General features: G+C 37.9%; 7 protein-coding genes across 15 annotated transcripts in view; 5 read left to right on the plus strand and 2 right to left on the minus strand.

The window, feature by feature from the left end:
* atcayb (ATCAY kinesin light chain interacting caytaxin b) overlaps positions 1 to 4,116 on the plus strand; it is a 12,063-nt gene extending 7,947 nt beyond the window's left edge. For 2 of the 7 annotated variants that reach the window (XR_014530827.1, XR_014530828.1), the window contains exons 10-14: positions 994 to 1,029; positions 1,485 to 1,529; positions 1,645 to 1,684; positions 1,763 to 1,847; positions 2,679 to 4,116. Coding sequence is in view for 4 of the 7 variants with exons in the window: in XM_083525358.1 (XP_083381484.1) it covers positions 994 to 1,029; positions 1,485 to 1,529; positions 1,645 to 1,678 (115 nt within the window). In the remaining 3 variants the exon portion in view is untranslated. Of the gene's footprint in view, positions 1 to 993; positions 1,030 to 1,484; positions 1,530 to 1,644; positions 1,848 to 2,664 lie in introns of those variants that run through there. The other 5 variants (XM_083525358.1, XM_083525361.1, XR_014530829.1 and 2 more) reach the window with 4 other exon arrangements.
* Positions 4,117 to 7,702: 3,586 nt separating this feature from the next.
* On the plus strand, positions 7,703 to 10,041 carry nmrk2 (nicotinamide riboside kinase 2). 2 transcript variants are annotated; one of them, XM_083526274.1, is made up of 8 exons: positions 7,703 to 7,871; positions 7,983 to 8,073; positions 8,854 to 8,902; positions 9,188 to 9,362; positions 9,448 to 9,519; positions 9,607 to 9,713; positions 9,804 to 9,889; positions 9,982 to 10,041. In XM_083526274.1, exons 1-7 carry the CDS (start codon positions 7,846 to 7,848, stop codon positions 9,887 to 9,889), a joined length of 606 nt encoding a protein of 201 aa, XP_083382400.1. In that variant the 5' UTR covers positions 7,703 to 7,845; the 3' UTR covers positions 9,982 to 10,041. The 2 variants fall into 2 exon arrangements, with proteins under 2 accessions (XP_083382400.1, XP_083382401.1); XM_083526275.1 differs by lacking the exon at positions 8,854 to 8,902 and having other exon boundaries at positions 7,821 to 7,871.
* A 9,401-nt stretch (positions 10,042 to 19,442) lies between these two features.
* On the plus strand, positions 19,443 to 23,092 carry loxl5b (lysyl oxidase-like 5b). The gene is made up of 7 exons (XM_083524938.1): positions 19,443 to 21,015; positions 21,096 to 21,204; positions 21,452 to 21,589; positions 21,729 to 21,885; positions 21,982 to 22,077; positions 22,165 to 22,280; positions 22,477 to 23,092. Exons 1-7 carry the CDS (start codon positions 20,184 to 20,186, stop codon positions 22,481 to 22,483), a joined length of 1,455 nt encoding a protein of 484 aa, XP_083381064.1. The 5' UTR covers positions 19,443 to 20,183; the 3' UTR covers positions 22,484 to 23,092.
* An 8,265-nt stretch (positions 23,093 to 31,357) lies between these two features.
* Positions 31,358 to 39,283, minus strand: LOC310717420 (uncharacterized protein). Of its 2 annotated transcripts, none has more exons than XR_014530832.1 (3): positions 37,447 to 39,283; positions 35,288 to 36,060; positions 31,358 to 32,166 (listed from the first exon to the last, which is right to left on the minus strand). XR_014530832.1 is itself a non-coding variant. In XM_083525373.1 (3 exons), the coding sequence occupies exons 1-2, from the start codon at positions 38,458 to 38,460 to the stop codon at positions 35,431 to 35,433; spliced, it is 1,644 nt and encodes a 547-aa protein (XP_083381499.1). In that variant the 5' UTR covers positions 38,461 to 39,283; the 3' UTR covers positions 31,947 to 32,166; positions 35,429 to 35,430. The 2 variants fall into 2 exon arrangements, 1 of the variants encoding a protein (XP_083381499.1); XM_083525373.1 differs by having other exon boundaries at positions 31,947 to 32,166; positions 35,429 to 36,060.
* A 9,313-nt stretch (positions 39,284 to 48,596) lies between these two features.
* jund (JunD proto-oncogene, AP-1 transcription factor subunit) lies at positions 48,597 to 53,791 on the minus strand. Its single transcript, XM_083526276.1, has one exon. It carries the CDS (start codon positions 50,158 to 50,160, stop codon positions 49,291 to 49,293), a length of 870 nt encoding a protein of 289 aa, XP_083382402.1. The 5' UTR covers positions 50,161 to 53,791; the 3' UTR covers positions 48,597 to 49,290.
* A 2,096-nt stretch (positions 53,792 to 55,887) lies between these two features.
* Positions 55,888 to 60,371, plus strand: pgpep1 (pyroglutamyl-peptidase I). Its single transcript, XM_083526277.1, has 5 exons — positions 55,888 to 56,104; positions 56,518 to 56,570; positions 56,895 to 57,011; positions 57,980 to 58,212; positions 58,616 to 60,371. Exons 1-5 carry the CDS (start codon positions 56,074 to 56,076, stop codon positions 58,806 to 58,808), a joined length of 627 nt encoding a protein of 208 aa, XP_083382403.1. The 5' UTR covers positions 55,888 to 56,073; the 3' UTR covers positions 58,809 to 60,371.
* A 2,393-nt stretch (positions 60,372 to 62,764) lies between these two features.
* Positions 62,765 to 70,836, plus strand: part of upf1 (UPF1 RNA helicase and ATPase) — a 14,407-nt gene continuing 6,335 nt past the window's right edge. Inside the window, exons 1-15 of the mRNA XM_083526279.1 lie at positions 62,765 to 63,166; positions 63,651 to 63,787; positions 64,458 to 64,547; positions 65,078 to 65,245; positions 66,265 to 66,445; positions 66,674 to 66,835; positions 67,028 to 67,115; positions 67,357 to 67,455; positions 67,703 to 67,811; positions 68,038 to 68,197; positions 68,413 to 68,531; positions 69,154 to 69,318; positions 69,630 to 69,744; positions 70,186 to 70,329; positions 70,455 to 70,668. Coding sequence (XP_083382405.1) covers positions 62,996 to 63,166; positions 63,651 to 63,787; positions 64,458 to 64,547; positions 65,078 to 65,245; positions 66,265 to 66,445; positions 66,674 to 66,835; positions 67,028 to 67,115; positions 67,357 to 67,455; positions 67,703 to 67,811; positions 68,038 to 68,197; positions 68,413 to 68,531; positions 69,154 to 69,318; positions 69,630 to 69,744; positions 70,186 to 70,329; positions 70,455 to 70,668 — 2,122 coding nt within the window. The 5' untranslated portion in view covers positions 62,765 to 62,995. The remainder of the gene's footprint in view (positions 63,167 to 63,650; positions 63,788 to 64,457; positions 64,548 to 65,077; positions 65,246 to 66,264; positions 66,446 to 66,673; positions 66,836 to 67,027; positions 67,116 to 67,356; positions 67,456 to 67,702; positions 67,812 to 68,037; positions 68,198 to 68,412; positions 68,532 to 69,153; positions 69,319 to 69,629; positions 69,745 to 70,185; positions 70,330 to 70,454; positions 70,669 to 70,836) is intronic.

The following is a 70,836-nucleotide window of genomic DNA, read 5'->3' on the forward strand; positions in this document are numbered from 1 at the left end:
ATATGTGAAACTGTCCAGTTTGTGTATAAGCCATAATTAAACATACACCAGGCATAACTTTATAGCCACCGATCAGGCATAACATTATGACCATCTGCCTAATATTGTGTTGGTCCACCTTTTGCTGCCAAAACAGTCCTGATCTATTGAGCATTAACAGCATTAACTTCATTTTAGCTACAGCAGCTCATCTGTGTGATCGGACCGCACGGGCCAGCCTTTGCTCCCCATGTGCATCAATGAGCCTCATGTTGTGCAATAAATGTATGCCTGGATCCAAAACTTTTGCCAGAAAAAATTTTTATTACCACAAAACATTTCTGCCGAGTTCTGAGTTTCTCATGCCAGGCACTCCAAAATGACCCAATGGTTATAAACATAAACATGAGGATGCTTCATACACTTGGTGCATGGACCCTGAAAAGTTGATGGTAATATTTAACATCAAAGCACAGAATTGTTTGAGGTATTTGTGCAAACATTTTTAAAATCATAAAAAGATTCACCAGATCGCATGAGAAATGTCATGAAATTAGATGAATGGCTGTGATCTGTTTAGATTTGGTCTGATTCCATACGAGGAACACTGTTATGAATTCACCAGTGTGAGCCCATGATTCTCAAATAATTCCTCTGTAAATAACTATAAATTAAAATAAAATATGGATAATAGCAAACACCACTATCCAGCTGAAATGTCAAAAACCTGCAAGCTTTTATTCATTTCTTTAATAATAATGATTTGTTATTTGTCCTTTTCTGGTTCTCAAAGTGGATTTGAAATTCATTCAGTTTAAATGTTTTTTCCCAGTAGCACTTTTAAGTACACAAAGTAATATTGTCATTGGGAAAATAAATCACAGTTTGTTTATAATCTCAGGGTTCGGAGAAATAAGGTTCATTTTCAGTGTCAAAGGTCCCAGACAGTTAAAAAGTACAGTGGGAACGGCGTATGTTGGTGTAGTAACTAAGTGTGTTTCCTACTTTCCTTAGGTATGATGAGGAGCGTCCCAAGGCCCAGACAGAAAGGTAAAACTGAAGCTTGTGGGTTGGCATGCAGTCAGGTTCTGCTCAAGTTTCCTCTGGCCTTTAGAAGAATCCAGGCCCAACTGACCTCTCATACACACACATACACACATACACACATTTCTAGCTCAGATTTTCTTTGTATGCTAAAAAGGCAGCCAGGAGTCAAAATTCAGTCAGTCAAAATTCACGCTACGTGCAAACCACTTCGATTTAATGCGAATCATTTTTTGAAATAGTTTTATTTATAAATTATCATTCACACTGTGTAAATTATTTCAAAATGAAACATGTCCACAGCATGACCTAGGAGGTTGATAAATTAAAAATAAATTTGTCTGTCATTACATGCTACAATATATACAGTAGATTTGGGTATTAAACCATACAATATAATAATTAATACCTTTATAGGAGAAGAAATAATCATTTGGGGGTTTTTTTCTCCACCTTCTTAGGCTTGTGGAATCCCAGAGACAGAGTGACAAATCAGTCCCAGAAAGGTAAATACACATATATTGAGGTCAGATAGAATATTTTGCAATTACATAACCCATAAACACTTGCACTGTATGTCTCCAGCATAAATGTTCATGTTTGGCCCGTGTCCATTTGCAGGCCCACTTCAGTGGCTGCGGAGGCTTGTCCATGACTGTAGGTAAGAAAAGAGACCTGTAACAGTAGAGGTCCTCCAGCTGAGCCAGTTTAATGGCTGACAGTGAATATTCCATGTTAGGATCGCACAGCTCCACCCTAAACACACGAGCTACTCTGGTCACCAGTGGAAATTTTTTGAAAACTCTTCTGGCACATTACATAAGGTACATCTGCTGCCATCTTTAGTGTACCAGTCCTCCTGGTCTGATCAATGCTATTTTTACTGGCATGTGGGATACTTTAGATGCAGGGCACACACAATCGATCTCCACTTTAATTCCAAGCTCTGCTTAGTGATTTATCGTTTCTTTTTAAATGCCTTTCATGCCACACACACCTGATCAGCAAACTTGTCCATAAATCACGCTCTTGTCAGGACTCTGCTATTGCAGCTTAATATCCATGTGACTTGACTGACATGTGGAAGGGCATAATCAGCCAGGTCACCTTTTTGAAAAAATGGAGGGTGTATAAGAGAAAATCTTGGCTCAGTAAGAGCGAGAGAGGTTTGATTAATGAGTGACAACATACAAAAGGCTGCAGTTTTCAAGATAATTTCAGTGTGCTGTTCAAGGTGCAGTTAAAGGTACAGTTAAGTGTGCACTCAGTATCCAAAGACAAAACCCTCTTTTTTTAACAACTTGAAAAAATCACGCTAATAAGGCCACGGGTGTTGTGGCAAGTTCGAGTCAGGTGTTTCTTCCATCATTTATTCCTCTCAAAATATCCTGCTTGCTGTTAAACTGGCACTGAACTGAATGTTGGTGATAAGTAGATACCACCAAGCTTAATGACCAAATCCTAAAATACAGGTGCATAAGCTGCCGAAACAGACCACTTTAAATGTTTTGGGGTTTTTTTCAGATGCATGCAATCCGCATAAAATTTTTCCATTTCATTAATAGAACCTGCATGCATACAAAGATTATATATGCTTTGTGAAGATGCTTGCTATAACCCTGTCCTTAACCTCTTTTGCAGTTAACGGTTTTTAGCAAAGGACAAAGAGCTGTGTGAGTTTTCTTCATCCGAAATCTGCATCTGTTTTTCCACAATGCAGTGATCCATCATCATCTTTCTGTCTGAAAAGGAACTTTTAAGAAACTTTATTTATGCAATCAGTGGCTACTTTAATAGGGACAGCTGTACACCTGATTCATGCAATGAGCCAATTTTCAGCCAGTCATCTGCTAACAGCGTTGATCTGCTAAAACCAGACAACTGCCCCGTCCTTAGTTTCATTGTTCTAGGCTGACAGGACTGGAACCCAATGTGTCCTCTGCTGTTGTAGTCTGTTCACCTCAGTTTACACAGCCTTCCTGCCAACTTAAAACCTGTGTAATCTTTTCTCATCAGCAAGGTGTTTCCAAATGTTTTTTTTGTTCTATTTGCACCATTCTCTTGAGAGTCTTTTTTTTTTTTTTGCATGACATCTCAGAAGCTCAGCTGCTTCTGACTCAGACCAGACTGTCTGGCACCAACAACACTACAATCACTGCATTGACATTTTACATAATTCTGATGTTTGATTTGAGTGTTAACTGAGGCTCTTGCCTTATATATATGCATTATTTAATTGATTGGCTGATTAGGATTGCGTTCATCCAAACGGGTGTACTGATATTCCTAATAAAGTGGACAGTAAGCATTACCACTTTAACCACATAGGGGGAAACAAGAAACTTATCTAAAAAGGACAAAAAAATTGACTTTCTTTTTTTTAGATAATCACTCAGACTCATTTTTAACCAGAATGCATGGGGAACATGTTTTAATGTGTAGAAAGGCTCCAAATGCTCTAAAGTCCATATTTAACAATGTGCACAGTCAGTAAGTTATTATGTATTGTGCTGATCATCCTTCCAGACATCGTTCACACCAGCAGAAATTTGTTACTGTAGTAAAATGCATAAGTAATAAACACATCCAGCATTCATTGTACTTACATAACTGTAAAATACCGTATGCTTCAGTTTCCACCTCTTTATAGCAAATGCTTTATAAATGACTGATTACAGGTGTCTTAATTCTTTTCTGAAAAGAGGTCATGGGTGAAATAATAAAATAATACATGCAATAGTTCTTAAATGTGAATGTTAGTTTACACATTTTTCAATAATTCTCATTTCCAACTATCATGTACAGGTTTTCTGTATGTTTATGATGTAACTACAGAAAAAAAAAAAAAAAAAAAAAAAAAACAATGAGGTAACTGCAGAATTTCTGACATTTCCATGCTGTATTTACAGGTTTTTTACAGGAGAAATATTTTCAAATACTGCAGCCACGTTATTGTACATAACGATCACACTGTACAGTGCATTGTAAGTAATTTGTATCACAACATGTTTCTGTTTCATACATAAGGTTGTGAGTGAATGTCGTGAAGTAGATATGAGGTAATAAAGTTCAATCTGAGGTGTCCAACAAAAACTGAATCCTTGTGTTCTTGAACACTCTTATAAGTTGTCAAATCTCCGTTCATAAAACCATTTTGAATCTTCAGGGTAAACATAATTTCAAGGTGGCTATCAGTTGAACACCTTATCAACAAATATGTTGCAAAACATCAGTCATGTGCTGGAGGTGGATACTAGATCACCCTGTTGTTTAGAGTTTGTTCAGACAATAAATCCATATAGTGGCTGTTTAAATGTCACATATCAGGAAAGCTGCAAAGCATGATATAAGCTATCGTAGTTCAGTCTTATTTGAGCCTTTGTCCTAAACCTAAAGTGTGACAGTCCCTTTAGTTAATTAAAAAATTTTACCTAAATTATCTCTATTTAATGTGGTGTGTCACTCAGTGTCTAGTGATGTCCTACTCCACAAAGGATTCATCAGCAAGATTTCCATCCCCTAGAATCTCGTAGCTTGTAATTGTTGGCTCGACTCTACAGAAAGGGTCATCAACAAAGTGAAAACACAAACCTGAACTATGATCTTGTCCTTTTATCTGTCGTGCTTTCTCTAAACAAGGTTGTTCTGCTCTGGTGAAAAATATATAACCATGAGGGCCATCTTTCTAACCATAATAACAACACAATCTATCACCATAGCCTTCATGGAGTAAAAGCCTGGACGAGGAACTGCGCTTTATTGATTAGATAACGCATTTGTTTTGCCGTTTGGTAACAACTTCAACTATAAGCGGCAATACACGTGACGACACTTTAACCTGCCATTCACGGTTGTTGGCCCCTTCCTGCTAATAAATTCTCTGTGTGTCATGAATAGAAATAGTTTTACCACAATGGAAGTAACATGTGCGCTAATGACTCGTCTAGCAGTCTGAAGGGTGAAAGTGTCTGTGCTATTTGCCCCACTTGGAATTCTCGGAAAAAGTTTTTGATCTAATTAGGAGCATAAGACAGAATGATCCAGACAGAGTGGAATCACTGACGATTGTCAGGTTCAACATGACCAGGCCGGACTAATCCCATGTCCACAAGCACTCTCGTTGGTTGCATCAGCGGCATCTGTGACGCAGTGGCACCTTTTTTACCACCACACACATACACGGTGGCAAAGTGACAAATATAGAGCTGAGCCTGCTCCGGAAAGAGCCACGTGGATTTTTTAACGTCTTGGTAGGGAACATTCCCTCTATGCCAGCAACACCTCTGCCTAATTGCCTCTGATCAATGTCTTGGCTTGACTCTAAAGGCTATAATATTTCTGAGTAATATAGCTAACAAGAAAGCAGTTTCCAGATACTGAATACTGGGAAAGAAAATTAATCGTATCCTTATTATCAGGACTTTAAAGTACTTCTGTTGTTTTGCGTAACGGCATCCATAACATTTCCAGAAAAGCTGGACATTTCGGATCATAGTTCATCACACGTTCAAGCAAAGTGTTTCTTAAATATAATGAAACCTTATGGCTTTTTCTTTGATCTTAGAAAGGCATGCTTTCAATTTGCCGGTATTGTAATTGAATGATCACTTGCGGTATGTTGGAGAAGTGACAGAAGCAGGAGTCAGAGTAAAGTGATCCAGTGGGTATGGTGTAAGGCATGATAGATCATACGACCCATGCCAAGAACAAGCCTGGGTTTTTTTTTTTTAAAGAAGGGCTCCAAATAAACCTCCTCAGTACAACTAAGCTTTGTCCTTTTAGTGCTTATTTTATTTAATGTCATTTCATAAGATTGAATAACACCTCAGTTTCAATATTTCTTACATATAACTGAATGGCTTTTTAGTGTATTTCATGTTTCTAAATCTTTTTCTGTGTGGTATAGTGCTGTGGCTTGTTGCTGCCTGGTGTGTATTTTCAAAACACTTGAATGCTGGTCTTTGTTTCCTTCTTTTCAAGGACAAGAAAAAAATAACACATTATTACATGACATTATAAAATATCAATCTGCTTACCGACTGACATCGGAAATAGAGGTCTATACAAAGACTTGCATTCTACAAGCTGAAAAGAAGAAAATATTTATCTACAGTTCTGCCTTCATTGTAAAAATCTTTGTGTAACCCTTTGTCTAATGTCACTGATTGCAGTTTGGTAAAAGGTTATAATTATACCACAGCAATTATTCTGAAGTCTTATGCCCATTGTTGATTATCGTCATATACCATCACTGCATTTCACTGTACAGTGTCCATAGAATAGACTTCACCTGCAAAATGTGTGCGCCTCAAATTGAAGATTGTGTACCATTGGTTAGCGGAGTGGGAAAACTCACCAAGATGTGCTATTAATACCAGGGACGACAACAGCCAAAAAAAAATGTGGGTGATTGGACACTTGGCATTCAGAGTTCACAGCCTGTTGTATGTAGCAGAAGGACTATGCCAGCTAAAGGATCTTCCATTTGTTTGAAGCAAATAAAAAATAAAAACAGCCAGAAGGCAAGGTAAAGATAGTTAGCTAACAACCTAATAGACTTCTAGGTAAAAGACAATGTAACCTATTACTGTTAGCAGATGTGTCAAATTAGACTGTACTTGGAATGTTAATTATAATCATAAAAATTAATAATAATAAATGGATCATTCATTCATTCATCCATTTATTCATCTGCAGTATGCATGTTATCCTGGGCAGGATAATCTGGAATCTATCTTGTTAACACAGCTAATATTTTATAGATGCTAATGCTTTTCTGTCAGAAAGACACAAATAAATGTGTTAATACAAGCATTTTCTTTTCACCCCTAGATGCACCTACTGGACAGCACAGAGGTCTCCCAGCTTCACAGCCCCCACTTTGAATCTGTGCTCAGGTTACTGTACTGTCTGTGTGGATTTTCTGTACATGTTCTCATGTTTGGATGTTGATACTTCCAAGATTTCCAGTTTCCTCTGACCCCTAATTAAAATAAATAATAAAAACATGCAGACATTTTAAACCGTGTGCGTAATAGGATCAATGAATGGAATTGCATTTTTTTTTCCTTTTTTTTTAGGGGGTCCTTCTGACTGAAGAATCATAGTTTAGCATTTTGTTTAAAGCAGATGAAGAAACAATGTTATTACTTGGTTTTGATGGTGTCAAAGTAAATATTACATTGAATCCCTTATTTGTACATATTGATATAGATCGAGTATTTTATATATATATATATATATATATATATATATATATATATATATATATATATATATATATATATATATATATATATATATGTGTGTGTGTGTGTGTGTGTGTGTGTGTGTGTGTGTAAATAATTATAATATATATTAGAAAGTAGTATATATATATATATATATATATATATATATATATATATATATATATATATATATATATATATATATATATATATATATATATATACAGTATAGAAGAGAAGCATTGTGTGGTTATTAATGACTGCTTGCTCTTTCGGCGGCATCCACGTGCTGTGACGAGGGACGGCAGGTGCGCCGCAAATTCAACGTGATTAGACGAGAGCCGTCGTTCCGCTCACCATCATTGGGTATACGGAAACAAGGGGCGGGGCCACGAGCTGAGTGACGCAAAGCGAAATCGGCTATATATATGTAACCAAGAAAGCCTATCAATGAAATAGTACCGGAAGAGGGAAGTTTGGAGAAAGGAGGAAGAACTGAAAAATTATCATTCCCACGACTTACTTTTTTTATTTTCGAGAGAACATTTAGGTGTTTTCTTGTAAAGACCAAGTGAAATCCAATCTAAAAAAAATGAAGTGTATTATCGGAATCGGCGGGTAAGTTTTCTGATTAGGGTTAAATCAATTCTTAATTAAATCAGTTAAATAATAATTATTGATTGATTGAATTATACACTTTTCTAAAAAGTTGTTTGCTCTGCTTTGCAGTGTGACCAATGGTGGGAAAACCACCCTGACCAAAAGGCTTGTCAAGATCTTACCAAATTGTTGTGTAATACATCAAGATGACTTTTTCAAGGTATGAATAATCCATCTTTTACTCCACCTGCTATGTGTATATCAGTCTCGATTCTATTGATGTGAAAAAGTCCAGTAGATTTAGCAGATGAGTTTTAACCACATGCTGTGGTATAGGATAACCAGAAGGAACATGCAGGTAAAGTGAGGATTGTAGGATTTTGTGTGTGTGTGTGTGTGTGTGTGTGTACTGTTTTTCTGTGGGTGTGTTCTTGTTGTCCGTGCCATGTGGTTCTTACTACTCCTATGCTGGTGTTCTCCTGGACGGCCACCCTCAAACACACTCGAAATGAATGTCTTGAAGTTACCTCTCCATTAACCTTAGATGCACCACACATATGTATGAAGATGAAGAGGTAGCAGACATTCATTTGTGTTAGAGTTGTTTCTTATGTCACTAATTCTTTTTCCTTCAATGAATATTAACGATACTCATACATGGCACACACTACAGCAACACATTATTTCTCATTCATTATCGATTTATTGTGCTATTATTTACATCTTAATTATTATTATTATTATTATTATAGGAGCAATCTGCATTGAGCATTTTTTATGTCTATGTAAAATTCAGTTCAGTAAACCTAAATATACCATCCAGTCAAGGCCTAAGTGCCTGATTTAAGGTTTGGCTGATCAAATTTCCTGACGAACCGAACTGAACTGAACCGAACAAGACAGCCATGTTTAGCCTGAGGGCTTGGCGTCGTATGTCCAGGTGGGATCAGCACTGCGTGCGCGATCTGCAGCAATGTTTTATTGGTCACTGTTATTGCAGCCCCAAGATCAAATAGAGGTCGGGGAGGACGGCTTTAAACAGTGGGATGGTAAGAGTGGCTTTCGGCTGTAGGAAAAATAAACGACAGTAATGTATTCCTCATCTTTCCATGACCATATTTGTTTACCCTTTTTTTCTGTAACATGAATCTAAAACCTAAAATGTCTTTTGTAAATTTATATTTTGTACATTTTATTACATTATTAACATTAACCATTAACCTCTCTAGAAGGAGAGAACAAAAAAAGTACTCAGGAGGCAAAAAATTCATAGAACATATTTCATGTTCGTGGTTTTTGAGATTGCTCTTGGTTTGTCTGTCTCCCCTGTGCAGTGATCGAAGCCCTGGACATGGAGGCTATGGTAAACACTGTAAAAGGCTGGGTTGAGAACCCAGTGAAGTTTGCCCGCTCTCATGGTGTGACCCTGTCACCCTTAACTGATGGGTCTGATCCTGAGAGAGAGCTCCACATACTCATTGTGGAGGGCTTTCTGCTCTATAATTACAAGTGAGTATGCATTTCTTTGACATTTTATCAGGTTTTCAAGGCCTTGGATTATTATATGCTTACAGCTTTTACTTTTGCTTTTCAGACCTCTAAATGAAATCTATGACAAGAGCTACTATGTGACCATTCCATATGAAGAGTGCAAAAGGAGAAGAAGGTAGGTCTGGCTATGGCAAAGCTGTATAAAGTTCTGATAAGGAATTTGATTATGATTTCTTAAATGTTTTGTTCTTTCTCCACATAGCACAAGAACCTACACGGTTCCTGACCCTCCCGGTCTGTTTGACGGACACGTGTGGCCCATGTACTTGAAACACAGGAAAGAGATGGAGAGCAACTGCATATCTATTCGTACGTGATTAAAATTACAAGCAAATATAAAAAGAGATCTCATTAGGCTGTAGTTAAAATTCATCAGATTTATTGTTTTTGTGACTACAGGTTATCTCGATGGCACAAAATCAAAGGATGAGCTCTACAACAAAGTTTATGAGGATCTCCAGAACACGCTGCTTAATAAGTTATAGGTGAAGCTCTGATTCTTGATTCTTGTATTAAATTCAGTGCATTTTTCATATCGTTCTTAACCACCATTTCTTTTCCTGCTTTTATTTTTCAGCACGGCCAAACTATCTGGAGTCGATGTGTACAGAACTGTAAATAGTCATTTAAGAGGAAATCAGTTCTACCATGGAATATGAACTTTTGTAAATATAGCAATGGGAAAACGACTTATTTTAGCTGCGCCAACAATTTTGTATTGCTCTTCTGTATTGTAGCTTTTCTTTTATATTAAAAGCATCTATGGCTGCTTGAAAATAGAAAATGTATGGCTGTATAGCATGGGTGGCTGTTGACTTTAAACATACATAAAAAAAATTACAATGAAAAGACTGTGGTTGTGTTTTTATTATTCATGTTCACAAATCAAAAAGATATACACACACACACACACACACTGGAGATACGTATGATAAATCTACTTGTAAATGCCAGCTTACAAAGGTTAAGACTGATTACAGCGTTAAATATAGTGAGACCAATATGAAAGGTATGCAGTTACAAGAGTAATGAATGTAAATCTGAAAAGGTTTGAGGGATTATAAATGATAATGTGAACATATAAAGACTTAAGAATGTTGTTACACATAGACTAATTCAAATCTTGTTCATTTCAGTGCAAAATCTCTTTCCTACACTACATACACCATATCTTTCTCAATGAAATGTGCCCAGACATAAATAGCCATCGTCAGCTGATAAGAGGGTGAGGCTTATCTTGGGCATAGTAACGAGAGCCGAAGTACCCACTTCAGGGCGACTGGGCGGACGCTGGCAGAGAGGCAGTCTATATTTAGGAATGAGTTCTTGAAATATTTCTGCCCTCGCTCTCACACCACAGCCACTAACACCACCACCACCACCATCACTGCCCCACTTCCCCTGACCGAGGTGTCATCCTACACTCATGAGATCCGCCTGGGTGAAAGGTGAGAAGCAGACGTTCTCTCCAGCACCACAGAGAGCGAGAGGGGAAAAAAGGTTCAGTGGTAGTTCATCTCTAGATCAAGTTATCCCCAATTTTGGTCTGAAGGGATTCAGGTGGCAGGAGAAGGTCAGGTTAATCATCATGGGATATTTAATGTTGAATTATATGACAAGAATCAGGTTAAACCTTGTAGAATCATGAAGAAGGATTACTGATGATTTTGTAAGTCAGAACCATCCCTGTTTCTGTTAAAGTTTTTATAATTATATAATATAATTTTATTGTACATGAATATGCCAGTATCACCATTAAACATTCCGCTCTATCCATCTTTTTTTCTTAAACAATAACCAAGTTAAAGATTAAACAGGAAATATCAATAAAACTTAACCATTAACATTAGTCACAACAAGTCAGACATTTGGTTGACAGGATTTGTTGTAAAAGATAAACTGCCCGTGTGCATGTACATTTATTTATGATATAGATAGAACCAGATCCTTATCAAATTATGAAATCAGAGGTTGCCATAATTCATAGAATCTGTGCATAAAGGTGATATGTTTCAACGGGAGATTAGCTGATTTTCGGTGTAAAAGTACAGTGGAACCCGGTTATGTCGATGTCCTAGGGGGTCGCCAAAAAGCATCGAGGTAACCGATGATCGAGATAAACGAAAATCAATATGGCGGCAGTATATTAACGTGCTTGAAATTTCTTTATGCACATGATGTGCGTTAATAAATGAGAATGTGCATGCACGTGTTTTTGAAGGGTTTTTTTTACACAACAGCGTTGCCGCGATTTGTTTGATGAAGGCATGTTATAAAAATACATACAGTACATGTTTATCTGTCAGGAATCCACCTGCCACGCCCCCTTCGGCCCCCTTCAGCGTGGCAGGTGTTTTCTCGGCCGCTTTCTCTGAAGCTCCCGGCTTCAATCGTGCACATATGGTGCTCGTTTATCATCATCACCAGCTCCTATTTAAACTTCCACACTCTCACTGTTGTTGGTATATGTTGGTTCACGGCGGTCGTTGTTATCGCGCATGCGTATCCTGGTACGTGTCTTCCCACCGGCACTCTCTCAACGGCTGCTCTTTTCTTCCCAAAGCGCATCGCGGAACCCCCAAGTGCTCGAGATATCAGGGTTCAGCGACATAAAAAAAAAGTCGACATAACCGATAAAAAATGCTTAGAAAAAGCGAGAATTTGGCGGTTCCACTTCAAAAACGTCGACTTAATAGTATTGTCGAGGTAACCGAGGGCGAGATAAGCGGGTTCCACTGTATTTGCCTATGAGCTCTAAGAGACTCAAAGCTTAGGGCATTTCTTTATTTAATTGGCAGATAAATATTGACAAATATGGATGCTTTATGCAAATGTATGGTTATTATTAGTGAAACCAAACCCAACATAGAGCATGAAGACATGAATATTCTTGTAAATGATTTAAGTACTTATGGTGCTTTAAATTACATAATTCATCAGGACACCAAACAGAAATTTTTGCTGTTTCCACACGGACCGTTTTAATTGCCAGATAAAACCATTACCACAGTAGATGGTGGTAATGCTCTACTTAAGAACTGCCAATAAAAAAGAAGGAGAAGAAGAAGGAGAAAAAGAAGAAGAAGAAGAAGAAGAAGGAGAGGAGGAGAAGGAAGAAGAACAAGGAGAGGAAGAAGAACAAGAAGGAGAGGAGGAGGAGGAAGAAGAAGAAGGAGAGGAGGAGGAGGAAGAAGAAGAAGGAGAGGAGGAGGAGGAAGAAGAAGAAGAAGAAGGAGGAGAGGAGGAGGAGGAGGAAGAAGAAAGAGGAGAGGAGGAAGAAGAAGAAGAATTATGGTAGTTTTTGGTGCTTTTTTAGACTTGGCACATTAGTGAAACATGTTTGTAATAAAAAAATATTTTTCACTAGAGTTTATTATTATTTTTATATCTTAGTAAAGAAAGGACATCCCCATTAAAATTAATTTGTGTTAACTTGTTAGTTTTGACAGCCCTAATTATATATATATATATATATATATATATATATATATATATATATATATATATATATATATATATATATATATATATATATATATGTGTATGTATATATATATATATATATATATATATATATATATATATATATATATATATATATATGTATGTATATATATATATATATGTATATGTGTGTGTGTGTGTGTGTGTGTGTGTGTGTGTGTGTGTGTAAAAAGAACCCAAACAGTGGTTCTGTGTCTAAAACACTAGAACAGATCCTTAACTGGTAAACTTCCACTGCCAAAAGAAAAAATCACCACTGCTCTCCCAACTGCACGTCATTTTGGCTGGATAATGTCAAATAATGCCGCCTTTCAGGTTTGCCCATTTAACCCCGTCGACCTCATAATTATTATTCAGTCATTTAAAATTATTATTAACTACTCTGTATCTACGCTGAACTAATTACTACTTACAACTAAAGCATCCTGGGAGTTACTGTGAAATGAATACAAGCCGACTTCTGAATTACAAGCTTATTTCTCTGTATCTCAGATAATACAATATGTGTTGGATTAAATTTTTGGGCATGGTACTCGACTGGGCTGTGACTCCTCAGAACCTGGTGAGAGAGAGATTTTCTGACAAGAGCTGAAGGTTAATCCCAAAACTTCATAATTGGAATAGCTGGATAGGGGCAGCAGTTGTGTGTGTGGCTCTGTAAACATTTCACACATTAGTCACATGCCTGTCTGTCACACATAGTCCCAATGTAGTTCAAACTATTTTGCTAGCATAATAGCAATACTGGACTGTTAGCAGAGGTCATTGGAAGAAGGTTTTTATGTCCAAATAAATGTCAATCAGCTAACCTAGCTGTTTATTCTGTTTTACAGACCACTTCAGAACTTCTTGACATTGAATTAACATTGTTCCTTGTTAGTTGCATTAACGTTTGAGTTATTGCAACTTAACGTTTGAGTTAATGCAACCTAATGTTTGAGTTAATGCAACTAACAAGGAACAATGTTAAAATTGCAATTGCTGAAATGAATTTACAAGTTAAAAACAATTGTTTTTGTTTAAATGATAAATAAGTACACTTACAGTATCTCTATTCATGATTAATACTCAAAAACATTTATTAACTATGAACAAATTAAGGTATATTTAAGCAAGCATCCTAATTAAACAAAATAAACAGGTCTCTGGATGTAAATAATCAGGTCTCAGGATTTAAAGATTTAAAGATGAATTCTGAAAAATACACTCCTATTGAGGCATCTTAGTTTTTGTGGATCTTTTTTGTAATCATAGATGGAAGCAATATTGGTTATTTAATTATTATTCAATATTTGCCTTAAGAAAAATACATTTAAATACAAGTGTTAATTACTGGAATAATTTTACTGAGGCTGACATTTATACTGTTTGTTACTATAAATGAATATCCATGGAGGAACCATTAATGGTTCCATGTCAAATTAGAGCAAGTGTTTCCATTTCAGGAAATTTTAAAATGATTATGTGTTTATATATACATTTATATACATATCTTGACATTCAGTTTAAGAAGTATGTTTTGAATAAAATGTCTTTTTTTTTTTTTTTTTTCATATTAAGACTGTCTATGTTTCCGTAGCTCTTCCGTATCAGTCTTGACATTCAGGACGTATGATATGTATGATGTGTGGATTATAGTAGAACAGATCTGCATGTGGCCAGTATTTTGGAGTTTCTTTATCTTGCCACTTATTTTCTTACTCTAAATTATCTCTAAATGATCATCTAAGCACTTGAGATGGACTTTAATTTGATTTGGGACACTTTCTTGATGTTCTATTTATGACATAAGCTGACGCAGCTCTGTGTCCATATCTCAAAAAGGACAGGCAACAGTAAAAATCTTATTATCTGTGATATGTAAGGCATGTGCTAACATTTGATTCTCAGTCTCCTGACAGCTGTGCCAACACAGTGTATCAAGTTCATCGTCAACCATTTGATATGCTGCTGACGGGTTATTTTAGAAAGTAGGCAATTAGTCATTTGCTGTACAGAGTATTAGTTGTTAATCCGTTTAACGGATGTATATGTTTATTGTATGAGGGGACATATCGGCTCAACAGTTAATGCTTTGGGCTGATAATCAGACGCTTATGTGATCAATTCTTAGTTCTACAGCATAGCTAAATGTCCAATGTTGCACCAATAATTTTCAATTGCAAATCTCTTTGTATAAAAACACCTCCTAAATGAATGAATGTAAATACACTTTTATTTAGTAAAATATACCATATAAATAAACTAAGCTAAATGGTGGACTAACCTAGTTTTGCCAACTGTCAATTGTTTCCACTTTATTTAGCAACAAATCAAGTGACATTTTCAGCAGAAGTTGAGAAACTTTCCAACACTTGAGATAGGTCTCCAGCTCACATCACAGCTGCTGGTTATATGAGTTGAGAGAGCAGGTTCAGCTGACTCACCATTAATGTTTGAAACCTGACAGAGTTACTCTTGTGGAAGCCATTTTTCCCAAACGTCAAGCACCACTGTTCCCAATCACAAATCACTTTTAACTACCTTTTCTAAAAACCAACCCCTGATCGTCACTGATACCAATAATCAATCCCCAATGATCATTCTTTCCAATGACTAATCAGTCATTGTTATTTTCCCAACAACCAATCACTGATCACTATTCTTCTCAACAACTAATCCTTGATCATTATCCCTCCAACAACCAATTAATGATCATCAGAGTTTGTCCCACCCACATATTCATTTATTCCTAGTTTGTAAACTCTCTTTTTGTTGACTGTAATAAAATAATATAATTTAATCTATGTGTTTCCCTCTGTTTCCCAAAACTTTTATTCCCACTTTAAATAGAAATTACAACTTGGATTACTTAAATTATTACTTGGAAATTACGTTATTTAGTGCCTTGACAATAAAATTGTGTAAGAAGTAATAATCTATTATATAACTATTTTAAATATATATATATATATATATATATATATATATATATATATATATATATATATATATATATATATATATATGTTCTAAGTGTTTACAGAAATTCTTCTTTATCGAACACCTTCTGATATGCAAATTCCCATGACACGTTTGCATATGACGTCAAAAGGCGTCTTATAGAGACTTTCTGAGTCTGCGTTATTCTGACCCCTCCCCCTGAAAAGACTTGGCTACACTGAATCATCTGTTCAGAAAATGCTTATTTCCACATTAATCCTCAGAGGGTGCGTTTAGGAAGTTCTTGGCTCCCAACATGAATTCGCAGATTTTGCAAAAAAATTGTTTTTTTTGCACATTTTTCTCACCTGCCGTAACTCCATCTGATAAGAAGGAAAGTAAAGGTGACCTTCATCCCACAGGTCGCTATCATTTAGCTGGCAACTCCTTGATTCTTTACGCGGCTTCGGGCGTATAGAAAAATAAGGCAAGCATATTCCTTTTGGGGGGAAATCTTAAGACCATCTTCGTTTTAATCTCACATGAGGCAAAGTTGTGTCGCTCTGGATAACCTGGGTTCATGAAACGAAATAATTTCAAAGTGTAGAAACACATTAGCTTGATGTCGGGAGCACAAGGGGATTTTCTTTTTCAACATTTCTTTTTATTATTATTTAACAACAAAGTATTACTGACCAGGAGCTTCAAGACATTTTCATTAATTTTATTGTATATATTTTTATTGCCAGTAACGTTTTTCTACAACACACATCGTCCAAAATGTTTGCTTGTGATTGGATTTTACTCTTATTTTTTTTGTCCACTTTTAGATACACAATTAAACACTTAATGTAATATGTTATACTTACTGGAGCCTACATTGTATCTTAGTATCCTGGTCGAGGAAAGTGTCTTGAGCCAAACAGTTCTCCCGGATTCGCACTTCTTATACAGTGTAGGGGACTGGGGTGGGGTTATTATGGAAAACATATAGATCAGATTACAGGTTAATAATAGACTTTAGATGCTTGGTGTGCTTTTTGCCCTATTTGGCTGGCAACTGGAGGTCACCCGGAGCAGATGGAATTATATATATATATATATATATATATATATATATATATATATATATATATATATATATATATATATATATATATATATATATAATAAAAAAATCCCCCTATATATATATATATATATATATATATATATATATATATATATATATATATAGAGAGAGAGAGAGAGAGAGAGAGAGAGAGAGAGAGAGAGAGAGAGAGAGAGAGAGAGAGAGGGGGATTTTTTATTTATTTTATATATATATATATATATATATATATATATATATATATATATATATATATATATTTATATATATATAATTTATATATATTATATTTCATTAATTTTTTGATTACTGACTTGTTGGTTTGTTTATTTATATCAACTGATCCAATGTCTGTCATCAGAAATGTTGTTTCCCATATCAAGCCATTCCAAAAGCAGATGACGCAGAAGCGCAAGAAGCGTTACGCATTAACGCACTATTTACATCCCATAATTATTTATTTTATGATGATTTATAGTATATCTTTTCTATTCTATTCTAGTATAGCTAGCCCTGTATTAAGGAAGGTTAAAACTCATGGTCGGTGTGTAGGCATGACACAGATTTCATTTTTATCACGGTGATTTTTAAGTAGGAATAATAACGTGATCCACGTGGTTGATTGATTTATTTATTTCACAAATATGTTGCACAACATTTCCATCTTCATTCGTTATTTTCTCTGCTTGCTTTACCACAGATTGCTCACGTGGTGTCACGTGTCTGCATGTGTTCACACGCACAATGCCAGGGCAACGTCTAGACTTTTTTTTTTTTTTTTACGTGGGGCGCCTTTTATTCAAACGCTTCTCAAGTAGTTTGTACTTTACAATAAAAGTATTGTAGCATTAAACTGCTTTCATTTTATTCTTTCAAACATTCCGTTTTATATAAAGGGTTTCATTATTGTGTCCATGTTCAAGGCCTAAGGTTCGTTCAGACTATTTTGTTTGAGAGAGATTTTCATTAATTCATGAATGTGTAGCGCCACCTTGTGGTGGGCTGCTGAACACCAGTAAGATATATTTTCTTAAATCACAGGTTCCTATACAGAGGAGGAAAAACGCCCTTAGTATAAATAAATGAAAATAAACGTTGCAGTAAACAAACAAATAAATATTTTGATGGTAATGTCATAAATTACATAAATTAATACCATAAACTGATTTATACATACACACACACATATACACACACACACACACACTATATATATATATATATATATATATATATATATATATATATATATATATATATATATATATATATATATATATATATATAAAATATTTTTTTTTACAGTATTTGTTTGTTGGTTCTCCTAATTCTGGTCCTGAGGTACCTCCTAGTTTGCACACTTGGTGTTTTCTCTTCTTTAACACAACCACTTCAATTCTGAATGAGCTGTTAATTAGTTGATTAGTTGAATCAGCAGGGGAAACACTCCACTGTGCAGCACTGGGGGGGTTTCTAGGACCAGAGTTAGGAAATAGAAAAGTAGTTAGATGTATACTTTGAAAAGCATGTCCACATGGGTGACACAGCTATCACATTTAATATTCACTACTGTGCAAAGGTTTAGGCAGTTGTGAAAAAATACTGTAACGTGAGAATGCTTTTAAAAAAATAAGTGTTAGGAATTTATCATTTACCAAACTGGAAAGTAAACAAATAGAAGAGAAATACAAATCAAATCAATATTTGTTGACCATGACCATTCTTTGTCTTTCAGTGCAGGAATCTACAGGAATTGAGTTGGATCAGATTCAGTTGTATGGTTAAACAATTATACCAAGCAGGTGCTAATGATCATCAATTTCACATGTAAGTTAAAACACAGTTATTAACTAAAACAGCTGTGTATGAGGATTAAAACTGAGTGAGAAACAGACAAATTCTGTTAGTGAGGTTTGAGAGACAGCTTCATGTCACAGGTCCTACACCATGGCAAGCCTGAGCACAGCAACAAGACGCATGCTCAGCACCAGCAAGATCTCTCCCAGACAAAGGTTTAAAGCAGACTGGAGTTTAGGGTGTGCTTAAGCTATTTTAAAAAAGTATAAATGAAATGTTGAGGACTTTGCAATACTATCCGAGAGGTTTCTTAATGGTCCTACATTTATTCTGCAGCAGGAGAACAACCCCAAAACATACAGCTTCTATCATTAAGAACTATTAAGTCTGTCTGGGATTACATGAAGAGACAGAAGGATGCGATGCTGCCTACATTCATAGAAGAGCTGTGGTTAGTTTTCCAAGATGTTTGGAACAACCTACCTGCCAAGTTCCGTTGAAAACTGTGCTATAGTGTACTGCAAACAACAAAAATAATCGATGCTGTTTTGCAGGCAGATGGTGGTCACACAAAATATTTTTTATTTGGATTTCTCTTCTGTTTATTTACTTTCCATTTTGATAATTGATCATTCTTACTTTACAACATTTTTTTCCACAGACACAGAAGTCTAAAGAGAAAGAAGTCGATTTACATCAGATATTTTTTTTTCAGACCTACTATTATTATTAGAATATTGTGCTCTGTATAATAGATATACCTTAGATCATTAAGTGACCATTTTTGCATCATATTGGTACCCTGCTTATAAATATCCAGTTTTCTGCCCTCTACCCCCTGTCTAAGTCATTTTATATTTATAGCCAAATGTCGTCCCCAGAACGCTATTCCTAATTTCTCAATTTAGGACACACTTAACAAAATACATTACCCAGAATAATAAGTCTCGTGTTTTACATCCCTTCCTGAGTACAATCAGTTGTAGTTTTGCAGTTCTGTTATTCACTGTGGGCTTTGGGATGTTGCCCAAATGTTTCATAGTAGTCGTATTATGTTGAATAGGACAGTCCGTGGTCTGTGCAGATACCAGCATGGAGACAACGTTCCCCACGTTACAGACACGTGACCTTAACCTGGCGCCTGTGTGCAAAGTTTACTTCATGTCAATACAATTACAGGCCGGAATGATAGCACGAGGTGGACGTGGGCTTTGGGGGCGAACGAGTTAACTATTTTTTTCCTCCAAGATGAACCCAGTCTGTGCATGCGTGTGTAAACTAGACGGCTTTCGACAAATGACCCATCGGCACTCCCTCCTCTGGTTTGCTCCAAGAGGCCACAGCGCTGGGCAGCATTAGTGAAACGAGTAAGGTGTTGGAGTAGAGTTACTCCTCGCTTCAGAGAGCCGAAAAAACATCTCTCCAGTACTTAAATTGTAGTCAAGATGGCCAAACAGGTCGTTCTGCTTCTATGCCTCGGGCTGGTCAGTTTGGTCGTGGGGCAGCACGTGCGTAACGGAGTCGGCCCATGGACGCAGAGGATCCAGTGGGAAAACAACGGGCATGTGTACCGTTTATTGAGTACAGGCAGTGAGTACCACTCACCCTTACACTCCAGGAGGGAGTCCCGTGTGTACCTGAGCAGCAGAACCCAGTCGACCAGCCCGTTTTCTCCTGGAGACGCGCGAGACGCATCGGCGCACTTTCGCGTAACGGCAACGCGATCTGGTGCCAGCGGAACAGCGTCGACGTTCACCGGACCAGACGGCCGACACTACCGGACGGCCGTCACACCTCCACGGCAGCGAGGCGCGGGGGCACCGGGTGCAAGACGTTACAGCGCATCGAACGCCACGAATTTGGCGCACCAATCAGAATACTCTGGGAGCGGCGTCCAGAGAAGAACAACACCGCCCGCAGAGGAGGGTAACAGCGCGAACCGAGTTGTCGGCTTGTCCAGCACACACGTCCAAGTTTTGCAACCGGAGCGCACAGTGCCCGCAAACTTGGAGAGCGCAAACGCGCAACAGTTCTATCCCGATCCGACGATCGCCTTGGAGCAGAGAGTCGGTGATGTCTTCGCTACAGCGCCTGGTCCGCTCGGAGCAAACGAGGAAGAAGCGACACCCGACAACATGTTCGGCGACGACCCTCGGAACCCACTGAAAAACCACAGGAATACCGTTTTCTACAACGTGTATCCTTCTCGTTCTGCTACCGCGCGCACGCGCCGTCCTCAACCGGGAACTGGATTCGGCACGAGATACTTTCACAACGGTGAGCCTTGCGTCGTGAACCGCATCACAGTTATCTCCTTTAGGACTGCACCTATAACTGTTATGTCGTTATGTGTGCAGGTCTCCCGGACCTCGTGCCAGATGCTTACTCCATCCAAGCTGGAGCTTATGTCCAGCGCATGCAGATGTATGCGCTCCGGTGTGCGGCTGAAGAGAACTGTCTCGCGCGGTAATTGATCATTCAATGCATCCGACTAAAATGAACGCAAGCATGAAATGCAGATCCACTGGCTTACTGGAGGAGGTCTTGGAAAACAAACAAATATTATCCAAGACATGCATAAATCGAATATTGTAAATAAATGAGCAACAGTCTATGAATGAATTATCACTAAGCAATGCAGAACACACCCATGAAACATTACAGCCTTGTTCAATCATCCACCTGATATTTTTTTTTTTTTTTTTTTTCAAAGGTCAGCTTATAGACCAGCAGTTAGAGACCTGGACTTCAGGGTTCTGCTACGCTTCCCTCAGAAGGTTCGAAACCTCGGCACAGCAGACTTCCTGCCTGTAAAACCACGACACCAGTGGGAATGGCACAGCTGTCATCAGTAAGCATTATTACACAATAACATAAACATAAAGTTAACATTTATCCTGAAAATAAAGTGTTAATTCAACATTGTAAACCTGGGATTTGCTACGGCTTCAATATAACAAAATGTGTCTCTATCTGGAAACATTCCACAGGCATTACCACAGCATGGATGCCTTCAGCCTCTATGATCTACTAGATGTGAACACTGGCCGTAAGGTGGCAGAGGGACACAAAGCCAGCTTCTGTTTGGAGGACACTGGCTGTAGCCCAGGCTTCCGCCGTCGCTATGCTTGCACTGCACACACACAGGTAAATCCACACACATCACAAAAACATAACCAAACATAGAATAGCACAAATGAGGAAATGCACACACATAAAACTGATCACTTTATGTGTCTCCAGGGATTGAGTCCTGGTTGCCATGACACCTACGCTGCTAACATCGATTGCCAGTGGATCGACATCACAGATGTTGCTCCTGGTAACTACATCCTAAAGGTGAGAAGTGTGCTGCTTATTGAATCTATGATCAATGATACACACATATATTTTAATAGTTAAATACTGTGTTTGTAATGTTTCTAGGTTACAGTTAATCCAAACTACCTGGTTCCTGAGTCTGATTTCTCCAACAATGTGGTGCGCTGTGAGGTTTTCTACAGTGGTCAACACGTCCAGATGCGAAATTGCAGGATCAGCAGGTAAAAATAATCCTGGAATAATCGTCATTTATCCAGGAATAATCCTTTTCATTTATTAATTCATCATTAATTAATATTTTTTTACAGAACTCCCTTATTGACATTCGATTAGTAAATTACTAAAACATACATTTCTGCTGGATTCTTATTATATTCATTAAATAAGTCATTGAGTCATTTTTCTTTTTCCCCACAGGAACTAAAACCTTGGACATGTTAGAAAATCTTTCCTGCACATTTCTCACATTTTTTGTAAGTCAGCAGTTTATACTGCATTTTCTGCATTGAAATATTGTTTAAAATTATATGAAATATAATTTTATAATGGTGCTGTATATGTGATATTTGCTTGAATATTTCTTCTTCCAGTTTTAGTTTAATAGGATATTGTTTGCAGTATTGGAGTACAAGAAATTTTTATAATACATTTAATTTATAGCTTGTTGTTATGAACGTGTGCTTTGTGTTGTGTAAAGACAATTGCTTTTGAATTTATTGTATTTATTACATAGGAAAATGTATGGCATTCCTCCATATTTTTTTTTTTCTTTGAAGACCCAAATATGTTTTCTTTTTTTTTTCTACTTCTGTGTTGAATTTTGGTGACTCCAGAGTAGACCACTAGCAACGGTAACTACATCAAGTATTTCATTCATGTTGCGTAAGAATGCAAGGAGGCATCCAAAAAAAAAAAAAAAAAAAATGTCTGACTGCGTGTAACGTCCCAGAACTTTCCTTTTTTACAAGAGACATTCCATGGCTGCGGCTGTTTCCCTGCTACACAATAAACATCACAGAATCTAACACAGAAATGGAGTTATATTTCTTTTGGTGTTCAATATGTAAACCCTCATAAGTCTGCTTTGTCTATTTGAATTAACTATCAAGGTTGAAATAACAGGCATATTGGACATGCATTCTTTGCAATAATAAACACTGGTGCTGATTAAAATGAAATCTGACCATGGATTTAAATTGGCTGAGACAGTAGACCTTGAAAAAGTTCCACATAAACATGCCAGTGTGTCTGTTCATTTTGTGTGGTAAAATTGGATGTAATTTTCTTGATTTTAATCACTTAGATATGAAAATTTCTGTTGATTATGAACACAATGTTGTATTTATTATAAATGCTTTTTTTTATGCTGGTAATGCTACTTAAATTGACTTTAAATGCTACTTGACTTGATTTAATTTTACTTGGTAAGTGTTACTGATTCCCTGTTGCCATTCTTATTAATTAATAGATTAAAAGAATGGTTTTCCATATTCACCGTAGTTCAACTAATCCACATTCCTCTGGTGGCATTTCAATATAAAATAAAAACAAAGACACAGAGATTTCTCGCTAATAAATCGCCTTTAATTATTACCGCATACCAATCTCAAAAAAACAACTTGACTGCACCATATAAGAGCTGTATGTGTGTGTCTCTATTTCTCTGCATAGACATGAAAATGTAAATAATTTCGGTTGTAAATGCATATAATTAAACGTTGAAAACAACCATTGTAGGTGTAATGTGCAGATGGATGCTCTCTGACCGTCTGCAGACAGGACTGTATGAGGACCTCTGTGTGTTTGCTCACAGTGACTCGTGAAGATGAGCTGGGACAGTATTAAACTGTGTCCACCATGGCAGAATGAATGACCCCCACATACACATTCTTACATTCTGAACAGGATTTAAGTCATGAGTTGGGGTATAATGTGTCGGTTGACCCGATATACAAGTTTATATGGGTTAAGTTCTGTATACTTGCATGCATGCAGTCACACGTTAGCTCAAAATCATCAGTATAACAGAAATTGAAACCCAAGGTGCCGAAGTAAAGACAAAACCCAAATCTATGGCTAATGAGAGCAGCACTTAAATGGAGGACGGTTTGTTCTGGCCAGCTGGATGCAAGCTGAAGCTTGGCCAGAATAGCCTTCTTTTTTGTTTTTAAAGATGTCTGGAAAATCCCCTCACTTTCCCTTCTCTTTGCTCCACTCTTCCCCATCTCTGTATTCCTGCCTAATATTGACTCACACGGGTGCTCAGTCTGACTAGAGGATAAGGCCCATTATCTCTTGCTGCTATTTACGGTGCACCAGGGAAAAAAAAAAGGTAGTTTACTCTTTCCTTGATGTCAAAAAGAGACCTGCATTAGGTCTTTTGTAGCGGTGTGGAACTCGCCACAAGGTATGTTGCACAGTGAGCTTTTGGACTGAAAGACAAGAAGCTGTTGAGTGTGCTAGTCTGTGTGCGTCAGGACCTGCCCACTGTGAGCTTTCCTCAAATAAGTCATGCAAGGGAGATGAAGGAGGCTGCTGTTTGTCCAGCTGCCCATGGACACCCCAGGAGGTCCTCTTATTATAAAGCATTACGTAGCACATACTACACATTTGCATCATGAACAACTTTTATCCAGCTGAATGAAGTTTGTTGGTGTGTATGATGCTTCTTATCAGTTGAAATGTATTGATATCCTGACTAACTTCTTTCTCTCTCCTTTACCCACATCCAGCTGTGAAGCAATTTCATGGAGAAGTGCCATCGTATAGTGCACAGTGTGACTTCCTGTACTTTAAAAACATGCTACATAAAGAACATCAAGCAATCATGGATATGTTATATAGATATATTAAAGTAGTGGTAATAAAATATATGTTAGAAAGTCAAACTTTAATTGTGTAGCTTGATGGTAGCAACTTGTATGTATGGCATGTATTCACACTTTATAAGGAGGAGGGGTCATCACCTCAAATTACAACTTAAAAAATTATATGGCCAATTTTCTTTATTTTAACAGTCCTAAATAATGTTGGCTAATTACCTTTAAAACTGGCTGAAATCAGAAGGGGAGATACCTGTGCTGATGCAAAAACATTTGGATGAAATAGATTTTCATTACCTGTTGGCTACCTCTGTCTGTAGTTAGAGTAGACCAAAGGAGCAAAATAATGTGCCTTGATTGGTCAACGACATTTAGGGTAAGTAGAAAATTGCATTGAACTAGATTTTATTTCTGAACCATCACTTTGATAGTTGGCACTGTGGTGCAGCAGGTAACATTGCTGCTTCACAGCTCCACGTTACTTTATTCAATCCTGACGCCATCGTCTGTGTGGGTTTCCTCCGGGTTCGCAGATTTCCGCCTATGTTTCAAAATCATGGCAGCAGGTGGTCTGGCTAAGATAATCTGTGCCCCTTGAGTGCATTACTGTCTCAATCCCATTGTTTCCAGGATACACAGTCCTAGATAAACATATACATACAAAGACACAGTCATAGATAGACTTCTGATCCAGCGTGACCCTGAGCAGGATAAAAGGATTACTGTGAGTTAGATTGAATACCTTTAATATTGGCCACACATTTAATGTGATAGTTGTATTCTTTGGTGCAAAATGCAGGATTCCATGAGACATGGCTTTACATGGCACTAAATCTTACTGATAGATTGACAGATTTTTCTATATACAATTTCTAAATTAGAGAGAGGTATAAGCCTGGCAGTAGCATGTAGGTTTACTGTGTATCCTGATTACTGTGTATCCTCAGGTTTGTCAGATTTGTTTATGGTGTATGTGTATATGTGTCTGTGTGTATATGTGTGCGTTAATGTGTTTGCATGTAATGTACATTTGTCTGGGTGTGTGTGCCCTTGTGTGAGTGCATGTGTGTGTTCCAGCCCCATCACTGGCACACCATCTTACACACAGAGCAGAGAAATTCCTCAGCCCCTGAGTCAGCACAGACAGGCAGAGGTACAGGATTGTTATCATCGTCCAGTAGTGTTAACATCCACACTGTTGTCTACTTATACACCTCTCAGACACTAAGACTAACATACAGCATCCATATCTGGCACTGTTCCCGGCTGTATGCATGTTCTCAACCATGTTACAAAAAGTGAACAGTTCAGGGCAGTGAGACAGCATCTGTCTGGACTACAAGACTACACAGACTGTGATTTTTTCCTTTAATTGACGTGAGCCTGCAATTATTTGCTGAAAACATGATTTATTAGGGTGTCGCTGCTTGGCGAGTGGGCCCAAAACGCTTACTAAAACAAGAACCTGGTGTTTTTAAAACGTACTTGTTTAAAATTGTACTCAATGGGCGACATTATCTGCTCGAAAAAAAGGAGAGGAAAGTAACAGAATGAATCAACAATTCAGGATTCTTTAAGGACACTAATTACAGAAGTCCAAAAAATGTGTTTGTCAAGCAAATGATGCTTGTATTAAATGCTAGTTGGGGAATGAATTAAAGGAAAAAAACTAAAAGGTCTTTCAGTAAGGTGTTTAGTGACTACAAGCACGGCTTTAATGCTTCTTAGCATACAGTCTACAAGTCTCTGGAACTGTAATGTAGGAAAGGAACATCATCCTTTTAAAACATATTCCATCAGTGTTTTGATGGTGGTGGTGATGATGGTGATGGAGAGTGCTGTTTAACACATATAGGTGACTATAAATGCCAAAGCATATGAGCTTATGTGGCCATCCTGGAAGAGACTATTCCCATCAGGATATAAACTTTTCATTATAGGAGGGCAAGGCAAGCTTTGTTTTAATTTGCAGTTATATTTCCTACTAAGGAAACAGGTGAATCCACACCATGCCAGTAAATTTCAACCACAGCATGCCACTGGTTTTGCAGTAGATCTAAAAATGTTTATACAACATTAGAGTGGTTTTCCCCACTCAGACATGATATTTTAGATGACAATCTCATCAAATTTTGGTCACAGGAAGCGGCTATGTGCCAAAACAGCCAGGATGTTTGCCTCTCCTCTTGGAATCTTCTCCGCAAGTACAACACCAAAATCAACTTTTGGTTAACTCTGTCTACATGTACTCATATGTGGGTGTGAATAGAAATGTTCAGGGTGTGGAGAAAACCAAAAAAATGTTTGGACTCTCCCACATGGCCTTACAGACATAATAAATACAGGGTTTCCAAAAACATGCATGAATTTATTTTTCATTTATTTTTGGCTTTATTTAGCTTTACCTGTTTACAGAAACCATGAATATGAATAAGCTAATTATTATTCAGCGTTGGTCCATAAAAGAGATTTAGATCACTATTTACTCTGTTTATTGCAGACTATTACACGCGTGCTGGTACATTTCCAACCACAAAGCACAAGGTTTTATTTTAACTGGACATTGACATACAACAGTAGTGTTATCTGAGAGAAAAAAGAAAATGACTAGCTGGATAAACTGTTTATTTAAAATGTGGCAAAGAATGATATATATTACGATTATATGATAAATAAAAAGAACCTCGAAAACAAAAGGTTTCTGATCTGCTAGTCATCAATGCTAGCAAGCTGTCCAGGGGGGCTTGAGAACTTAAATTAGATAAGAAAACCAAATATACAAAGAACACAGGTCAAATAATGAAACCTCAGACACCAGGTGTAAATGTTCTGATTTCCACAGTGAACCAGCCAGCTAGCTCATTGCTGTCTGCGTCAGAGTTACACAAAACCCCAAGCCACTAACTTGATTAGCTGAGGTCAGCTGTTAGCTTGAAAGAGCACAGTTCCAAATCAATTTCTGGGATCAGGTTAGAGATGTACAGACGTCTGTGGCAACACTTTGTACTCGGTAACATAACAGTCATTTCAATACACGCAATACAGTCATAATTCTTTTCTTAAAGAAGGTTTGAAGATCTAAATTTCTGACTTCAAATCCTAACAGTGTCAAAGACAATTGTGACAGATCTAGAGGGCAAATAATCATATTGTCATAGTTTTCTGTGGCCATGTCCACTATTAGGCAAATCTTCAAAACTTTAAATCTCCAAATCTACATATTTAAATGTTGATTATGTGTCATTATATAAATATTCTTGTTCTGAAGTGATGTTAGACAGATTCCATACTTCCTGAAAACCTTTACAGAGTCACTAGTAGAATAACAATAAGACTATGACTATGGTTGCAGATCAGACACAATCCTGAAACCATTCAATGAGTTTATATAAAGATATTTGTGATGTGCTTAGCAATTCGGAGCCTACAGTGTTAGCAGTGTTTTTGCTACTACTGTATATTTGTAATTTTTGCTATTTAGAACAAAAGAACAAGAGTTTCACTTTTCACTCACTGTTTTTTAGCAATGTCACATTTTAGAATGCAGCACAGCTACTATACAAGATTAAGTTAGTCTACTACAATCGCTCAGGACCACGGGTTGCATTTAATCAATTTTAATCTCTGCACACCGCAACAATGATGATCTGTAAGAAATGGACCTTCGGTGCCACCCAGATGAGGATGGGTCCCTATTGAGTCTTAATGTTTGTTCCTCATTTCAGGGAATTTTTTCTTGCCACAGTCACCACTGGTTCGCTCATTAGGCAGAAACTTACAATTATATGGAACACACATATACATTCTTTATTACCTCTTTATCTGTGTGAAGCTGCTTTAAGGCAATTTCCATTGCTAAAAAAGTGCGATACAAATAAAAGTTGAATTGAAGTTACACTCAGTTACAGCAGAAGCTCAGTCAGTTATTCAGAAATGTATGAAAAGGGTTGGAAGTTGATCTGGAATTGAGTTTACAGAGTGATCACTCAATCGCATCACTTAATCTTAAATAGAGATGAGGCAAGGGCTAAATCCCATTGGTGGTAGCCAAACATTATGGAAAACATAAAAAAAAACCATTGTGAAACAAACAATGTGAAAAGAATAATAAATCAATGGAACACAAAATTTTTCTTTCATTCGGTAAATATAAACATGCCATTTTTTTGTTTTTCCTTTAATGATGTACCACCAGAAAAAGAAAAAAAATGAGACGCTGGCTTTTCAGGCCTCCATCAGAGCCCTGTTTGTGCATAGACGCTTGGTGTAACTCTTAGCACACCCATGTCATTCAAACAACTCCATTGAATACTTCAGCTTTAATCTCTCACTTATTCTCTCCTCCTCATTCTGTTTTCTTGCTCAACTTTCCTTCCTTTCTTCTTCCTCCAGCACTATAAAGAGCTTGTATGCTCAGAGCATCTTCGGGAGTCGCTCACCTATTCCTAGCCAGGGGAGAATGGAACGCTTGATTACTTTATTATTCTTGGGCCAAAGACGACACAGTCAGAAGGCTTGCTTGTTTAAATGAACATTAGTTTTAGTGTGTTGTTTTTGGTGCAAACAGCAGTCTGACATTCCAAAGGGATAGACATACCATTGTGAAAAGGAGAGAGGGAAAAGTCGACAGAGAATTCATAAACACAGCCATCTGTCTGTCGCACAAGACTTCTAAAAAGAGGGTCATATGCAGGGATATAACACAGGGAGAATAGATACAGGGTTGACGTCTGACTAAATCTCACCCTTACCTAATGCCAGAGGTATGACCACGGCCACTGAGTACAGTGATGTTTTGTGTTGGTCATTGCTTTCCAGTTCTACAGCACCTCTGCTCATTTGCAGCCATGTTTGCTATGCTAAATCATTTCCTGCTTAGTGTGGAGTTGAAGAAATAAACGCAAGGGATCCGGAGAAGTGTTGACTGTATTTACTTGTGGCTAACCCTGTGCATTTTTTTCTTCATGCGGGAACACTTTAATTTTGTTTACAAGTGCAGAAATACACCCTCTTGTTTTTAAGATGTTCTTGTTTTTCTTTTAAATAAAACAAAAAGGGAATATTGAATTTTTAAAATTCTAATAAAAATAGATTCGCAGAATAAGGAGGATAGCGCTTTTGAAGCACAACTGACTCACACCTGAAGCACTGTTTTTAAGCCTGTGATTTAATTCTAGGGTGTGTTTCTTAAAGAAATCGGCGCTGCACATCATCTTTCAAAATGTTTCAGTTTATTTTGTGAGCATAATATAAAAAAACATGCACGGCCCATCTACTCTGAAACTCCCACTTGTGTTCCTGCAAATTGGTCGAACGTGCAAAGTCACACGTGCAAAAAAAAAACGTACCCTTACACTCTGTTAATGACACTTTTATGTTTTTCCCAACATCAGTGTGTTTAGTGAGACTATGTTCATAATTTTAAACAATGAAAACAATAAACTATATATTGCATAGTTGGTGCTATGACCCAGACCAAAAATACACTGAGACTGGGACATGGAGTGTGTGTTCCATACAAACCCTGAGTGCATGTAACAGGTCTCAAGGCCTGAGGTCTTGTCGATTTCATACACTATCGTTCTTTTACAGGACAGCAAATGGCTCTTTGAGAGCAAGACTTTTGGTCTTTACACCCTCCCATATTTGACATTTTAAACTTCATCTCACTTTAACAGAATTGATAGATGAGAGCTGGTGGAGTAGGCATGAGACAGATAGAGTAGACACAAGTCTAGCAAGTCTACTGTACGAATCGACTTTCTTTTGTTGTTCTAGCATGTTGGAATTTAGCGCCAAGCTTCTGTGGCAACACATGCAGCTCAAAACAAAAAAATAAAGCATGATGACTAAACATTTACAGAACTGTACTTCTGTGGCCACATTCTTTCACCCAAGAAAAGGTCAAACAATGACCATAGCTCTCATACACATTCAACTGTATAAGGAACGAAAGACAGCAGGGTGTGTTGGTAAAGGATTATTAATAAGCGTATATTACAGCAATTTGTATTTGAATAATAGCAAATAAATTTTTTAGTAACAAATGTTTTAAATGTAATTGTATTTCTAAATAGTTCTGTTTTGATCAACAATAACTTCATTATATTTCACTTAATAGTTACTTATTTTTAACTAAAATCTGTACTTTTCTGCCTGTCTGACAAGCAGTTGTGATGTTCCTATTGCAGGTACAAAACCTACGCATTTGGATCAAATTGTCCTCGTCCACACATCTACTTCCCTGAGGACTCCCTCAGCCCAGGTGTCCGCCCACAACAGCAGAGCTTTTAATTACTTAAAGACATACTTTAGGGTCTAGTATATCACTGTATCACAATTATAATAATTATGAATAATAAGTCATTAATAGATGTAAAAACAGACATCTATTGGTATGGATGCACGAAGGTCCTTTTAGAGAAGAATGACAAAAATTCTCATCCAAGACTTAAATAAATACAGACACAGACACGTCAAGACTGAAGTCACTGTACTCAACTGTGCAAATATTCTATAGCTATATTTCTTCTGGTATTACTCCATGTCAGCTTTCGTACTGCAGAAAACAGCAGGCTATTTAAAACATTTTTGTAAAGCAGATACAAATAAGACACCATAAGACATTTGCTGGTGAGATGATTTGAAATGATGACATCATTTGATCAGAATATGTTCCAGATGTCTCCTCTTTTATTTCCTGTTAGCGTCATAAAGGTCCAGGGGCACTTTTATGGCCTGTAGCGCCCTCTTCTGGACAGCACATCTCAATGATATGGCGTAAATACCAAACTAAACGCCGTATATTGGCTTTAAAAACCTCATAAACTATTTGCTGTATAATGTGTAAGGTTCACAGACTGATCCAGAGACACAGGTTTGATACAATTCTCTTACATTGTGGATTTTTTTTGCTGTTACACATTTCACTAATAATAAAGAATAATAAAAAGCTTTCAATTCTCTTTGGTCATCTGAACAGTCCACTCACAGGCGTCAAATCCCATGCAAGATTGGGGAATATGTTGCATAATATTTAGGAGCCAAGACGGAAGTCTAGACTTATTTTATTCTTCTGTAGTGCTACCTATAAGGGGCAAAAAGTTTCATCTGGCAGAAAGGGCAGAATTCTCTTATGGATGAAGTGCAGTTAGGATTAGAATAGATGGGGAGGTAGGATGAAAGACAGGACAGTCTATTGTTTAGTGCTTTCCATGGGAAATACTCTCAGTTCTAATAGATGTCCTTGCACTGCTGTTTGATGCATCTCTTCTTTGTGGTGTCACTGTAGAAAAGAAAAAAAAAACATTTGAAATATCTCATTGTTCAGCATTTGAAAAACATTTGTAGCATATAAATTAGCTCTGCTTTAATCAGTAACTAGGCACAGATGGTTTAGACTGTCAAATGTAAAACATGATGTCCAATCCCTCATGACACTAACTTATTTGAAGAGCATTGTTTTGCAATAACCTTTGTCATTCTGAGACTTTATCTGAAAAATGTGTGACATTAAGCAAAAGCTCATGAGGACACAACAGAGGTCAGAGGGAGCACTAAAGGCAAAGTTGACTGTGGCATGCAAATTATTACATATAAAGCAGGAGGTGCAAACTTCAGAACGGATTTCATGATGATTTCATTAACTATGAATATCATAGCACATAGTATTTGACTGCTTTTTATATCTTTAAACCTTAATTTTGTCCTAATACTTGTGTACATAACTGTCGAAGCCCATAAACATAAGTGCTCATTTTTGTTCCTTATCCATGTCTGTTTTTATTCTCTGGATTTGAGCAATGGCCAAACAATTAGAGGCACTACAATAAAATGTAGGATGGCACAACACCAAACCTGCGCTTGTTTTACACTGTGATTTAGGAGTGTGATTAATGTGTTTGGTGCTGGAGGACAGCAAGCTGATTAGGAGAGAGCTTTTTTTTGTTGCTTTTGCCATGGTTTTAAATGAAGCACCAGAGGTGCCAGAGAATACATTTGGAACGTTACGCTGCTGATAAAATACCATTGATCAAGGATGAGAGTAAAAAACAGGTAGTCATGACTAAAGCAAATCTGCTAGATTGTCCTAACAACCTTACACTCTTCAAAGCAATCACAGTTTTGTGCCTTCTTATAACGTTTTATGTATATCAGTATATAGTTTGTAATTGTGTTCAGTTTCTATACACTATAGGTAGGTTAAGTGTGGTCTGTGATATACTTGAGTTGTTGGTCTGCTGGACTCAAAGGTATAAAAATGGGTCCTTACAGTAACACTGTAACCATGGTAACCTGCCATGCCAGCCAGATGTAACTCTTAAAACTATCAAAACACCTGCAGAATCTATAATAATTGGTTTAAAAGACTAAGTCTGTGGCTCTCTGACTCAGTATAGAAAAAGAACATAAAAGAGTGTTCTTACAGTGGTGCGGTGTGTGCTCTGTCCAATGGCGCTTATGTAAGGTTGTTTAGGAGGCTTTTTGTGGCTTAATTTGCAAAAAAAAATAGGACAAGAGAGACGAAAAATAAGCTTATCACACAATGCATACAGCCTCTTAGCTTTTCAAATTAATAAATAAAGTAAGCTGGATGTTTAGACTGATGCCTGTTGCAGCCAGTGGCAGGTCTTTCATTCCAGTGATGTTCGACCTTCTGTAAATAACCACACACATCCTGTCATCTGTTGAATTATCCTGTGTCCTGCAATATTGTCAGGCCAAGGCTTTTTAAAAGGCAGCATTTATTATTCACTCGGCACTCTGAAGTAAAAAGCCATCTTTTTATTGTCTTATAAACTTGAAAGTCTTTTATAGTGCTCACATAAAAAAGTAGATGACAGCCAATTCGTTTTGTTTTTTCTTGACTGGAAGTTAATTAGTGGTACTTGTTTCAAATGATATGGAATGTAGACATCCTAATCTCTTTATTGAGTCATTCAGAAGGCAATGGCAAAGCTAATTATTATTACGACAGAATAATTTCTTTGTGTCTCTAGTTTGAAACAAGTGAACTATTCGCTCTAATAAAACTTTTTGCATGTTTTTTTTAACACACCAAATCCTTGGCCATTTGAAATGTTTACTAAAAAAAAAAAACAATCAGGTCAGCCTACCAGAGCACTATAGATAGTTATAGCCAGTCAGGTCGACTTTTATAGTCTGTGTGGACTATAGGTAAGTCTTATTAAAACATCTGCTAATATGTGGGTACCAAGCATTTTTTTGGCTTGTGTTGACTTCTCTATGCTTCCTGCTTTGGGTGTTGACGTAAGTCATGTGTCCACCCAGCTGTGGGCAAGTACCATTTTGCAATGCAAATACTATACAAAGCCGCCTCGTTCAGTCCATCACCAAGCCAGGTGGTGTCTAATCAAAACCAGACTGAGTCAGACATGGCTGCAGAGTGAAAAAAAATAGGCCACCATAGCACATTCCCGCCACTAGAGGCTTGCAAGCAGCATCTGCCAAACCTCAACCACTGTTTTGAAAACATTGCAGGGGAAAAATCGGGCTCTTTCTGTACACATGGGATTGTTTCAAAGTTTGAAGTGTAAAACCAGAGTGATGCAAGATAAATGTTACACCATAAAAATCACCATTTCCTGCCTATGCTTAGCTGAAGCGCACCAAATACTTTCCCAGTGATTGCACCAGGAGGTCATTATGCGATCCTCTAATTTAAACACAGTTTCCACATGTTCATAAAACAGGCTCATCAGTCATGTGACTCGAATGACATCAAGGAACATTTAAATTAAAGCAGAACCTTATTAGCACTTAATGCTCAGTTTCTCGATTCATAAATACTATATATAATTCATTATTTTTTTTAAATGTTTCTAAAATATGCTTGATTGCATCCAGGATTGATGTATAATGTAGAAATGCTGCATGCTCCAGGGCCCTCAATAAGTAATCTCCTTCACACTCGCCTGAGTTGATTAGGTATGAACTATGCAGCACTCACAACCACTGACTCGAGCACGTAGAAAAACATCAACACAAACAGAAACCTGAGCTACGGGAAAACAGATGGAACAAATCGTTTGTGACTCACATTATAACCATGTTAGTAGGCAAATGTGTGTTTTGCTTTTTTTCCTCGACGGGTATAGTTTCATTTTCTGTAGAAATTATTCAACTTCAACAACCTCCCCTGTTTCCCAGAATGAATGACTAAAGGAGAAAGAGTCTTAGTGGAGTTGATAGATTTGTTTTCTATTTCAATATAGCAATGTACCTTTACAAATCAACTTGATGCTTAATGAGTGAATTCCATACATTGCAGCGAACATGTACAATTGCTTCTGATGCAGTCAAGTACTATGGCAACATACTCGCACAAATGCAAATGAATATTCATATTGAAAAGTGACTTTTGAGAGCACCCATTGTCCACTCACCCTGTGTTACCTAACCATGTGGATGCAGAGGGGGAAAAAAACATCCTATTTACGTTCTTTGTGTGACTGTGTGTGGGTGTGTGTTGTCCTCATGAGTGCAATCAGAGCTCTGAGCCAGTGGAATGTCCCATGTCACCCCACCTTTACACCATGGTAGAGGTTAGCTCTTTCTGTTTTCCAGGGTAGGGAGGCGTCTTTAGGACATTTAAATCTTTCGAGGGTACTTTGACCTGTCCATTTTGTGGGTATGGTGGGGGTCTTTGAGTTTTAGCCAAGCTAATTGGTGCTAGAGGATAAGGAGGGTCGGGATTCTTTGTATAATCTGTTTTGGTTTTTTGATGCTGGAGCTCTTTGACTTTGGCTCTAGGAGGTCTGGCTCGCAGGCAGTCTCCATTGGCAGTGCCCTTTGTCCTCTGAATCTCCAGAACAGATGTATGATTCATCTGGTTGCTGTATGCAGACTCAACAGTCATCGGAGCATGAACGCGGGAGGATGGGTTTGTGTGGATTTTTGTGGTGGGATGACTCTCAGGGCAAGAGATCACAGGGACCAAGTTATGGTCTGACAGGGAACGACTGGTCTGTGATTTGACACCAGCACACATGTGGACACTTTGTATTGATTCTGCATTTCTGTTTGCATTATAAACAAGCGCCACAACTCCAATACGGTTCGCTTGGTGCATGGATTCCTGTGGCAGACCATTGAATGGTCCTTGCTCCTCCTCTCCCAGGTCGATGCTGGAAGTCAGAACATCAATCTGTTGGACCACCTACAAAGAAAAAAGGCAGTCATTAAAACGGTTATACAAAAAGGATATTTCAATGTAAAACATATTTGTGATGTGGAAAAGGTGTTAGAAAAGTATTGCCAATTCTTAAAACAAGAATAATTAGCACTATTTATTTGTCATTTACACTTGAATAAAAAGTGACACATTCTCACATCACATCAGATGCCATTTATGCAATCAATTTTTATCTAATAACTCATTATTTTCATCTATAGAGGATTTTGGGAATGTTGGCTAAATTTCTCAAAGCCGACCTACCTGACACTGCTTTTTTACTTATACAGTTTATGTCTAATGCTCTCTGAAATTAGGGCAATTTATTTGAACGGATTCCAAATAGCATTACCCTACAGTTTCTTAACTAAACATCATTAAAGATGGGTTGCACCCTACCATTTCATCCCACCAGGTTCAGCAAATCCTCAGCTAGTTCTTTTTAATCTGATTCCCTAAAATTACCTCCAGCCACTTAACTCACATTCAGACAGCAACTAAAGGACATCTATTTAAATGTAGCATCCGAATCTAAATAATTTATTTACTATTTCATCTCATGTAGTCTATTATTACTAATGCAGATCTACATAGAGCATAGGTATCATTAGCTATTGATTTTTGTGGTGTTTCCGTTTCTAATGTCCAGCCTGAGACCCTCTTAAAAGAGTAATCTTCTAAAGTCAAAAAAACGCTTCTACATCTGCTGCCTTCTCCTTTTATTCTCTGGCCCCTATCTCCAATACACTTCCTAGATAAAGATACAATGTCCATTAAGACCACCTAAAGATTTCCAGCACTAATGCTCCATACCATGTAGCAAAGAGAAGCTTTGATCTCAACTGTATCTGTATGCTTTTTTCTGCTTGTTTTGGGCTGAGCTCATGTTCTACAAAGTACAGTGGTAGCTTATCTTTCTGTAGTTATCACACTGGATTCATTACCAACATGTTTTACAGAAAATACACTTAATGGTTTTCAACACAAGCTGGCATGTGATATTGATCTAATGATGGCCAGGCTTAAACTAATGAGACCGCGTCTTTCAAAGATCCAAAACAATGACAAGATTAAGACAATACAGATTGTGTAGTATATTTCTATCTATAGAAACAATTGAGAAAATACATTACAGAGAGGTGAGTAATTAAGTGTTTTAATTGTTAAATTGTAAAATTAGACAATTACACAAAGACAAAGACAATGACTCTTTGGTGGTCTTTTGATTTAAGATTTAAAATTTTCAGATGATTCAGAATTGTAACTAAACATCATCTTAAGCTAACAACTCTGAGACTTGTGCAAAATATCACAACATCCAGGTACCATTAACACCAAAAGGTCTACATAACTCATGACTGCCTATCTTACCTCTTTCATCTCCATTTGAACCTGTTTGAGACCACTGAGCACATCCTCTAACTCAGTCACCACTTGTTTGATCTGCTCACGCACTGTTTCCTGGCTCTTCCTGTGGTCACTCCGGCTCCCTTCAACCTCTGACCTGTCTGCTTGATCCAATTTGGTCTCTCCACCATAGATTTCACTGACTGGCAGCTTAGGTCCTGATGTCTTGGAGACTGTAAATTTGCTCTGGGGAACCTCAGTTGAAAAAAAAGCCTTAGCTCCATTACAGTGGTTCTTAATTGGACTGGTGGGTCCATTATACTCTATGCTGTGTCCATCATCATGATCCTCAAAAGTAACATGCCTCCTTTCACAGTGGCCATTGTATTCAAATGTACGCCTATGGTCCCATTCTAGCTCTGGTATTTGTCTGTTCTGGTAAAGGTTCTCACTCACACAGTCCAAGTGATGCTCCTCTGACACATTCCGAGCTTCCCTGTAGTACCGCTGACTCCTGACCTTTGCCAGCATGGGGCCACCGTTGAGAGGATGTGGCGGCTCATGATGATACCATTCCCTCCCATAGCCATAGTCACTCGGTCTCCCAAGCCTGTCTGCCACTCGCCCATCAGCAACCTCCTGCCCACAATGTGCCAGTGCTGATCTTTCCCACACACATGTGGGTGAAGGAAGCCAGGGGTCCCATCTAGGTACTCTCATCTCTCTCCACATGTAGCATGGTGGGCTGCAGCTCTCAGACAGAGTGTAGTGGCTTTGCCCCAAGCAGACCTGCCGTCTCTGCAGGTCATGATGATTATGGTTTCCCGCCCTATCGTCAAGTGTTTCCAAATCAACAGGAAAAGGTAGAGGCAAATACTCCTTCCACACATGTGACCTTAGAATTGGCTCCAGGGGTGGGGATTGCCCATCACTTAGCTCCTGCCTGTGATGCGCTGGTTTCTTTTGTCGGCAAAGGTGGCAGTACTCCTGGGCTGGATGGAGAGCACGTTGTCCTTTTGCCGCCTTCTCAGAGTGCATAGCAGTAAGAGACTAAAAGCTGCCAAGACTGACGACTTACAAAACAACCAGTTACCTCCTCTCTCTTTCCCCACCCTGTCCCACTAAAGCTGTTTTTCTCATCTGCGTAGGTCTTTTTCTTTCACTCCTCTACTGTCTTTCTCCCCTTTTACTCATTCTCTTTCCCATTCTCACATGCTGTTTCTTTCAACTTCTCCTCTACAACTTTCTTCTTTTTCTTGCCTTTCAAGACTCACCTCCCCCTTTCCTTCCTCCTGTTTTTTTTTTTATTAAGTTCCCCTTGTTTTCCCTCTTTTCTCTCTTTCTCTTTCTCTCTCTCCCTCTCTCTCCTTAACTTCTGTCATTTCCCGTATGCAGTCAGTGCTGTTGCCCTCTCTCCAGCAGTGGGCCTCTTTCTCTCTTTACCCCCCCCCCCCCCCCCCCTATTCACTTACTCCATTGTACCCTTTCCTGTACCTATCCTTCATTCTGTTTGCACTTTGTTGCTCCTTCTGTCATTTCCTTTCTCTATCTTTCCCTTCCTTTCGTTCCATATCCTTAACCCTTCTGTGTTCACTGTGTAAAAAATTATATTTCTATGTCTCTTCACCCCCTCCCAAACTCTAGCTCACTGGTTCTCCACCTCTCTGTTGAGTTTCTTTCTTCCTTTCCCCATATCTTTCACTATTTCAGAAAGTCAAAGTCGCAGCTCGTAAAGCTAGTGAGAGCAGTTGCCTCTCCATGTGAGTCCCAATTGCTTCCTTAGATCTCCCACACTCCTGCTCTGTCTCCCAAGCCCGCCTGCCACTCGCCAATTAAACACAGCCAGGATTCCACACTGCCCGAGACGGGGAGGGGAGAACGCGGAAAGAGAGAGAGAGAGAGAGAGAGAGAGAGAGAGAGAGAGAGAGAGAGAGAGAGAGAGAGAGAGAGAAAGAGGAGGTGGGGTTTTGAGCGCCGCCAAAGCAGGCAGGATCTAACATGAGCAGGAGAAGGAGAGATAGAGAAGGAGGGAGGGAGAGAAGGAGGCACAATTCTTGTGCAAGGGGGGATTTTCGAAATAACTCTTCCTATCAACGAAGACTTCCTCCATACATGTTTGACAGACTTCAAAGCCTTATGCAGCTGGAAATATTTTGTTGTGATTCACAATATTTTCCCCTGTGCTTATCTGATTCCCAGCATTCAAGACACAGTAACAGACCACAACATGCTCACATAGAGAATTGTTTATTAAGTATACAAGTTATTATGTATATTAAGTCATACTAAGTGAGTAATCTCTAAGGACAGTTCTTGGAACAGAAGTTGAGTATACTTCAGATTTATAGCTACATCTGCAAAGCGCAGCTAAATAACACTGAGCAATGATAAGGCTAAAACATGAGGATGAGTCATAAGATGTGCTACTGTATAGGATAGTTGTAATCTCTCTCTTCCTTCTCTCTCTCTCTCTCTCTCTCTCTCTCTCTCTCTCTCTCTCTCTCTCTCTCTCTCTCTCTCTCTCTTCTCTCAATCTCTCTTTCACACACAAACACACACACACACACACACACACACACACACACACACACACACACACACACACACACACACACAAACACACACACACTGCTGCCCTCTCTCCTTCCAGCACAAATGCAAAAGAGGCTCAAATTTTGTTCAGGTTAAAAACATCACATACACCCATTACGTTTTGGAACAAGGACACACAGGATGGAAATGAGATCTAGACGTCCTACATTCCAACACACCAACCCTAGTCATCACACACTAAAATACACACACACCTGTGGGGTGGGGTTTCTGGGGGGTGAAGAAAGCACCTGTCAAAAAATGACAGAAGAGCATGTGTGTATATGTGTGTGTATGTGTGTGTGTGTGTGTGTGTGTGTGTGTGTGTGTGTGTCTGTGTGTGTCTGTGTGTGGTGTATATATGCATCCATGTCTTAGTTGCTGGGGGGAGGGATGGGGTCTGCATTTAGTGTTCAAATCTAAAAGCTTTCCCCCTAAAGGCCTTTCTATAATGGAGAGCTTGAAAGAATTCCAAACAAATCTCAGAATATGCCTTTTTCTGTTAAATGCATCAGCAAACACAACTAATAATGTTTTTTTTTATTTTTAATAAAAACATGAATTGCTGAAAATGAACCATAACTAGGTGTAGTACTGAATAGGCCACATTTTTTTCAGTGTTCTCTATATATTATATATTAGTAGTACCTACCTCTGTAGTTTTCTCGATTGGTTGATAATTATGATGTGCTGGTCACTTTTTTTTTTTTTTTTTTTTTTGCACAACTACGTTCCTATGGAAACAGTCTGTTCAGGAAAGACGATGACCTGTATGTTCTGGCCTCTGTATTTTAGCATTTCCAACATGGAGGCAGATGGTAGCTGGGGGCATTGAGGATGTGTGTCCTTTTGAGATTGTAAATAACTCAGATGAACAAGTACTGCATCGTACTTAGTATAAGGTTCAAGCAAGGACATTTTTAGTAAGAATATTCTGGGGTTTTTTTTAACAGCAGCAAAGCCCACACAGTCAATCGTTCTGGCATAAAGTACATATAATGCAAAACATAATGCAAGACGGAAATGGATTATCTGTTGGAAAACAAGTTCTATATACGGTAAACAGTATATTATTTTGTAGTGTTTTTTATGCATTCCCAGATGGTTGGTATAACACATCATCAACACTGAATGTTCAAATCACTGCCTGACTATTGAAAAAAATGAATTTATATATTCAGAACTTGTGCATACAGTATATACAAATATTTCACTTCTATTTCTTGCTTTGTTTTTGAATCGTAGCTGTCAGGCTCAATGATGACATCAATGATGATGATGATGATGATGATGATGATGATGATGATGATGATGATGATAAAACCAGCAGTTGTTGTTTAATGAATGAGAGCTGCAGGGCTGCACAGCGCTGCCCGGTTTGAAATAACTCTGAGTAAGCTGTTGCTATGGCTGACAAACAGCGAATAATGAGTTTAAAAAAACGCATATGTTCTTTTGCATTCTGGACAGAAATTCACTTTAATAAAGTGACAGAGTGAGATGTCTGATTCGGAAACAGAGAACATAAAGACCATTCTATTAAAATAAGAAAAAATGTTCTTTGGGAGTTCTTCACAGTTAATTGATACAGCCTTGCCCAGGTGGCCAATGTTAATCATACCATGATTTGTATTCGATTAGCATTAACCTCTTCTTTTCCAAAGCCATTGTCAGCATCACCCTCTCGGATATTGCCAATATCCCTCCATTGGCACCCAGCATACTGAAGACCTTAAAGACAAATTGCCCTGCGAAATTTAAAAAAAAAACTTGTAAAAAACAATGGAAATACACCTCCCCAAACAACTCTTCTTGGGTTATTCATAACTAACTGAAATATTATGTTTCCTTATCTTAATTAAAGGGTTTTAATTATACTGTTTTTGATGAGGACGTACTCTATAATAAAGGAACAACTAAACCAATTTTTCCACTAAGCATTGGTTCAAGACAAATTTGTGGCTTAGCAGTTTTGTTACTTGCAGTGTCCTAATGTGGCATATATCTTCAATATGAGGTTTTAGATTAGATTCAAGAGACTGCATGGAACATTTTGAGCTGTTTTTATTGCATGAGCTAATTTATTTATTTTCAACATTTCAACTAGAATGCAGAGATGGCCAAAGTGCACACATCCTTTACTTAAGTAAAAGTACAGATACAAAGACTCTGGTAAAAGTTAAAGTACTAACTACACTTTTTTACTCAAACTAAAGTAAAGAGGTTTGAGCTCAAACTTGTACCTAAGTAAAAAGTAGCCATTACTACTACCTGTAATATATTAATACATATCCAGAGCAAAGATGATGATCAGGTGATCTGGAATGTCATGATATCTTCTTGTTGCATTCTGCCTTGCTTGTTGTTAGCTTCGAAAACTAGCCTACGTCAGTGGATCCAGTGGAAGGTTAAAAAAAGCTGAGCACTTCAATACAATTATGTGTTTAAAAAAAAAAATGTATGAAATTTGTTATTCCTAACATTCCTGAACATTCGGTCCTGCTGCGGATTCCCGTGAATTTTAAAATAATCCGCAACTTGTTGTTAGTTAGGTTCCGAATGAGAACCTGCTAATTTTCCGAGCTGCGAGTTCCGAACTGCGGATTATCTGAGGTTTACTGTAGTTTGATTGGCTGAAAACAATTTGCAATGAGAAGAAAAAATACTGTCACATCGTGTGACCAAATAGATTAAAACTAAGGTTTGAAAATGTAAGAAGTAGAAATTATATATTTGTGTAAAAAGTGTAATGAGTGAAAGTAAATAGTTATTTATAGTCCATAAATAAATAGTGAAGTACTGATACCAGAAAAATCTACTTAAGTACAGTAATGAAGTATTTGTACTTCATTGCATCCCAATCTCTGCTAGGATGTGATTTTCTCCCATGTATAATTTCTTTTTTTCACATTGAATATTAGGTCCATAATCACACTTGAGATTTACATGTGTGTACTGCCATCATTTGTTTTCCTTGCTGCTTAATATGATCAGTTAAAAAGGATAATCTATTTCATAATCATTCACACATGCGCCAGCTGTTACCACGTTTAGTTGGATGTACAAATCACACACTCGTTCGAAAATGTCCTGTCTTACACAATGGCTCTGTCATTGTCCTTAACTGTGATAAAGATGGGAGCACATTGCTGCAAAGGCAGAAGAAATGCACATGTGCTCAAATGCCGATTGTTGACAGCAAGCTAGTTTCACCCACAACTCAATACTGTTTAGGATCCTTTATTGAAAGAAGCTTAATATTTCACAAGGTGAAATCCAGCAGTAACAAATCTAATGCGGTGCTGAGGATGTAAGGCCCACTTGATAACCTGTCAAAACAAACAGAATGAGTTTGTATTGACTTTTCATGGCGGAGCAACCTATAACTTGGAAGCAAAATCACATCATCGAGGTTAGTATGACAGCAAACAAATGCATGAATATAGTACTTGGAAAAATTTAAACACTTGAGAGTAGCATTTGGATTTGTTTCATATTAGAATACGATTCTGTGTAAACCTGAGAGCATATGTAGGAAATCTGAGCCCTTGAAGCAACATTTATTTGTATAGCCTGTAACAATTTGAATACGTACACCTTACACAATTATGAGTCCCTGGAACCATCATCATTCTTCATCCCACTGACACTGGTGTTGCTTAAATCACACAATGCACATGGTATTTGCCACTGATATTACAGTACAAAGAATCTGTTTTCCCTTGTTGCCTTATTAGTGAATAGTAAATGATGTCATGATTGAAACCCTTGGCCTCTCTGCGTGGGCAGTCCGAGTTTGATGTGGATTGAAACTGTTTTTTAGATAAGCATTTCTGGGGCTTGGGGTGTCATTAACTAAGCTGAAGGTCCATCAGTGCAATGGAGGCCACTACTAATTTAAAACAATGTGGTGATTAATGTTGGACCATTTCTGGCACTTCTGAGGCTTCATCAATAAATTCCATCACATTTCTGGGCTTCTGCACTAGATTTTTTTTTTCTTTTTCATTTATTACCAAGAATAGCCTGGGTAGTATTTATGGTACTTGTGCATCCAAGAAACTTGTTTGTGCTTTGCCCTGAATTATCTCAGCCATTACTTAAACACACAGTACTTTCTGAGTGTAGCTTAATATTTTTCAGAGAAGACCAGTTTACTGCACATTTCTTTTACTTTTTGTTTTTTTACCAATTTGGTCACTCAGAACTCAGCCATCCTTATCACACAACAGCTACCAACAAAGTGGTCAGAAAATAACTTGAGGTATGAGGTTCCTCTCATACAACATTTTGATTACACATGTAGAGAAAAGTGCTATCTACCCTCTTTCACATATATGAGCTGATGATTTTACATTTACAGCAATTGGCAGACTCTCTTATCCAGAGCCACTTACAACTGAGCAGTTGGGGGTTAAGGAACTTTCTCAAGAGCCCAGCAGCAGTAGCAGTTTGGTGGTGCTGGGATTCGAACTCACGACCTTCCGAGTCCAATGCCTTAACCACTGAGCAACCATCTCACTGATGAAAGAAAAGGGAGAGAGATAACTCCATCTCTCCCAACCAATAGTCCTACCCTTTTCAATCTTTTTCCTCCCCACCACAGACGGCTGTTGAATCTTAGCACATATAACACAACAGAGGCAGTGGACAGGTTTTAGGTTGAACATGCTGGAGTATCGCTTTAATATTTTACACTTAACCAGAGACTATTTTAGCTCCTGGACAATATATGCACATTCGGCTTCCAGAAAATGATTCTCTTTGAAATAATGACTGGAAGGAGCGCTTAGTCATCAATTGTAAAGTCTTCCTTTAATGGCAGGGTCTATAAGAATTGCTGCTTTTCTGCCTTTTGGTTATGCAACTAAAGGCATTCTTTTGTTCGCCTGTCAGAAAGAGGACTTTGACTGGACACATCAGATAAAAGGAGCTGCCAGATATCTTTTTCACTTTCACTTAGAAGAGAAAAGACCCATCAAATTTTTATAACCGTTTTTTAGACAATTAACATGAATTATTATTTTCACCAAATGATTCATTTTATTTTATTGTGATTGAAATGTCTAAATTGTACGATGTTTTTTTTGTGCACTGTATTTACACATAATACATTTATCTTGCATGTAAAGTTTATACATGATCCATTTGTATTTTTTTACCCGATTTTTTACAACTACATTATTTGTGGGATTTTTTTTAGACATTCTTTAATTTGCACACTTTCATATTTACATATGTGAAAAAAGTTTATTGATTTACTGTAAAGTGATTTTTTTTCCATGTCATTTTCAACATTTAGGGCATATGGTTGTATTGATTTTCTCCAGTTATGTTATCCAGGAATAATTCTTATGCGTTCACATATTCTGCACATGATGGCATATGTACATAAACTCACATGTGCAGTTACAGGGTTTAATAAATAATAAAATGCCTTTACAGGTTTTATTTACAAAATCTCATGTGAAAGTTGTGCGATGTTGCTGTAAGTCTGATTTCTGCACACTTTCAAAATGAAAAAAAAAAAATTCAGACAGTTGGGTATGCATTTACTTTTCAACTCCATGACGTGAGGAAGCACTGATTTAGTTTTTTCGGATCACACACAGCATTGTCCTGTTTGCCTTTGGAATGTTCAGTGCAACATTTCTGGTGTTACTTTTTTCAAGAAAAGGTATTGTTTTTATCAGCATGAATTTGGTTGTTTATTTGACCTCCTATTGTATGCGGTCTGTTCAGTCCCTTGTTTAAAATGGGAGTATGGGACAAAAGTACAATGGGAACGTTCTGTGGTTATGCTCTAGGTGGTCATATGTCACGGTTGACTCAAGAGGTTTGTGCAAGGCTTATTTAATGAGAAAAAGTAAACCTCTGCACTGCTCCGTGCTATTCAGATGTACCGTTTCCCACTGAAATAATGATCTATTTCAGTCAAGCAGATGATCCCGAACTTAGACCATGAGAAAGAAAGAGCACAGGGAGTTCAGCCAAAACAACCCCAGATGCCTATTCGGTAATTTATACAGTTGTTGCAGGCCAGCGCACAACCCTGAGTCACCTGCTGACTCTGTGGGATTTTTAATTAACCCCGGTCTTTCTCAGTATTACAATAGATCTAGTTAAGGTCAGAGAAGCAGACGTGTCTGAAAGGCTAATAAACAGTCTGGAAGGCTAACACGCAGGAATTCAGGAAGGGCAAAGTAAAGGACACGGCTGGCCTGCTGATTATTGGAGCTCAGGTGAAAACAGCGTAGGACAATGGATTTGGAGTTTGATTGAATGCAAGACACAAGAAAGGTGGGAAAAAACCTATTCATTTAAAAGACTCAAATTAGATTTCTGTAGGGAAGTGGGCCAAAGTTTACCATGTGTCTCCCTCTAGTGGACATAGCTGCAGTTGCAATAGTATGAAAAGTCATTCATTTTGTAAGCGGTTTATCCTGGACAGGATCATGGTGGATCTGGACAGGCACACACACACACACACACACACACACACACACACACCTACAGCACAGTGTTTTGGAAAATGTGGACAGAAACCCACACTAGCATGTACAGAAACAGAAACAGACCTTAGCCAGAACTCAAACTCATGGTCACTTCAGGGTTCCTGTAAAGCATCTGTTCTACCATCTGTTTTAAAAAAAAATATGCTGAAAGAATTAGTATTAGGAAACGGAATTGATTGTCAGAAGGAAAGGAGTTTATCTTCCAGCACCTCCAGCTAGTCCTTTGAGCCTGGCCCTCTACCCTCAACTGCTCAGTTAAATATATGAGATAAATGTAGATCTCTCCAGATAAGGGTGTCTGCCAACTACCATAAATGTAGATAATAATTTTTAAAAAAGTGACTTTAAGAACTGTAATGTCTCAAACTTTCATACAATTTTATAAAATCAAATATAATACATTAAAATATGCTGCAAATTCTGCCCTCAAATAAAGGCTAATGAACATTACACATTCCTTAAATGTCATATGATTTTAGTACACTTTTAATTAATTCAATGTCAGAGGTCAGAGGTACGGTGCACCCTTTTAATTTGTGCTAAAGAACCTGCTCATCTGCTTTTTGTTCTTTGGATGTTATCTTTTTTGTGTGTGCCATGCATATCATTAAGCTATTAGATATGTGAGTAAAATATGTGTGTGGGTTGTATATGTATTATAGGTATGTGACCGAGTTCTACATGTACAAAAGATTATTGTGAAAGCATATCATAACTCAAATAACACTCTATGTGTTGTGTTTTACGATTTGGCTGGTCTGATGACCTTTTTCTTTATGATAGCCCATTGCGAAAGAAATCTAATTTCTGATCTGAACTAGATTTCCACTTATAACTATCCCCCCTGTGATGACAGCTCTAGAAGTTAAGGATCAAAATAAGTCCAATCCATGTGAATCATCATTACTTTTTCCCCTGCTGCATGTTCCACCCTCAAATCCAAACATTTAGAATAAGGCGTTTGATTATACACTTGCACTTCAGGGTGTTTCATGAGAACCCCGAAAAACTATGCACTGAAATATTGCACGAAATTATATTGTGCACTGTTTTTTGGTTGCCACAAATTAAGACAAACATAGCGTAGCTGTGTCACACCTCACATGTTAAGCAGGGTGGTGCTGCACTGGCATGACTTGTGTGTACACGGTGGTATTATTGTTCTCTAACCAAGAGGGAGTGTCAGTGTTAGCTTTTTCTGCAGAACTTGTAGTTCTTTTGGGGAAATTCCCAATACACCAATTCTAGTGTGAAACCTTTTTTTTTTACACAAACATGTGAACTTAATAAACGATGTTTTACGTTTTCACCTTTTTGACAATAAACCAAAGTACTCATTTTGTCTGACTAAGGGTTTTAACAGCTTTTATTATCTCTGAAAAGGTCAAACTAGTCCAGATATAGAATATAATCAGGCTGCTACGATCATTAAGATCCGCTACGATCCTCTTCTACCTCATGGATCTTACATTAGCAGACAGAAGGCAGAATTTTGAAATGTCACTGAATAGGTGTACTAATGTCTTGGTAAATAGAGAGTAATGGCTTGGTAGTACGGAGAAATGAGAAGTATTGGCATAAATATCACCATCAAATAAAACACATAGGCCTGGCATTATGAAAATGAATGAGAAAATAAAATTGTATCAAAGAATTTCAGTGAGAGATAAACCAAATCTGATGGACAGGTTATGAACTTGACATAGACATAATATATATATATATATATATATATATATATATATATATATATATATATATATATACATACAAACATACATACACACATACACACACACACACACACACTGAATCCTGTGTTGTATGGGCTCAGACATTATCTGACTTTCTTTTTTTTTTTTTTGTAATAAACAGTATTTATTTTTTTCATACTCACAGCCATGCTTTCCTCACCCCTAACAAAAAATATGGCATAGAGCTTACTTAAGCACAATAACTAAAAAAAGGACATTCTGTGAACAAAATAACCTGTAAAACCAGCGATGATTTCCAAGTAAACAGCCGACAGGACACCTGTTTTACAAAAATGCACTCAACAACAGCAGAGCAAATACAATAATCGGTTTTATTGGACTGTATTTCAATAAATCTCGAAGGCGATACTTGTTACGAAAAAACACGAAAATCAATGACAAGTCACAACGGCGAGAAATAAGAATGTGTGAATAGCTGAATATAAATTAGATAAGGTCATTGGTTAATAATTGTCTGTACATAGTTAAGGCTTTACACATGAAGTGTGCATGCACGACATCTGTGTTCGGTTGCACTCATCGAGTTTTGTCACGGTATCATGCAAAAAATAAAAATAAACAAAATAAAACACTGCTGCTGTATGTCTTCTGTCTCAGTTAACGAGGCCCAGAGTCTGAGACCTGTGACAGGTAGTAGTGTAAATGCAATTGTCATAGCCTGGTAAGCAGTAAAACAGATTTAGGCCTATTGTTCTTTTCTTTAGATTTAAACCATATAACAAACCGGATTAACTAATCTCTCCTGGACTATTTTAATCCTATACCATGTGTATAAGATGCATACAGGAAGTTTAACTCTGCATGTAAAGCAGAGCTCCAGGAGGGTTAGTTTCTTATTCAGATCAGTCCATTTGCTACAAAACGGTGTAAACATGTATGTAAAAAAAAAAAAAAAAAAAAAAAAAAAAAAGTCTCTTATGTACACATGAGCACCAAAGTCAGTGTCCGCTCTTTTGGCACAATTGTGCTGGAAGTGAAACGCGTGGTCAGTACGCCTGCACCTGGGTGGGCAGCAGCTGGCAGCCGTTGTTCACGTGGTTCATGACCCGCTGTTTGAGCTGCGCGACCTGCTCGCGCAAGACGCTGGCGGTGGACGCGAGCTCGCTGTTCTGCGTCTTCAGCGTCTTGACTTTGTCCTCCAGGCGCGAGATCCTCTCCAACTTCCTCTTGCGGCATTTGGAGGCGGCGATGCGGTTGCGCAACTTCTTGCGCTCGGCCTTGATGCGCTCCTGCGTGTCCATGTCGATGGGCGAGAGCGGCGGACTGTCGCCAAAGCTCTGCACGTCGGGCACGGTCTGTGGCTCGTCCTTGGGCGAACGGATGCGGCCGGCCGCTGTAGCCTGCGTCGCGGCCTGCTGTGTGAGTGGCGACGACGATGACGATGACGACGCCGACGACGACGACGACGGGGACACCGATGTGGTCGGTGGCGGCGGGAACGGGATCGTGTCCGTGGTGTAGTTCACGGCCGTGCCCAGCGCGCCGCTTCCATATGTGCTCAAGTTCGTGTAGACCGGAAGGTCTGAAGGCAAGCCGAGAGCGGCGCCTGTCGCCAGGCGGTTGAGAGTCGCCGCGCCGCCGTTGAGCTGGTTCTGCTTGTGAAGGTCCTCCAGGGCTTTCACGAAACCCTCTGCGAACTCCTGCTCGTCGCTCACCGGCTTCGGGTAGACAAACTGAGACGTCGGGGTCGTCGTGACCATGCCGTTGGACTGGATGATCAGCCTCTCCAGCTCAGGCGAGGCCAGTTTTAAAAGTCCCAGGTCCTGGGAGCTGAGTATACCTTCCGCGTCCCGCAAGTCCGGCTTCAGGTTAGAGCTGTTCTGGTCGTCCAGGTTTAAACTCATTTCTTTCTTCATGGCGCAGCAGAGCTCTGGTCCAAGACACAAACAATCGTTTCCATTCTACAACCCCGATAAGGGGTCAGATGAGGCTCGTTGTCCAGACGGCTGTTCGGTTTACTTTTTCCTTGTCGTTCGCGTTCCTGCGATTTCCTCTTTTCTTTTTTTTTCACCAATATGTTTTATCTTTCTTACGCAACCTCTTTAATCACCTCTTTTTTTAATGTTTCCTGTTTGTTGATGATCTTACCCTGTCCTCTATACCCGACTCTCGCCGATCTTGAGAAACCCTATCTATGGGCGTAAAAATAAGCATTTGCAAGTTTTCTATCCCAGAAAATTCCATTATGTCATCTTAGCGCGCTCAGATTGGCCAAAAATGACGTCCTCTTCCGGTTTCATTTGCATAAAGAGGCGGCGCCAGGCTCCGTCGCTATGGAGAACTAGGGACAACTGCAAACAGCGCGGTGCATTGTGGGTTGATGTCATGAGGAACGTAGAGCGCGCGAGGGTGGGGACAGCGCGAGGCTAGCCACAGAGTCTGGCAGGAAAATGTGTCTTTCGATACACCCTGTGTAAACGGCTTTGAACGTTTCTAAACGCAGAATTTCCAGCTATTTTACATTGCAGAAACGATACCAATCAGGGTTTTTACGCATAAACATGTCAATAGGATGGGTGATGAACTTGCAAACACACTTTATTAAAGTTTATCAGAAACAAAAGTGGCCAAAATGTCAGCGGAGGGCTCTCAGGGCCAGCAAGGCCTTCTCTGTTGGCTCAGAATACGAATTACTGACTTACATTTGAATATATTTTTGTCCATAAACATGTATTAAATTATTCGCGATAGTCTATTCGCTTCATATCATATGCCTTTTCTCAAATTCAGGTTAGAGCAGGGGTCACCAACATGGTCACCAGGTAGCCTGCAAGGACCACATGAGTAGCCCACAGGCCTTTTCTAAAACTCCGACTTTGTTAAATCATTGTTGATAATTATTATCAGAGATCATTAACATGATCAGTGTCTTCACATAGATGAATATTATTAATTATTAATAATATCATATAATAAAAGGTCAATTGTGCACAATTGTTATTTCAGATCAAACTGAAAACTGTGTGTATCAAACTGGTAGCCCTTCACATTAATCAGTACCCAAGAAGTAGCTCTCAGTTTCAAAAAGGTTGGTGACCCCTGGGTTAGAGTTTCTATCCAATCAGATTGTAGCAATCAAATCAGGTGTTCCCATTAACAAAGGAACCTTCATAAGACCTTCAGACTCAACAGTGCAGGTGTCACTAGCAAAAGTACACAAGAATTAAGCTGTTGCTTTTTCCAATCAGATTTCGAGTTGGCAGCACCAGGGCCATCTAGCAGGTGTTTAGTAACGTCTGTATTTTCACGTTCTTTGAACGGTCAGAGAGCGCACTAGTCAGAGCTTGCAAATTGCACCAGCTCAAATATATTTGTGGGGTTTCAATAGCTGTTCTTTCATTCCACAATGGTTGACAGTAGGAAAGCAACAGATTTGGACATTTGCTCATACTAAATCACATTTAAAACAGGCCCAGTCAATATGTTTAATATGTACAGTCCAACTGCGTGTTATTGCAGTAACGCAAGCGTGCATGTTCTTTTAATAATTTGTCATACTCGACCAAAAATAATAAAAGTGGCTCTATGTGGTGTTATAACTGCAACTTTCTGTAAAACACTAAAACAATCCACCCTAGTTCAGTCCATGTGTACAATATCATTTATTTCACGTGTGTACCCCTTTCTGAGATCTGTATCTATGAGGAAATGTTAGTGTCTTCCTTGAAGACCTGAATGAATTGTGCTCGTCTCTGTGGTTGCTTTATGGTTGCTATAAATAACTGTGCGTACAGAGAAAGAAGCAGGGGAGACAAAGCGATATGACGACAGGGAACAGTGACGTCCGTGGGCCATTTGCATCAGAGAGCATCGCCAGCGTTACTTGTTACCATGGCAACACTGACATGGGGTCTGACGCAAAAGCAAGGCGAATGAAGCAGAGGAGGAAAGAAAAGGATGTGGAGGATGCGGGGCACCTGAAGATGCGTAGGCGGCAGAAACCTGCTATTTTTCAGGCATGGAAATTTTTAGCTGTAAATGGAGGCATGAAGAAGAGGAAAAAATGGAGAAGAGATTGTATTCATAAAAATGGTTTATTCCATGAAATGAAAAAATAGGAGATGGGTAAAACTCCCACTTAATATTAGGAGTCAGTGGGCTGTTCGTTCACTTCCTAGCTCAACAAATAATCTGTTCTTCATCTCATCCATAGGGATCTTCTATCGTTTTTCAGGATTTTTATTTTGATTCAGAAGTGAGTGGGTCTTTGAGTTCAGATGCTACAGCACCGGTAACACTGCATACATGCAGCTGGATGGAACCAAAGCACTCGCACAATAAATCTGCAGGCCCTTTTCATTGGCCTCTTCTGAGCTTAGTTACACGGTTCCACTTCATGACTCATACACATGTGTGGAGCCCAAGGCCAAGAAGAACAGAGGTGATTATAATATATGAATACCACAACTGCAAAGGCATCGCTCTAAAACACAAGGACTTACAACGCCCCAGAGTTTTTTTTTCTTAGACCAACTCATGCAAACAGGTTTGAACCAGATCTTTGTTCGCAGTGTTGTCATGCAGATCTGAGCCAGCGGGCCTGATTTTAATGATCTGTGGCTGCCACTCAAATCAATTCAGTGAATATTTTTCAAGTTTGCGGTTAGATGGCTCTTTAAACAGAGTAGAGAGATGTTTATTGCCAAGTACAATAGCTCGAGGAGCTAGTCAACTATGTACAGGTTTTGATTTTATTGTTTTTGGTTATGTTCTAGAACGCCAGAACAGAGTTGCATGATGCATACTTGTTTTTCTAATATGTTTATTTTGGTAAATACCATATCAACTACAGTTAAGGTTTAGAGGGCTTAAACAAATGAAACTCTTCTTGCACTGAAGGTGGTCCTGGATATCATGTCATAGTGGGGATGGGCAAAATCATTTATAACAGTTTGATTAAAGCCACAATACATGGGATAGAAATGTTTTGTACAGTATTTTCTGTCCAGCCTGTACACTTGTGTTAGAAAAAAGAAAGTACACTCAATTTAAATTCTATATGTTTATGTATCAGGACATAAAATCATTTGGACTTTAGGTTTTAAAATCAGATCAATACAACCTCAGATGAACAACAGCACATGACATTAAACCATGTCATTATTGATTTTACATAAATAAAGCAAAATGGAAAAGCTGTGTGTAAACCCCCCCCCCCAAAAAAAAAAAAAAAAAAACAAAAAACAAAAAAAAAAAAAAACAAGTATGTCCTTTCTACTTTCATGGGAATTTGAAGACTAAATAGCAGCAATCAAATGCCTTTGATTAACTTAGCATCAACAAGTTTAAACACCTTTAGCAAAGGTTTGAGCAGTTTGCTGGTCTAAAGCATTCAGGTATGTCTTAACACAATGCACCTTAGAAAGACATCAGCAATGATCTTAGAGAAGCCATTGTTCCTAACGATCAATCTGGGTAGGGTTATAAGGCCATTTCTGAACAATTTAAAGCACATCATTCTATAGTGTGGACGATTATTTACAAGTGCAAAACATTGAAGACAGTTTCTAATCTTCTCAGGAGATAAGAACTCTTAACCCAAGAGTTACATCTCAGACTCTGTTAGCAGGCCTCTGTTAGCATGTTACATGTTATAGTCCATGACAGTACAGAGAAAGCCTCTTCTCTTGCAAAGTTGCATCCGACCACATCACATGACTTCTTAAGCAGTGTTTGGACAAATAAGTCCAAATTGAAGATGTTTGGCAATAAGCACAATGCAGCATTAAGTGAAAACCCAACACAGTATATTACCATAAACACAAGCATGGTGGTGGAGGGGTGATGATTTGGGCTTGTTTTGTAGCCACAGGACTGTGGCATCTTACAGTCATTGAGTTGGCCTTCCCTGTATACCAGAGTATACAGTGTCCAAAATACCAAAGTATTCTAGTGTCAAATGTGCTGCCATCTGTCCGACAGCTAAAGCTTGGACCAAATTGGGTTATGCAACAGGATCCCAAGCAGACCATTAAAATCTACAACAGAATGGCTGAAAAAGAACAGACTCAAGGTGTTGCAATGGCCAGGCCAAAGTCTTCAGCTTGAATGAAATGCTGCGTCAGGATTTCTTAAAAGATATCTGCATAAACAAATGCCTGCAAACCTCAATGAACTGAGGCAATGTTGTAAAAAAAAGAGTTAGCCAAAATTCCTTCACAATGATGTGTGAGACTGAATTACGTCAAGTTATTGCTGCTAAAAGTGGGTCTACAACCTACTGAATCATTTTGGCTTTTTTTTTTTTTAAATAAATAATGATACAATATAATGTCATGTGACGGTGTTCCGCCGAGGTTGTATTTATCTAGTTCCAAGACCTGATTAGGACCAGATGATTTAAATTATGTTGTAATATGTAAAAACATAGAATTTAAAAAGGGTGTATTTTCTTTTTCAAATGACTATATATTGCTTAGTTAAAACCATGAGTAGGTATTTGTAAGACTGTACCATCACCACTTCTTCCCCTGTGCTACAAGATCTCTTTCAGAGTTTCTTACACTCTACAGGAAGAAGATTAATACTGTAGTGGTGGTAAAACCATTGTTTCAAATAGAAAAAATATCTGTGGCTGTAACTTTTCTAACTGTAGTATTGATGTTATTTTCTTTGACAAACATCTCAAATAACAGGTTGTCCAGGTTTGCTACACCTTTTTTTAGGTTTCACCCTTCGCTAAATGAGAACAATGATAGCAATAAACAAGACGTACAAGAAATAAATATAGTTGCAGTGCTCAGTTTTGACAATGCGAAACCTAAACTGTTACTGTTAAAAGAAGGAAGTAAGATCTAAATTTAGGTTGCATTTAATTTTTTTTATACACACCTCACTACATTTAAAGGATTATTCTATCCTGTATGACTTGCACATAAATCTTTACAATTAATACATGATCCGCACCAAAGTCCAAGGTTTAGTTAATAGAGAAATTCTTAGTTTAACATTTTTCTTCCTGTCTCTTTTCACCTTGGTTATGGGTTTCGACCACAATGGGTTTCGAAGAACATCCTGCTGATAGTGATGCTAGTGATCACTATAAAACAGAGCAAGGAAGCAGAACTTTAAGTTTTTAGTCTGTCCAGCTTTTTTACCTCCTCATCTGCTGAAACAAGTTCCAAAATTTCACCATAATGTTATGTATGATACTAATAATTTTGTGGGAATATTTTTGTATGATTTCTTTTTTACACGTTGATCTTATCACCAAAACAGCTAAACTTATCAACTAGAAGTACTTTTTTTCTGTATTAACATCAATTGCATGAAGCTACAACTGTATAATCTACTTTTACCTTATAGTGAATAGGCTGTGAATAGGCTTTGGTGGAAGTGTCTGTAAAATGATCAACAGGGCATCCAATCTAAATTGGAACCCAAATGACAGACGAGATTTTATTTTTAAACTACATAACTAGCTAATTTCCACATAATTTGTATTATATAGAAATAATAATAATAATAATAATAAAACACTCTTATTATGTTGTTGATAAGACCTTGTGACCTTGGGCTGCCTAGCTAATACCACATGTACATGTGGTGAGTATCCGGAACAGCAGGGGTCGCTGTGGAACTTCATGGCGTCGTGACGTCTGTTTAAATTAAAGCGAGAGAGACCATTACAGGACGCGCTGATGGGAGTTGTATTTATCTTTATCCACAGGAATCAAGCGCTCTTTTCGGGTCGGTGCTTTTCTATAAAATATTATTTTCCCATCTAAACATATATCATTCCCTCTTTATATTACGATATCGTCACTGCCATGGAACAAAAGAAGACGGTTATTGTGACAGGTAAACATTTTGTTTCGTCTCGGTAACTGTAGAAATATGCGGAGCCCGAGAGCAGCTGTTATCAAGTTTTGCAGCTGGATGTTGTGACAGTTGTCGGTTTATCATTGGTTGTTTTAGAGGTGAAAGAAAACATTTATTGTTTTCACAGGCTTTTTTTTTTCCTTAGTTTTTCCCAGTTTAATGGTAGCACTAGTTATATTCTGTATAGACTGCAGGCAGTCAGATATTTTATTTGGAAGTAATTTATTTACAATTTACGATTCCAGGACCATCTTAGAATGAAAGTTGTGTGCATAATTGGGGTAAATGTCTTCCAAATGTACTAAAGTATCTGAAGACATGATGTACCATTGAGGTATATAATCCTGAAAATGATCTAAAATTCATTATTCATCACTTTTGTCTTTCTATAGGTTTTGGACCTTTTGGAGAACACAGTGTGAATGCGAGCTGGGTGGCGGTGCAGGTATTGGAGTTTGCACATTTAGTACACATTTACAACTGTTAGAAGTTAAAAAGTAACCAAGCTGACCCTACTGACTATTGCTGTGGACTGTGATGTCACATGTCTACTTTATAAATGTGATTGATTTGGCTGTACTCCAAATAATGTGTATAGTATACTCATGGCATTGTGCATTTTCCAATATTATCTGTGTTCTTTGTGGCTCCTAAAATGTTTTAACCTTTGCATTCCTCAAATATTTATTTGTTCTTATTCATTGTCTGTTTAGGCATTGGGTTCTATATGTAAAGTGATCTTTTTTGCTATGTGTGTTCCTAACTACAGGAGCTAATGAAGTTGGGACTCGGCGCATCAGTGGATCTACATGTTATTGAGGTTACTGTGGAATACCAAGCAGTCCAGAATAGACTGCCTTCACTATGGGATCGGTATCACCCACAGGTACTGTTAACGAGTACATTTATCCTCGTATAGGTCATGAGGGATCCAGAATCACACATGGAAATCCCATGGGAATACACCCTGGATGGGATGCCAGTACAGTGCAGAGAAAATTCACTCAGGTCCAATTTAAAGTAGCCAGTGTGCATACTTGTATGTTTTGGGAGATAAGAGTAAACCAGAGCTCCCAGAGGAAATGCAACGCCATACAAACATGGAGAGAAAAACACACAAAACGCCACCCAGACTTTAATTTTTATTGTCATAGTCTTCATATTTTGTTTTTAAGTTTATTGTGTTAAAGTAAGATATATATATATATATATCTTAATGCCAAATAAATTTAATGAAAGATTTTTTATTATTACAGCTGCAACTTTATTTTTTGTCTCCTAAAACACAGTGTCTATAATGCAGGCCATTTTGTGGCAGTAAATAAAGATTAATTCAAACTAATAAAGCCTAACTATCACTTGTTTTAAAATCAGTGTGCTTTGCTGATGACTGGTGCATTCTTACCTTACGTAAGTAAAATTTCACTAAAGACGACCAGAGCATTAGATGATCTTTTAACTGACAGAGTTACACTGACGTTCTGGGCAGATTAAAAATGCAGGATGTAGGCATAGATAGTTTAAAAAGAAGTATGCCAACAGAATCTTTCAGGGTTAGCTGCTATAGACAAGTCCAAACAAGAAGGTTTACTATAAATAGTTCTGGAACAAAGTCATAAAAATAGATGGAATGAAAATAAGCTTGTACCATGTACCTGTTCTGTGGTTCAACACAACAAATACAGCTTTCAGCAAAGTGTTTACAAAAGGTCATGTCTCCAAGTAAGCCATCTGATCTGAATCATATTGAGCATCATTTTATTCATTGAAGAAGGAACAGGAGCAAATTATGTATAAAAATGTCTGTGAATGCTATATATTTTAATTTGTTTTCTTTTTGTTTGTGCTCTGCAGTTGGTGGTCCATGTTGGCGTGTCTGGAATGGCTACAACAGTAACCCTTGAAAAATGCGGTCATAACCACGGCTATGTAAGAGCTGACAACTGCAAGTATTATCCTAGATCAGAGTGCTGTATGGAGGGGGGACCAGACTGTATCCACTCAGCCATCGATATGGATGTTGTCTGCAAGAGGGTCAACAATTCGGACCTCAGAGTTTCCATATCTGTTTCTGAAGATGCCGGAAGGTATGTTACCAAAAATGGTTTAAAAAAATAATAATATGAAAGCAGAAGAGCTATCATATGACAACTTTAACTCAACATTGATGAATTCTCAGATTGATTGGTCAGAAGGTGTCGATGAATTCCAAAAGTATTTTAGATCAGTAGATTCTTGTTACACTAAATGTACCTAAAATTGTGAAAAAATCCAGTAATTTCTAAAAGGAAAGAAAATTAACAAGCAAATTAAGTAATTAATAGAATTGTACCTCTTGACAAACTGATGTGCTTTAAAAAATCCAGGATGTGTTAATGAATCTTTTTGATGCAAACGTTAACTAAGCTTCACATTTGGCCACATCACACATTAAATACGGATTTTTACTGTTCCACTGATGAACACCTCGTGTATTTCGACTTCCATTAGATACCTGTGTGACTACACCTACTATACCTCCCTGTACCTGGGCAAGGGCCGATCTGCCTTCGTGCACGTGCCACCACTGGGGAAGCCCTACAGTGCGGAACAACTGGCGCAGGCACTCCGAGCTGTGATTTTGGAGATGCTGGACTTGTTGGAGCATAGTACGGAAAAGCAAATTTGCCAGCATGGTCACTGAAAAAAAATCCCACAACAGCTCTATAACCCACTATGTAGTGCATGTTCAATAGCCTACACCATCCACCACATAGGTGGGACTGGGCTAATTGACGATGTAGTCCAAACACTAACAGACTAAACCCTGCTGCTGCTCTACTCTAACCAGGACAGACAGCAAATTGTGCGGTATTGTGAAAAGATGCTGAGATTGGGTGCTATGTATAAATGATTTCTTAATTAAACTTAATAATTAGCCAATCTGCACATACACAACTACATGCAGTAGGGTTACCACGATTGACTACACCCCACTTATATCCACTCACTAGATAAAAGTATGAATAATTTTTTTTATTTTGCAAGGAAAGACTAAATTGTTTTTGTATTTTTCTGAGGTATTATAAATCAAATTAATAATCTAATGTTATTATAAACATGTTTAGTCTGTCCTCCTAAAAAATGACTTTAGATAAGTTATGAATGTACCAATTATTTTTATGTGAGCAATACAATTTTATTTACATTAACACATTTAAAGCAAAAACTTGAAAGCACATTGGAAACACTGGTGCTTTTTGAATATCAGAATCTGCTAACTGAAATATTTTTGAAGGTTAATGTTAAAAATTATATTGTATCATGAATATCATTCAATCACACTTGTCTGCCAATTTGTATGTATTTCATTTATATTCTACAACTAGTCATCACATTTACATTATCTACAAATTGTCTGGGTTTGGAACCTATGACTGAAATGTGAATGGTGCCTGATAAAAAAGAAAAAAATATATTAGAATTAATAGTTATAGACCTATTTATCACACATACATAAAATAAAATCAGTAAGAAAGATAGTATTTGTCTAGTTAAACCCCTTTATCTATTTTTATTTACTTATTCATAAATATATGTTTCTTAGATTTTCTTTCTTGGTTAACTGTTAAACTGTCTGCTCATTATATGGTTATAATGTAGTAATTATAGTTTAAGATGTATGAATTGTAGTTAATATGCTGCATTCATATGCTCCACTAAGGATTCTCTTCTGAGTCTGGAACTTCTTAAGGTTTCTTTCCCATACCATCTCGGGGACTTTTTCTTTGCCACCTTGCTCATAAGGGATAAAATTAAAGGAACTAACATTCAATTATAAATGTAAAATAAAAATAACCTATTTTAATTTACAGTCTTGGGTTGTCTAGTTGATAGCACTGACATGATTATTTCATTCTCTTTCTTTTTATTAATATTACATTGCTGGTGCACCTCATGTACAGTTACTTAATTTTCAACCTTTATATACAATCATCATCCACACAGAAAATAATATTTTGCAACATTGTTACTTCGTTAATTCACCCTAATGTAAAGTTCTCAGATTCCCACCTGACTGCACTATTGTTAACAATGTATAATATTTTAAATAATAATTTTACCTTCTTTCTCATTGTAATCTCTTAATTTACCCTAACCTTCACATTCTTTTACACCTTGTTCCTTGCGTTTTGTTGCATGTCTGAATTGGCTGCTGTAACATTACAATTTTCCTTTGGTATTAATAAACTTGTCTGTCAGTCAATCTGTTTGTGTCAGCAAGGCCTTCTCTGCAAGAATTACTGACTTAAATTTTTATATAATTTTTTTGTCCATGAATGTGTATCAAATTATTCCCAATAGTCTATTTTATTCTACTCATGTCATTGCTTTTCTCTTGGATGTGCTGCTTCAAGGAGTGTCTGTTTACATCTGAGTTTCTATCCAATCAGTTTTTAGCCATCATGTTATGTCATACCAGCATCAAAGGAATCTGATGCACGAGTCCTCCACAATCAGCAGTGTGGGCATCTGTAGCATAAATTACATGTTGCCTGGAACAGTTGCTTTACCCAATTAGACACTAACCCTAACCCTAGCAGGTGTACAATAATCTGCATTTTCATGTCCTCTGATTGAATGGTCAGAGAGCTCACTAGTCCGTTTATGTCTCAGATTTTATAAAAGATTGAGTCTGCCCAGTTATGTTCTTTTTTAACAAGAAAACAATATCTTTGAAGAGTTCCAGTCAGGTTTCAGGCCCCATCATAGCAGGAACTGCTCTTGTAAAATCACAAATTACCTGTTTTTAGCTTCAGACCAAAGCTATATCTCTCTGTAACTATCCAGGTTAATGCAAGTAAACTATGGGGTGCCACAAGGTTTAGTTCTAGGACCCCTGCTTTTCACAATGTACATGCTTCCCTTGGTAAATATTATTAGAAGGCATGGGATTATCTCCTACTGCTATGCCGATGATACCCAGCTATATATCGCCGCAAAACCAGACGATACAGCTCAATTGGCTCGGTTAACTAAGTGTGTTATAGAATTAAAAGATTGGATGACACATAACATTCTATTATTAAATTCTGATGTCAGTGATTTTGCTTATCGGCCCAAACAGTTGACAGAAGCTCTAGCATTTTAACCTGCGTTTAGAAGCATGTACTGTAAATACTAGTTCAACAGTAAAAGACCTACAAGTTATTTTAGACAGCAACTTGTAATGCATTACTAGGTGGATGTCCTGCGTTATTAATAAACAAGCTACAGTTAGTCCAGAATGCAGAAATTCTTAAAAGGTCGAGAAAATATGACCATTTAACCCCAATCTTAAAGGACCTTTAAAGAAGTAGATGCTGACCCCGCAAACATCTCGAATCATCTAGAGATGCACCAGCGCCATTTGGATTTCACTTCATGCAGAGTTTGGACATTGGGACTATTTGAGTGTATAAAGGCTCCGGCATGGAGAAGTTGGTGTTGGATCTATGATGATCTCAAATGTTGAGCTATTTTATGAGTTGCTAAGAAGGTCCTGGTTCCATAACTTCAAATGACTGTATAAGACTGTAGATAGGACATTACTCATAGTCTTACATTCCGGTGCTCATGTGTCAGGATTTATAATCACACTCTTGATATCACCCAAATGAGGATGGGTTCCCTATTGAGTCTGGTTCCTCTCAAGGTTTCTTCCTCATAACATCTAAGGGAGTTTTTCTTTGCCACAGTCTTGCTCATTAGGAATAAATACACATTGCTCACCACAACCATAAAGCTGCTTTGAGACAATGTTTCTTTTTTACTACACTTCAATAGTCTTTTTTTTTTATTTTTTATGAGTGGATAAAAACTTAACTGGTCAATCACACAACAAGCCACCAATCAGGGTTGAGCGCACACCCTGTTTTGAGCTTGTTTTGATTAGCGCTTAGTGGTATCTACTTAGCATGAATATACAGTTCAGTGTCAGTTCAACAGCAAGCAGAACATTTTAAAAGTAATAAATGATGAAAAAAAGTCCTGAAACTAACTTGCCACAACACAAGTACATTTTTATTAAGTAGGGTTTTGGGCTCATGATAATTTTAATAGATATCAACCAATGTTTGAGTAATTGATATCATTTTATTAATATAATTATTTCAAGAGTGCTAAAAGTAAGATTACAGTCTTGAACATAAACTGAGTTGATTAAGCAAGTGTCTTTTGACAAGAATTATAATAGGAACATCATAGCCATAATAAATCATTGTACTTTGGATAATTAAGTACATTTGAAGGCAAATTCTTTTGTACGTTTACTCAAGTGAAAGTTTAAAGGGAGCACTTTTACTTTAACTGGAATAATATTTTACCTAGTGTATCTCTACTTTAGCTCAAGTACATGGTTTGTATACCTTATCCACTGCCCCATGATGCCTGTCCATTGATAAAAGTAATGTAAAAATAAAATTTTAATTATAAATAAATCACAAATTAATTATTCACCCCCTACGTTCACTTTGGTATCAAGGAAACTCCAAAACTAGTAACATTTCTGAACTGATCTCTCAGTGTGGATCGATCCCGCTCAAAAAACTTTTTCCTTCTTCTTTTTTTGTGCACTTTAGCTCTGACGTCACAGGTTTCTGCGCTCTACGCGGCCCGCGCTTGCGCTCGCGCTGCCCGTGTCATAGTTAGTGTGGGAGTTGAAGCTTCCTGTTTGAGCCGTGCGCGTTCATTCGTGAGAAAGCGCTTCAGACTTAAAATCAAAACAACACCACCGGTGAATTCGAGTTTATTTTTAGAAACTCATCGGCTGTAATATTGTTTGCGGAATTTCATTAGTTGTGTTCTTTTTGACTTTGTGAAAGCGGACCTTGCTGATTGCGGAATATAAAAATGAGCGTTGAGGCGTACGGGCCGAGCTCGCAGACTCTCACCTTCCTGGACACGGAGGAAGCGGAGCTGCTCGGAGCCGACACGCAGGGCTCGGAGTTCGAGTTCACCGACTTCACCCTGCCGAGCCAGACTCAAACCCAAGGCCAAACCCAGAGTCAGCTCGACAACCAGGTGCGCCGCCGTCTTTTCCTATATATATTTTTATATTCAGATATATCTATACACCTCCGTGTTTACTGTGAGAAAACACGACGCGGAATTAGCAGGTTCGCCGCCTTCTGTGTGTTCGAAAAAATCACGCTAGCTAGCGATACACTTATCTTAGCTTTTTGACGCTACATCCCCACACTCCGCCGCCTAAAATACCGAATTAAGACCACCATAAAAACCAGCAGAATCTCCCCATCACCAAAACTAGCATTTTATTTGCATTTCATATACAGCTGTCAGTTAGCCAGCTAAGCCACCTAGCCTAGCGTGACCGCAGCTGGCTATGCTATACCATGCTAGGCTATGCTATGCTAGGCTATACAGCCGAGAGACGCAAATTAGCCCTCCTACCACACGCTACAGTTTCACTTTTAGCGTGCTTCCTATTTGCCTTGTAGTTTTTGCTTCATGATTTCGGTGTGGGTCTCTTTTTTTTTCTCTGAAGGTGAATGGACCTGATGGAGTTCTGCAGAACGGCGACGATGCTGTGGGGAAAGCCAGCCAACTTCTGGCAGAGCTGAATTTTGAAGAAGATGAAGAGGACACCTATTACACCAAGGATCTCCCTGTGCACGCATGCAGGTAGAATCACTCTATGAAGACACATTATTATTATTATTATTATTATTATTATTATTATAAACACTTTAATCTTAACATGAATAACATGACCTTCTTCTGAAAGTTCTTCTATAATTGTCCTGCAACAGCATTAGACTTGTGCTGCATGTCCAGTCAAAACCAGTTCATATGTATATGCTCTATGTTCAGACACACATTGGATATTATTACATGTATATTAAACATTTTATTTTACATCAAAGGATGGGCCACTATTGGTAAAATCTCTTTAAACACAAAACATATGATTTTTGTTCATCCGACTCAATTTCAAAATTTTTTTCTTAAATGGATTTGACCCGTCTCAGAAGACATTTCTCAACCTGTGCTCCGGTGACGATATAGAACAGCTATTTTCAGTTATAGTTTGGCTATAAAGAATAAAAAAATTATAGATGTTTTTTTTTTTTTTTTTAAAACCACAATGGTAAAAAAGTTTAACCAATGACAATTTCAGCTAGACACGTTTGGGAAGCGTAGTGTCATAATCAGATATGGGTTTAAAAAAAGAAGAAGAGAGAACTTTGTCTAAATCAAGGCCCGTAACGTAAATGCAGCCATGGCAACTTTATGTAACCAATATATTTGTATTTGTAGAATAAATAAATTAATAATTTTTTGGTTTCCATAGTTACTGTGGCATACATGATCCTGCCTGTGTGGTGTATTGCAACACCAGCAAAAAGTGGTTCTGCAATGGACGTGGCAACACCTCTGGCAGGTAGGCTGAAATGTTTTTCCTTTTAACAGCACTAGGTTATGTTCGTTTAAGGCATAATTCACATGCAAGTAAAAAGCTGAAGTATTATTTCCAAGAATATGCAAAAATCTTTTTTTTTTTCAGTAGTAAAGTCAGGTGTTCTGTCATATAAAACAGGTCAGGTTTAATTTTTTTATTTTTATATATATATATATATATATATATATATATATAATATATTACACACCCTATACAAACTGTAAAAGCGGAAAAAAGCTGCCACCTGCAAAGCCTGCAGTAAAAGTGAAAGGCAGAAGTGAATTTTTTTTTTTTATAAATAAGCTGAAACATTGCCTGATACTAGTGGAAATAGTCTGTAATGAGAACTTTAAATGAACAGTGATTGTTTCTAACTAATATATTCTGACCGATTTTTAATACTTCTTGAGGACTGGCACTATTTGTATGTTGTTTTTTTTTTTTTCTCTGAAATTCTCTGTATCAGGTGATAAACATTCTTTAACATAAACATTCATGTTCTTCTTTAATAGCCATATTGTCAACCATTTGGTGCGTGCAAAATGTAAGGAGGTGACCCTGCATAAAGATGGCCCTTTGGGGGAGACCGTGTTGGAGTGTTACAACTGTGGATGTCGTAACGTTTTCCTCCTGGGATTCATCCCGGCCAAGGCAGATTCTGTTGTGGTGCTCCTTTGCAGGTGAAAAACATTTGCATCTCTTATTTCCTTAGAATTAAAAGCTGGCATGCCGTTGCAGACTAAACTTTTCACGAGGACGTGTGTTTTCAATTCTTTAGCTTGACTAAATGTGATGGTTTGTGAGCCAAATCTGTCATCTATAAAACAGGTGTGCGTACATAATTAATATATACCAAAAATGTTGATTAACCTGATTTATTGGCCATACATTTTTTTTTATACCATTATCACGTGTGCCAAGTATGTCATGCGAACAACTGATCCTTACGCTACAGCTGAATTGATGGTGTTTGTTATAGAATCAGATTTACTCCCTTTTAAAATCCCAGTTTAAGTATAAACAATGATCAAAATGTTTATGTTCAGGTTAACTTTGGGTCTTGATTAAGGCTGTCAATCGATTAAAACATTTAATCGTGATTAATCACACGATTGTCATGAGTTAATTTAGGATTAATCGCAATTTACAAATCACACTTTTCAAAATCTATTCTTAAGTGACCATAAAAGAATACTTTTTCATAAGTTTTTAATACTCTAATCGAAATGGACAGATATAGATGCATAATGCAAATATATGTATTTTATTAGTGAAACCAAACTCAACACAGAGCATGAAGGCAAAATATTATTGTAAATGTTTTAAAGTAATTATGTTTTAAATTACGTAAACTGAACTTTTGCTATGTTTCCACACGGACGGTTTTAATTGCCGGATGTGTGCATAATGGCAGTTTTTGATGCTTGATTTGCAACAAATGTTTGGTGATTTTAAAAAATAATTTTCAGGTGAAGTTGATTTATTTCAATTTAATATCTGAGTAAAGAAAGGATTTCTTGAATAAATGTGTTGCATTAATAGTTTTAAGTTTGCCTGTTTGATATTCATTTATATTTTTAATAAAAATGGTCAAACAGAAATGTATGCTGCATTAATTGCGCCGTTATTACTTTTGTATTACCGCGTTAATTTTGACAGCCCTAGTGTTTACCAAAGTGAGGTCTGTTTGTATGTTTAGGCAGCCATGTGCCAGTCAGAGCAGTCTGAAGGACATTAACTGGGACAGCTCTCAGTGGCAGCCTTTGATTCAGGACCGGTGCTTTCTGTCCTGGCTGGTGAAGATCCCGTCTGAGCAGGAGCAGCTTAGGGCCCGCCAGATCACCGCTCAGCAGATCAACAAACTCGAGGAGCTCTGGAAGGTAAGAAAACATACAAAAAGGGCTAATGTTTGGCGTATGATTGCATGGGCTACATGTGACTGTTAACTATTGTTGGCACATGATATTTGTAAATTTGTGTGAATTCTCCAACAAGGTCAAGATCATCTTTAAACTTTTCAAATAACATCTTGACTCCATCAACTTTTGTAATCGTTTGTCCATGTTTAAATGGCTCAATCTCACATGTTTTGGTGTCTGGTTTCACAGGAGAACCCAACTGCAACACTTGAGGATTTGGAGAAGCCTGGTGTGGATGAAGAGCCTCAGCATGTGCTGCTACGCTATGAAGATGCCTACCAGTATCAGAACATCTTTGGCCCGTTGGTTAAACTGGAGGCGGATTATGACAAGAAGCTTAAAGAGTCCCAGGTGCTTTGTCAAAATGGCTTTTATATTTTTTACTCTCTTTTTACAAACCGATAAATTTTTTGCTTACAATAGGTTTTAATTGTTTGCAAAACATCAACTTTGCTGAATAAAGTATTTATTTAGTAATTTTTTAATTTTTTTACATTTAAATAACTGTGTTCTCATTTTTTTCTTCCGGATTTATCTCTTTAGACCCAAGACAATATAACTGTCAGGTGGGACTTGGGCCTGAATAAAAAGAGGATTGCTTATTTCACCCTTCCCAAGACGGACTCAGGTGGTAATACTTACTTTCGTCATCTTCTGTGTCTACCAGTGGTCCATATCCATCCCATTCCCAACTCTGTGTCCCATGCATCCCTCATCGATGTATGCACGGACGCATGCACCTCTGTGTGTGTCTGTCTGTGGTTGTATGTGTGGGATTTTTGTTAATGTTTATGCATCATCATCTGGTGGGTATATAAATAAAGCAAACAATTTAGGAAACGTTAAACTAATCATTGTGCATTCTGTCACAGACATGCGGCTTATGCAAGGGGATGAAATCTGCCTCCGTTATAAGGGAGACTTGGCTCCTCTTTGGAAGGGGATTGGACATGTCATCAAGGTCCCGGACAGTATCCTTCGTGCACATTTTGCATGACAATGCTGATGTTTTTGTTCTTATTTTATATGATTTATTGGATAGTTGGATGTTAATGCATACACAAGTCCTTCATAATGACTTTGAAATGTAAGCTGTTCAAAATAAATAATAACATTTTTATTATTTATTATAAATAAATGCTCATTGCAGCCTAAATGTCTTGCTGAATAGTTTTTTTGTAAGATTCCAAGTTATATTCCTTAATGAGTTGTTTTCAGACTATGGAGATGAGATTGCTATAGAGCTGAGGAGCAGTGCTGGAGCTCCCGTAGAGGTGCCTCACAACTTCCAGGTCGATTTTGTGTGGAAATCCACTTCCTTTGACCGGTTAGTAGGTTATTTAGTAACTTTGCTTATTAAGCAACTTAATAAGCCCCTTCTTGTAGGCAAAAATCAGAACTGACTTTTCCCTGATGACTATCATGTGAAGGCAGAGGAAATATTAACCAACTGTGCACTTTAACGCATGTGAAACTCAAGCTAAAAACACCAAGTTGTGTTACATTGGAATTTTTTTTTTATTTTTATAAAAATGTTTTATGTTGTTCTAAAGCATGCAGAGTGCCCTGAAGACATTTGCAGTAGATGAGACCTCAGTGTCTGGTTACATCTATCACAAGTTGCTTGGCCATGAGGTGGAGGATGTGATCATTAAGTGCCAATTACCCAAGCGCTTCACTGCCCAGGGCCTCCCTGACCTCAACCACTCACAGGTGAGCACCTCAGTGGAGACATTCTTCCAGTTCCTCTGTATTCAATTGCATGTTAGAATTATTGTGTGTATAATATGTAAGTTTATATCTAAAAAGTAGATTGCTCTGGAAGTCCTCTGTTTTAAGATAAAATATGTTTATACTGAATGCAAATGGTTGTAACCAGTTTGGATCGGTTTCCAATTATTCAAGCAGTACTGTTTGTGTGTGTTAAGGTGTATGCTGTGAAGACGGTGCTGCAGCGTCCCCTCAGTCTAATCCAGGGACCTCCTGGTACTGGCAAAACTGTTACCTCAGCAACTATTGTTTACCATCTGGCTAGACAGGGCAACGGGTGAGACATGTGACTTCTCTTGTTCAGCCACACTATTCATACATTTTACATGTGACTGTGATTCTGTTACCTACGTTTTTACACATCTCATCTTTCCATACTTGTAACCAATGCCAAACTCTACTGATCAAGTGGTAAATGGGAAGACAAGTAAAAAAAGAGCAACAGAAAAATAATCTATCAACAACAATCATTAGATTTACGGGTTACGTGTGGCAGGCCCCATGCATAGGACTCTTTGACAACAGCATCTGGTTTACAGGGTATACACGTCTCTTAGTTTTACCCAAAAACAATTTCAACAATATACCAGCAGTGACAATAAACTAAATTTTGACCAGGGTATTATAGCTTCTGATCCCCAATTTTGGCAAATAGACATCTTTTCTTTTGACTTTACATCGGTCTGTAGTTCCCACAGTTTTTTCTGTCATGCTGTGCCATAAGCAATGCATAGTTGGGGGTGGGTGGAATTGAAATGGCAGGGGGGAGGTCAAGGGGCATTTTCACATTACCATTCAGAAATTCTTCAGTTTTTAGAAGGGTAGATACTTCTAGTATTTTTTAGTAATTTATTTTAGCCTGATCAATCATATTGCTTTTTTTTATTGTTTCATCCCAGGCCGGTGCTGGTGTGTGCCCCCAGCAACATTGCAGTAGATCAGCTGACAGAGAAAATTCACCAAACAGGACTGAAGGTGGTGCGTCTATGTGCCAAGAGCCGAGAGGCCATTGACTCTCCTGTGTCGTTCCTGGCTCTGCACAACCAGATCCGCAACATGGACAGGTTAAATGAATCTCTCTTTATATCGCAGTCATTTCAACATTAAAGTGCACTCATTCCCTGCAACCACAGATTTTCATTAGATTCTGTCTTTTATTTTTTTCCCCTCAGATTATTATTATTTTTTTCCTGTACTGTACCTCTCAAGATCAATAGCAGTTCCATCAGAATAAATCTATCATTTATCAGCAATAAGTGTATAGCTGCTAATTAATGAATGTCTATTTGGCAGAGTTTTTGTCATTTAAATGGATTCTGAAAATTTAAGAACCCAAATGCTTATTATAACGTGTTTGTATGTTCTATGTGTTTAGCATGCCCGAACTGCAAAAGTTGCAACAGCTGAAGGATGAAACAGGAGAATTGTCTTCTTCAGATGAGAAGCGCTACAGGGCCTTGAAACGCACTGCAGAAAGGGAGCTACTCATGGTTAGTTTTATTCTCATTGCATGTAAGCCTACTTGAAAGAAAGCATATGGTCTAAAATGAGAATTAGTCATTGTACGTAGTGACTATCCATGTGTTTATCTGTGTAAGCCAGTGGTGTCTAATCTTGTCCAGGCAGGAGCCACATTTAAGTCTATTAAAAGCCAAAATCAACTGATTACCCTGGTGCTCCTGCATTATTGGAATTAAACCCTGCACACACACTGATTCTTTGTGGATAAGTTTGGACACCCCAGGTATAAGCTCATGTTCTGCAAGACTTAAATCTTCCAGGGTACATATGCAAAAAAAATGTATTAGACCATTACAATATATATAGCTTTTTCCCCCCATTAGTGTTCTCGAAGAATGTTTGAAAGAAAAAAAAATTTCTTCTTCTATTCTATGCAAATTAATTGCCTATTTTTTCTCTCTCTGTTGCAGAATGCAGATGTGATCTGTTGTACTTGTGTGGGTGCGGGTGATCCTCGTCTGGCTAAAATGCAGTTCCGCTCCATCCTGATAGATGAGAGCACCCAGGCTACTGAGCCGGAGTGCATGGTACCTGTAGTGCTGGGAGCAAAGCAGGTATCACCTCAAAAAACTGCTATGATTTATGTTAAATCTTTAATACGTGTACTAAAGAGAAACACATTTATATTGTTTTTCCACTGGTATCTGGCAGCTCACTTATTTTCCCCTTCATTTGTCAGCTGATCCTGGTGGGTGATCACTGCCAGCTAGGTCCAGTGGTCATGTGTAAAAAGGCTGCCAAGGCAGGTCTGTCGCAGTCTCTCTTTGAGCGACTGGTAGTGCTGGGCATCAGACCCATCCGTCTGCAAGTGCAATACCGTATGCACCCTGCACTCAGTGCTTTCCCCTCAAATATCTTTTATGAAGGATCTCTACAGAATGGAGTTACAGCTGGTATGTTTTTTTTATTTTTTATAAGAGTTAGGGCTGACTTCATTGAGTGTTTTCAATATTGAACCTCTCGTTTACACCTGATCATTTCATGGATTGTGCAGAAGTATCTTTGGTCAGAAATCTGATTTGTGTATTATAATAGGCATATTAGCTCCTTATTGTCGGAGA

This window comes from Silurus aristotelis (assembly GCF_946808225.1).
Source record: "Silurus aristotelis genome assembly, chromosome: 22".
Taxonomy (NCBI): Eukaryota; Metazoa; Chordata; class Actinopteri; order Siluriformes; family Siluridae; genus Silurus; species Silurus aristotelis.

What these genes read in the sequence shown, in the direction of transcription:
- LOC310717420 (XM_083525373.1), bottom strand. Translation starts at nt 38,460, where the DNA reads ATGCACTCTGAGAAGGCGGCAAAAGGACAACGTGCTCTCCATCCAGCC. An exon ending in TTCAAATGGAGATGAAAGAG is followed by an intron (nt 36,061 to 37,446) that starts GTAAGATAGGCA and finishes TTTTCTTTGTAG; the next exon opens with GTGGTCCAACAGATTGATGT.
- nmrk2 (XM_083526274.1), top strand. Translation starts at nt 7,846, where the DNA reads ATGAAGTGTATTATCGGAATCGGCGG. An exon ending in TGTATTATCGGAATCGGCGG is followed by an intron (nt 7,872 to 7,982) that starts GTAAGTTTTCTG and finishes TCTGCTTTGCAG; the next exon opens with TGTGACCAATGGTGGGAAAA. An exon ending in TTTCTGCTCTATAATTACAA is followed by an intron (nt 9,363 to 9,447) that starts GTGAGTATGCAT and finishes TTTGCTTTTCAG; the next exon opens with ACCTCTAAATGAAATCTATG.
- loxl5b (XM_083524938.1), top strand. Translation starts at nt 20,184, where the DNA reads ATGGCCAAACAGGTCGTTCTGCTTCTATGCCTCGGGCTGGTCAGTTTG. An exon ending in CACGAGATACTTTCACAACG is followed by an intron (nt 21,016 to 21,095) that starts GTGAGCCTTGCG and finishes TTATGTGTGCAG; the next exon opens with GTCTCCCGGACCTCGTGCCA. An exon ending in CTGGTAACTACATCCTAAAG is followed by an intron (nt 22,078 to 22,164) that starts GTGAGAAGTGTG and finishes TAATGTTTCTAG; the next exon opens with GTTACAGTTAATCCAAACTA.
- jund (XM_083526276.1), bottom strand. Translation starts at nt 50,160, where the DNA reads ATGAAGAAAGAAATGAGTTTAAACCTGGACGACCAGAACAGCTCTAAC.
- pgpep1 (XM_083526277.1), top strand. Translation starts at nt 56,074, where the DNA reads ATGGAACAAAAGAAGACGGTTATTGTGACAG. An exon ending in GAAGACGGTTATTGTGACAG is followed by an intron (nt 56,105 to 56,517) that starts GTAAACATTTTG and finishes GTCTTTCTATAG; the next exon opens with GTTTTGGACCTTTTGGAGAA. An exon ending in GTTTCTGAAGATGCCGGAAG is followed by an intron (nt 58,213 to 58,615) that starts GTATGTTACCAA and finishes GACTTCCATTAG; the next exon opens with ATACCTGTGTGACTACACCT.